This window comes from Triticum aestivum, chromosome 4A, assembly GCF_018294505.1.
Source record: "Triticum aestivum cultivar Chinese Spring chromosome 4A, IWGSC CS RefSeq v2.1, whole genome shotgun sequence".
Taxonomy (NCBI): Eukaryota; Viridiplantae; Streptophyta; class Magnoliopsida; order Poales; family Poaceae; genus Triticum; species Triticum aestivum.
This window is the reverse complement of record NC_057803.1, coordinates 627,427,972-627,488,919: the sequence shown is the minus strand read 5'-3', so window position 1 is coordinate 627,488,919 and position 60,948 is coordinate 627,427,972. Positions and strand designations below refer to the sequence as shown.

General features: G+C 43.8%; 2 protein-coding genes across 2 annotated transcripts; both read left to right on the top strand.

The window, feature by feature from the left end:
- The first annotated feature begins 12,210 nt into the window (after positions 1-12,210).
- LOC123082743 (zinc finger protein STAR3) lies at positions 12,211-14,023 on the top strand. The gene has a single exon (XM_044505005.1). It carries the CDS (start codon positions 12,395-12,397, stop codon positions 13,649-13,651), a length of 1,257 nt encoding a protein of 418 aa, XP_044360940.1. The 5' UTR covers positions 12,211-12,394; the 3' UTR covers positions 13,652-14,023.
- Positions 14,024-33,028: 19,005 nt separating this feature from the next.
- LOC123082742 (uncharacterized) lies at positions 33,029-35,834 on the top strand. The gene is made up of 5 exons (XM_044505004.1): positions 33,029-33,797; positions 33,874-33,944; positions 34,092-34,784; positions 34,875-35,027; positions 35,315-35,834. The coding sequence occupies exons 2-5, from the start codon at positions 33,897-33,899 to the stop codon at positions 35,672-35,674; spliced, it is 1,254 nt and encodes a 417-aa protein (XP_044360939.1). The 5' UTR covers positions 33,029-33,797; positions 33,874-33,896; the 3' UTR covers positions 35,675-35,834.
- The last annotated feature ends 25,114 nt before the right edge of the window (positions 35,835-60,948 follow it).

The window sequence follows — 60,948 nt, the reverse complement described above, 5'->3', positions numbered from 1 at the left end:
AACGCCGGAACACAGGGAAAGCCGGCGGCATGTGCCGGTGTCCAGGGCGACCGGGTGCGGTATTGTAGCGATGTCACGGGCAGGAGCGCCCGTAGTCAAGCCCCGGGGATGTAGCCATATCGGTGAACCTCGTTAACAAATCTCGGTGTCGTGCTCGTGTGATTGCTTGGTCCTTGGATGATCAACGATATGCCTCGGATTTATTCTAACAAGTGGTATCATAAGCTAGATTGTTCGGAGGTCGTGGATCGTTGAAAGGAGGATGAAAATATCAACAGGAAATCTGCAAAAGACGATTGTAATACGGGCGTTGTCGTCGGCGAGTTACATCGAGACGCAGGTGTTGGTTGCAATTTTCTTTGGAATATAAGCGATCAAGGCAGCATGCATACGGCGATCGATCGGGCGGATCGACAGGCGAGCGTACAGGCAATGCACGTACGTCGGGCCAGACGTGCGGCGGCGGCGTTATGCGTGGCAGCAAGGCAGGCAAAGCGCTCGCTAGGGCTGCGGCCCAGGCGGCAAGCGCGTGCGTGCGGTGTGCGCAGGGCAGCCTACAGGGCTACTAGGCCGTGGCCTATACGGACACGAAGCAGGCGGGCTGGCCGAGTTGGTCGTGTGATGTGCGTGCGTGCTCTCGCGCGATGCAAGCTAGGTGCTGTACAGGCCGGAGATTTGTTTGAAAAAAAGGCTACGTGACAGACTGGTGTTTTTCATCTGGATGAAGAGCAAAGCTAATGGACCTATATACAGCTTACGTATGCACGTGGTGGAGTTTGGAAATTTTCCTTTGATCTCTATGTTGGAGTGCACGGGAAGGCTTATGAGGTAGGTTGGCTTCGTTTCTTCAAACACATTGAGTACGTGGATGGTAGCCTGATGGTATGTGGTGTGCGTGGCATGGATAACGACATGTGTATAAGGCTCGTGGAGTTTAGAGCATGTCATGCAGTCGGATATGTTTGGCTGGGTCGGACTGAACAGTCTGACGGATCGACGTGAGTCGGTTGGTACAAAAGACGGTGGTGGAATCAGCGACAACGACGAAGGAGCGTGATGCTGATAGTGACCGACTTCTGGGGCGTGGAAACACGTGACGCAGGCCCGAGGGCTTGTGTGACTTCGACAAGACTATGGCGCGGGGTTGATTCAAGGTGATGTACACACAGAGCATGAAGTCGATGGGGCGCGAGGATGGACTGATCATCTACCATGGAGTCATGTTCAAGGTGGAGCTGGATTGAGGGGCTACGGTGTAAGGATCCAGGGAATCGAAGCCTATTCAGCAACGGGAAAAAGAGAGTGACACGTAATTTGGACTGGAGCCCAGTGGTCTGATGGAAGCGTGAAACTCGTCATCGGTCGGTGATGATCGGTGGTACTCTACAGTGGGGGTTGAGTGGTGTGGGTTCGCGACCCTTGAGACTCGACCGGGACAACGGAGGCTCGACGCGGTAATAGCGGCGAGGCGTGCGGTATGCACGGGGCATAGAGACGGGCCAGGGCTCTGGTGGTCATACATGTGGTGAGACAACTGCGAATTTGACTCGGGATGACTACAAGCAACGGTGAAATTCCTTCAAGTTTTAGACAGGCGGTCAAGAAAGGAGCGGTGATATTGAGTTCAGGTAACTCTTATGTGTGACACCCGATATGTGAGTTGTTCACTTTCACGCAGGTCAGTGATCAGTGTATGATGGCGTTGGACTGATACTCTGGAAGTTGGCAGCACAAACTAGAGTAACAAGGAACTTAATTTTGCTCGAGTGTTGACTGTGGTCAAGAAAAGAAGGGACTACAAGTTGCAGGTGGAGTCACATGGAGTCTTTGGAGTAGCAGCGGTGCTCATGGGATAAACTCAAGTTCAATGTACATGGAAGTTTGACGCATGGACAAATCCAGGATGGTGGAGTATATTTGCCAAGGTGGAGTTTGTTGGAGTTGTGTCGAATATAGTGTACGAGGTAGGTTACAGTTGGACTTGTAGTTGTATTGTGTTTAGGTAGGATATGGAGTCGTGTCCAAGTAGGACACTTGTATCCTAGGCCTCTCATATATAGCAGGGGTAGACACACGATGTAACCTATGCCAACATAATAGCACCGGAACGCAGGGGAAGCAGGCGGCATGTGCCGGTGTCCAGGGCGACCGGGTGCAGTATTGTAGCGGTGTCACGGGCAGGAGCGCCCGTAGTCAAGCCCCGGAGATGTAGCCATATCGATGAACCTCGTTAACAAACCTTGGTATCGTGCTCGTGTGATTGCTTGGTCCTTTGATGATCAATGATATACCTCGGATTTATTCTAAAAGTGTCTCAGAACTCATATGTTGTGAGCATGCAGACTAGTTCATGCAAGGCGCTCGCACACGGGTATGACTGTCTTCGGAAAATCATTGGCCCCATATGAAGGATATGAACGCAAGAACCATACGAGATATGCAAGAGAAGGTTGTGAGTACTAGCCCGGCAGGTTGAGATATGACCAAGGAGCCATATTGGCAGGTCATGACGAATTCACAGAAAGGACCCCCAAAAATAAAGAAGCTTGGGATAAACAATCTCCACGACGATCACCAAGATAAAGCTTCACAGACAATGTGATATTACCAATCCTTGTCAGACTTGCATACGCGGCCACAACAGTGACATACTTGTGGTTACAAGTGAGCATGCCATGCTTCTCATAATACGGGCAATCCTCCATTTTCCTATCCTTTGAATCAAAGGAGGCAAGAGTAGATGGTAGTAGTAATAGTTATTCTAGAAATGTAACATATCGCTTAGCTAGGGTGTAATGTGTGTCCACACCGTTTGGTTTGTCGGCGGTGCTATCATCCTTTTCAAGAAATAAAAAGAGCATGGTTGTTCACCAATTTTGTGCATTAATTTGCTTCGGTGCGAGCAAGTAGTACCGATCAAGGGGTTGATCCTCGTTGATAGCAACCGCGGGAAATGAGTGGTTGACAATACAAATTTATTCCACAACCGATAGACATGATCATTATTATTCAGCAGTAGTGGTTGCGCCCATGAACTCCTCCGCGACGAGCCTAGAAACCGTGGAAAATGAGTGGTTCCTGCAGTGAATGACGTAACAATATATCACCCACAAATTAAAGATGATTGAATGCTCTTCAGCCATCATATTTTACTTGGTATAAAATTTGTCGCAGCTAGAGAACCATATTATATTTTTTTGCCAAAAAAAAGAGATTACCATATTATACATTCTCTGTGGCATAAGATGAATATATATGAAATCATAAATTTATTTCTCAGACATTTCAGCACATCAAGGATGATGAAGGGTATGAGGGCCACTATGCTAGTTCAATTTTTTTAAAAATATTTCCCATGAAAGCACATTTATATAGAGAATTAAATTGACAATGAAATTTTCTATGTAAATATTATGGCTATAAATTATTATGGGCGCCACCGACAATCAAACGGTATGGAGCATATTACGCCCAAATCGATTTGGGCGAATGGGAGCATGTCACATTTCCAAAGTAAGTATTACTACCAACTACTCTTAAACGATGCCGTGTGTATTTATGTTTTCTCATACAGGCCACATGCTCCCTGGCTCCTCATCCATGGCCACGACAGAGAAATAATACGCTTCGTTGTACACGCGGCATGTTACCCAAACCAAGCTATAAAAGGCGGCATAGCGCAAAGATGGCGGTTGATACCAGCTACCACCTAATAGTCTGAATAGAGGAATGAATGGAAGAAAAAACAAAGAGGTTGAGTGAAAGGCAGAAAAAAATTAGCACCTCAACACGAGTAGGCTTGAGAGACATCAGAAACCCGAAGATCACACATGGTCAAGCTCGTATATGGGTTCACCGTTGCAATGCTAAAGTAGGCCGAGTAACCGTCCGCTCCAATTTTGATGCATATCAGCATCAGATAAGTCCCTGGACGATCATCCCACATGCAGGATGCAGCTGACCTCTGAGACCAGTGAACTTGCTAGTACATCCATAGGTAACGTGAGCTACACTTACCATGGCTTAAATTATGCGATCATGTCCCATGCCTCTGTTAGCTACGTACGAGAACAAGCATTAGGAGGAAACAATCCACCTACTTGTCTGGCTGCTTCTTCGGTACCTGCTTGTAACCCGTCGGAGGTAGCTATAGCTAGTTCGTTACATGCGTGTCTCCAGCCTCTGGTGTATACTAGGCGTGTTCCTTCGGAAAGCAATCGATTGGAGTGTCGCGTAAGTGTATCTCTGACCTCGTCGGAAAGTAGTCGACGAGGTCGGGGCCAGCAATTGGTAAGCTTTGGAGCTATGATGTGTTTTTTGAAAGGAACATAAAGGATCATGTCGAAGGAAGCATGCAAGGTGACCGTGGAAGCATCTGACGCGGCTAAAGTAATTGTCGTGCGCGGTTCGCCGTACCCGCGGCTAAATATATTGTTAAAAAATTTAAATATTAATGAAATAATATAATTTTAAAATATATATTAAATATTGATTGTGTATTTTTCAAAAATGATATGTATAAGCAAAGGGGACTGCTACGCGTCGGCCGGCGGATCATTTCAAAAGATCCGCCGCCTCGCAGGTCGTTAGATGCGTCACAATCTACACTACAGCAGAGACAACATTACGAGGCATTCTAAAACACCTTTGTAGGACGCAAAAATGCCTTTGAATGTTTTTATTAGCGTTTCCCAAAAATGCTAGAATTGGTCGCGAAGGAAAAGGCCAATCGAGGCATTTTTCTATAACGCCTGCAAAATCTGGCATTTCCTTAAATTGTCACTAAAACTTCTCCGTGCATCTATACAGGTCCCCCTGTCCTGCGCACCCGTAACTTAACCCCTTCCCTTGCCCCCCATCCGTGTATATAATTAACTGTACACGCCTACACGCACCCTACCTAACCCTTGAATACAATGTAATAGCGAGAAAGCATTCACCTGTTAATCTGCTTTCTGAAATGGTAACCCATCTTTCCTCCTTTTAAGTACGTTCAACTGTTATTCGCTATCCGGTATGGGACTAAAAATTTAAGTTAAAATGTCGCGCGAGCAAAAAATAAAAGCAGCTAGTATTCGAACACAGCACCGCATGAAAAAGGCCAATCGAGGCATTTTTCTATAACACCTGCAAGATCTGGCATTTCCTTAAATTGCCACTAAAACTTCTCCGTGCATCTATACAGGTCCCCCTGTCCTGCGCACCCGTAACTTAACCCCTTCCCTTGCCCCCCATCCGTGTATATAATTAACTGTACACGCCTACACGCACCCTACCTAACCCTTGAATACAATGTAATAGGGAGAAATCATTCACCTGTTAATCTGCTTTCTGAAATGGTACTCCCTCCTTCCATCTATATAGGGCCTAATGTGTTTTTTAAGACCGCCTTTGACTATCGACAAGATTAATAATACATGACATGCACAAAGTAAAAATTATATCATGGAAAACTCCTTTCACACACGAATTTAACGATGTGCTTTGTGTAAGTTGCATGTCATATATTATTGCTCTAATATTTGGTCAAAGTTAGCCTCGAAAAACTCATTAGGCCCTATATAGATGGAAGGAGGGAGTACCCATCTTTCCTCCTTTTAAGTACGTTCAACTGTTATTCGCTATCCGGTATGGGACTAAAAATTTAAGTTAAAATGTCGCGCGAGCAAAAAATAAAAGCAGCTAGTATTCGAACACAGCACCGCATGAAAAGGCCAATCGAGGCATTTTTCTATAACGCCTGCAAGATCTGGCATTTCCTTAAATTGCCACTAAAACTTCTCCGTGCATCTATACAGGTCCCCCTGTCCCGCGCACCCGTAACTTAAGCCCTTCCCTTGCCCCCCATCCGTGTATATAATTAACTATACACGCCTACACGCACCCTACCTAACCCTTGAATACAATGTAATAGCGAGAGAGCATTCACCTGTTAATCTGCTTTCTGAAATGGCACTCCCTCCTTCCATCTATATAAGGCCTAATGTGTTTTTTAAGACCGCCTTTGACTATCGACAAGATTAATAATACATGACATGCACAGAGTAAAAATTATATCATTGAAAACTCCTTTCACACACGAATTTAACGATGTGCTTTGTGTAAGTTGCATGTCATATATTATTGCTCTAATATTTGGTTAAAGTTAGTGTCGAAAAACTCATTAGGCTCTATATAGATGGAAGGAGGGAGTACCCATCTTTTCTCCTTTTAAGTACGTTCAACTGTTATTCGCTATCCGGTATGGGACTAAAAATTTAAGTTAAAGCTATCTGGTATGGGACTAAAAATTTAAGTTAAAATGTCACGCGAGCAAAAAATAAAAGCAGCCAGTATTCGAACACAGCACCGCTTGAGACCAAGGTGATATTGGTTACCACTAGGATAAGAAAGCTATTCTTCTTAGGTACAAAGCATGGAGACTTAACTACACGGACATAAAAGAAAAACCGATCTATTCTCCTTTTTTTGTGAACGAACCGATCTCTTCTCCAACGCCAGCGTTCGGCTGCCCCGGCGCTGAGATTAAACGACGATGCCCAGGAGATAGAGTCTCTGTGTATGCGCGCAGCAGCAGCTCGGTCACCTGCCGCCAACGCACCAAGCTGCAATACCGGCCAGCTGCAACTGAATACGCCTCCAAATCTGCACTAATCCGGGGCGTTTCCCAAAAATGCCTCCAAATCTGCACTAATCCGAGGCGTTTCCCAAAAATGCCTCAAAAGCTCCACTAATCCGAGGCGTTTCCCAAAAATGCCTCCAAAGCTGCGTCAATCCGAGGCGTTTTCCAAAAATGCCACCAAAGCTGCATCAATCCGAGGCGTTTTCCTAAAACGCCATCTTAAAGCATGATTTTGAGGCGTTTACAGGATGCCCTTACAAAAACGCCTCCAATTGACTACTGTGGTGTAGTGCTAGCGGTTGAACGTATTCCTCCACTTCACAACAGATGTCTTGTTGCAGAAACAATTATAACTGAAATTGTGTTGTGTAATTTTTTTCTCAACATAAATTGTGTCGCGGGACTTTTTCTGCAACATAGGTTGTGTTGCGGATTTTTTTCCCAACAAATTCTTGTCGTAGATATTTCTTGCAACAGAGGTTTTGTTGCGGATTTTTTTTTGCAACAGAGCTGATGTTGCAAAAACTTGTCTAAGTTGGCGTTGCCGTTCGCCGACGTGGTTCGCAACACCGTTGTTGTTGCAAGATAAGGTAAACGTGTGTGAGTGTGTTTAAGGAGTGTGGATCAAGGACGATCCAACGGTCGCGCGGGTGGCGGAACTCTTGGCGCATCAGGCGGTAGAGCATTAGCGTTTGGGAAAAGCTTACCTTCTACCGGCCTATTGCGCGCGCCTGTCTGCTGGCTCCGTAGCCGTCCGATCTATGTTTTATTAGATGGTAGAGAGCACTCTCGTGTCCGCTGGAGGCGTGTCTGTTTCCTGCAACTCACCTCTTGTTTCAGAACAGCCATTCCTGCAACTGGATAATAGAAGGGGGGTTTCATCCCACAACAGCGTGGGCTCGTGTGGCTGGGAGTGTGAGCGGCTAGATTTGGGAGGGCAGTGGACGCGGCGGCGCAAGGCGTTGGGCGATCGGGGCTTATCCAACGCGGTGGTGTCGACGATTGGCTCGGGATCGGCGGTGGCCGCGATGACTCAAGAAGGAATGGTTCAGAGATCCCTTCTCCCATTTTCTAGCCGACGTGGCGATGGTGGTGCTCCCTGCTACTTCTCTTGTTTCTACAGCAGAGCGTTTCTGCAACAGAGCATCTGTTGCGGGAAGTAACGAGTGGGCATGCGGTCTTATTTATGCAACAGAGCGTTTGTTGCGGGAAGTAATGAGTGGGCATGCGGTTCTTGTTTCTGCAACAAAGCGTTTGTTGCGGGAAGTAAAAGTGGGCATGTGGTTTTGTTTCCGCAACAGAGCGTTTGTGGCGGGAAGCATGATAATGAGTGGGCACAGTCTTGTTTCTGCAATAGAGCGCTTGTTGTGGGAAGTAATGAATGGGCATGCCAGGCACGGACACTACGTAATACGGCTATTAGCCCGGACATCCACCGACCATCGAGGCAGCGGATAATATGTAAACATCGGTCGGCGAACGCGTAGCAGCGCCCTTAGCGTTTTCTATAAGCAAATAGATTTTTATATGAAAAAATAGAGAAAACTGAAAGGAGAAAAAATTGCTAAACATAACCTAAACGAAAAAAGTGAAGAAAGAAACAAAACAATAAGCAAAACCGGTTATGGGCTGTCTCATCTACGCACGCCCATGTGTGTGTCAGGGCCACCGTTCAATGCAGTGAGTGTCGAATATGATTTGGCATGGCAAGATGGACTACACAAAAGGCAAATTGGGCCCTTTGGAAATGTCTGGCTCATTTAGCATCCAACAAAAATAAAAAAATGTACTGAATTTCTATTTTCAGCACTAGTTCCCTTGTTGGGCCATGAAAAGCCTATGACCAATATATTTGGGCCCATGATGCACCTTGATTCGAGTAGGTTGTACCTACCCTAAAAAAACATATCAAAATATAAGATGTACCTCTAAACAAAATCTTAAAATATAAGACATTTTTCGATATATTTTGTTACAGAGGGAGGACATTACTACTAGTATTTATTCATCATGTAGCCAAAACAACTTCTGTTTGCTTTGTGGCAACGACGAACTAAGTAACACCTCATGAGCATACCAAGTCGTTGGTATAACAACTACTTCCTCCAATCCAAGATAAGTGTCGTGGTTTTAGTTGAAATTTGAATTCATGATGTGTGAGGGTTGGGAGATTCTGACCGGAGGGAGTATTAGATTGTACACAACCTGTTGGGAATTGTCGTCGTGACAGTATGTTTCTGAATCAGTATGATGAGTTGGACCAAGCTGAGAGCAACGCGCAATCGTCACTGATGAGGTGTGAAGTTTGGGAGATTCCTGAAAGAGAAAGGTCCACCGCACTCCCCAAAGTGTAGATAGACATATATAAAAATAGTCAGGTGGGTTGAATCGGTCTACCGGTGTAGACGGAATCATGCACGTAGCATGATCGATCAAGCTCACGCGCAAGTGATCCACCGAACTGCGTATGCACTTTTTTACAGTACATGTATAAGGCAACAACATAGTAACTAATCATGTGACTTGAGCTAAGTGGTAATTACTTGGTAGTATTATGCACCAGGTGGACCAGGATAGCAGTAGTATAGTACTGTAGTACTTTCCCTTCGTAAACTAATATAAAAGCATTTAGATCGCAGTGATTTAAAAGCTCTTATATTAGTATGCTCTTATACTTCCTTCGCTTGAGACAAGCTTTTTCGGAAGGCGGAGGGAGTATTAGTTTACGAAGAAAGTACTAGTGATTAATCGCACACGTGCTACATATATAGTGAGCCGGTGGTTAAACAGTCACGTGATGAATTAATCACTGGGATAATGGCGCTCCGTGGCTCGAAAGGGCAAAATAGGCAGGTGGGAGCCTTTTTCCTTGTTGGCCTTCAAACCGAGCCAGAGAGTAGTTCACGCACCAACAGAAGGAAACAGGGCAGGAAGGACAAAGCGCGCTTGTGTTTCGCCTTGAGAGAGAAAAAACAAGAGAGGGCCATGCACACACTGTCTCATGTCCGATTTCGTTTTCCATCACTTTCTGATTATTCCTTTCCGGCCAAGCTGTATACCCTGTACAAAGACACGTCCACTTTGTTTTGTCTTTTATTTTTATTTTTCAGGTATTGTCTTTTCTCTCTATTTATTTTCAAAAATTGAGCATGCATGCAACTCCAACGCGGATCACCCAATCGATGGTCCGGTTCGGATACTTTTTAGCCATCTAACAATGCTTCTTCGATCGTATGGCACGCCAAAAATATGAATATTTCAAAAACAATATCGATAAGGTTCTGTTATTTGAGTGCATTCTGAACAATCTCAATAGAAATAATAGGAAGTTTTTGTCGTGTTATAACATCTACTACCGGACCCCTTCCAATGCCCAGACAAACGTCCTACTCACTGCTCAGTCAAGAAATTGCCACCCAATCGGATACCCTATACCTAGACCAAACGTCTGGTCTGTTCGCCATCCTCAAACCCAGCCCATATCCGAACGCATCCGCCATGTCGGACTCGACAGGCCGTACCCATCCCAAATTTGCTTCAAATTGACCAAGTCCACCAAATCGACGTTCTCCTCCCGCTTCCAAGCTATCGGCCCCCTCCACCCTTGCTTCCCGTCCACACCACCGTCGTCCATCGTCCGATGTCGATGCCGAGGACCCCGTCCCAACCCGCCGCCATTGACGTTGCCCCATCAAAGTCCTTGTCGCTCCCGACCAACGTCTCTTGCAAGGCGGAGAACATCTCTCGAAGGAATCATCGCGCCAAGTAGTGGCTCTGGGAAGTGTCGGGAAGGCAGCTATGGAGAGGGAAGCTACGGATATGCCCGGTGAGGACATGGACTTAGGCGCAACCAGTATGGCGACTGCCACAAATCCGTCCACCATGGCAGCGAGAAGAAAGAAGCCGCCCGTAGACCCCGAGTCCGTTCCAGCATCCCAGTGGTCGGGCATCCCAGATGCCTTCACAGAAGACGCAACGTCATTGTTGGATGAAATTGAATGGAAGGCCAAAAGTGGAAACCATCATTGAAGAGCGCAAAGGTGGTACGAAGAAGATGAAGAAGTACGATGGCTCTAGCTCCCAAGAATTTATTGGTTGGATGGCGAAGAGGAGAAAATTATAGGGGGCGAACGTACATACTACCCTGCCAAAGAGGAACCGTCAAGTGATGGAAAACAAGTGAGAGAAGAAGAGTGTCTCACGTGATGGCGCGACAAGCAAAATGTCAGCCACATGGATGGACATTTTTTCTACCAATGAAGTGAACAAGGAGGAGAGGTACAAGCACTTATCGAATGTGCAAAGGGAGAAGATAGAGTTTCGACCAAGAGAGGGTGAAAGAAGTTGAGCATTGAGAGGGAGAACATAGATATAGAGAAGCACGAAAATTTAACAAAATTGGAGCTTCAAAAGGGGATGGCAATGCACAAGACTTGAGCTCGAGAGAGAGGGGGGGGGGGGGGGGGGGGGAGAGGGGTTGAGGCATGCAAGGGACACGTAAAATTCTAGAATCAAGTTGCAAGACACTAGCCTTTTGGATGATGAAGGCAAGAAGTGACTCGAGATGAAATGGAAGGAGATCAACAAGCGCAAGAAAACACACGATATATTCATTCGTGTATTGGCTATCGACGTATACATTGTTGATATTTTTTAGCATGTGTTGAATTGTGATTTACTTTGCTTTTATCGAACTGTTGATTCTATGATGAATTAGTGATACATAATGGACATGCATGACTTTGCATGAAAATGGGGTTCCTGATACGAAGAATATGGTTGTCTGGGAGGACATCTGAAGGACGGCGACGCATCCAAACGTGACCGTGGACGTTGGATGGCGGATTTGTTTAGTGCTCTTAGAGCAATGTACTCTCTTTGTCTCAAAATGTACTCACCGTTTGCAACTGCTCCATTTGAGGCAGAGTGAATATATTTTAAGGCCCTGTTTGGTTCATAAATCCTATGACTTTTTTTAGTCCCAACTTATAAGTCCCAAATCCCTAAAAAGTCCCTACATGTTTGGTTCCCGAGACTTATAAGTCTCTATAAGGCCATATTACAACTATAAGTCCCTATAAGTCCCTCCTTAAGAGTCTTATTTCATAAGTCTCAAATGCCCAAGTCCCTCCTGTTTGGTTTAGATGGGACTTATAGGGACTTATTTAAGTCCCTAGACCAATAAGTCCCTGGAAACAAACACCCTCTAAGATAGTATAATATATGGTAGAAAGTTGCAAAGTTCCCGGCCAATTTTGTTCCTAAAGTTACCAGATTCATCGGAGTTTAGTTCACATATGTTATGACAATTATGGACACTTTTGTTTCTAAAAGAAGAAATCCTGGACACCTACCGAGCTGATCATCGACTCCCGAGGCAGTCCATCACTCCACAAGTCAAGCTTCGACGCTTTGCGCTCCCGAACTTTCTGTGGTTGTAAAGGGGCAAGATGGCGTCGCTTTCGTGGCGCAAGGCAGTGGCCCAAGGGCCAGGAGCGCCGGTCAGCCCGTGCGCATTGACACATCACACATGCATATGCCCGGCCCTGCTCCGTCGTCTTCCCCACCCTTCGCTGTCGCCTCCCGCCTTCCTTCCACCTGCGCCGCGGCGCCGCCATGGAGCCCACCCACGCACGAGCCCACGCAAGCTCCATCCATCTCCACGCACATATATAACCAGCTCCACTTAGCTAAGCTCAGGCCAGACACACAAACTACTACTCCACATCAGTTCACCGCCGGCAAAAGCAGCGAAACAGAGTCCACGTCCCCATGATGTGCAGCTCCGATCATTTCGCCAGTAATAATCACTTGTACCTTCAGCACAATCACCAGAGGTTACCGGGGACTGGGGTCGTGGAGGCCTGCGATCTCGAGAGGATCCGGCACGAGCAGAGCCGGCATGGCCAGGAGGCGGAGGAGCACCGGTCGGACCCGAGCGCGGCGCTGACGACGTACCTGACCTTCCTGGAGCACAAGGTCGGGCAGCTCCGCGGGATCCTCTGCTCCGCGCCGCGCCACCCGCAGCAGCAGCGCGCCATCGTCTCCGCCGAGCTCCGCTGCATCATCGTGCAGCTCTCCTCCATCGCCAACGACCTCGCATCCGACTCCGGCGCCGGGGCGGCGGACGTGGCCCCGTACGAGCCCAGCGAGGAGAGGTCGCCGTCGCTCTCGGACGCCACGCACGACGACTCCGACGACCACGCCGGGGCTGACGACGGCGGGGAGGAGGAGGGGGAGGGGCCGTACGAGGTGGTGCAGATCGAGAAGGAGGCGATCCTGGCGCCGCACGCGCACTGCTGCAAGGTGTGCGGCAAGGGGTTCAAGCGCGACGCCAACCTGCGCATGCACATGCGAGGCCACGGCGACCAGTACAAGGCGCCCGGCGCGCTCGCCAGGCCCGGCTCGCCGGCGCCGGGGGCGGGGACGGAGAGGCGCTTCTTCTACTCGTGCCCCTACGCCGGGTGCAAGCGCAACAGGGAGCACCGGGACTTCCAGCCGCTCAAGACCCCCGTCTGCGTCAAGAACCACTACCGCCGGAGCCACTGCGACAAGAGCCACGTCTGCTGCCGCTGCGGCGTCAAGCGCTTCTCCGTGCTCGCCGACCTCCGCACCCACGAGAAGCACTGCGGCCGCGACCGCTGGGTCTGCTCCTGCGGCGTCTCCTTCTCCAGGAAGGACAAGCTCTTCGCCCACGTTGCCATCTTCGACGGCGGCCACACGCCCGCTCTGCCGCCCAGCGACGACGAAGCCACCGGCCACTGCACCGCCGCCACTGCCACTGCCACTGCCATTAACAGTGTCCTCGTGCCCGGCTCCGGTGGGTTGCTCCCGACCGGTGGCGAGGAAGCAGTGAACCTGATGGAACAGAGCTTCTCCGGTCAAATGCTCGACGGTCTCAACTGCTCCGGCGCCAAAGTGGGCATTGACGACGTCAGAGCAAAGCTCTCCTCCCCAGTCGGCATTGACTTCTGTGACTTCGATGGCTTCGACCTCTTGGGAGCAGTTGCAATGGACTTCAATTTCTGATACTCTCTCATCCTGATGAAAAACTAGATCTTTTTTTTTTCTTTGGATAAGGAGGTTAATGTTAAACCAAATTGGTTGGCACTAGCATGCACAGCAATTAGGAAACTGTTGAACGGATTAAGACAAATATTTCTACTCCTGCAATTCAGCAACCACCATGACGATGACATTGATTATTTATATTTATCTGAAGGGAATTGAGATGCTGAAGTGACAGATAATGATCCAACTGAACTTAAGGAAAGCATTAGGACATTTTGGGACTTGCTGCAGTTGCAGGCATTATTCAGTACTAGTTCAGAGGTCAGACTTCCATGTTCATCATATCTGATAATCATAATCATCAATAAGCGTGTACAGTGACTAGAGTTGTGCAATTTCAAGTTTACCTGGCAGGTAGATATATAACCTCCTCTGTAAACTAACTGAATTGATCTCATCTACCAAGAAAAGAAACAAAGACCGGAGAACTTTCGTGCCATTCACAGGCACTGGATATATTTATTGCAAACCCCTTTATACAGTGTATGGGTTAGATGTTCATGAAGATGTATAAAAGAAATTAGTAGGTCAGATCCGTCCATACAAATCTGCTTGGTTTAGATTGCGACAGGGTTTTCACATCCGTCGCTAAAACAGAGAGTTGGTAATGTATCATCTGAGCTTCTGAAGTTCTGCACAGTATTAACTAGAAAATTTTAGTGTTAAACAAAATTGGTTGGCACTTGGCATTAGCATGCACAGAACGGTGAACTGATTAAAGCAAAATATGTTTACTATTTTATTTACCCTTCGGACAGTCATGTGCGACACTTTTTTAGTTGAACTTTGTTATGGTCGGATGATGAACTTTGATATGATAAATAAAAGGCTATGTGCATCACTCGATGCAGAGGCCGAGGGATGTCCCCTCTTTTTTTAAAAAAAATAGCCATAATGGTGATGGTATTGATGGATTTTTTGAAGGGAAATGAGGTGCTGGGGTTACAGATAATGATCCAAACTGAACTTAAGGACAGCATTAGACTGGAACTGGAATGTTTGCAATACACCAGCACATGCCAAGTTACTACCTGTACAAGGGAGAACTTAGGGACTTGCTTCAAATTGCAGGCATTAAAACAGTGAATCACGCCTTGTTATTCAGAAGCTGAGAATCATATGCTATCGGATGATTAGAACCAAATAGGCATACGGCAATACAATGACCAGATTCTGCACTGTCAGGTTTTTTTTTTGAGTGGTACTTTCTGGTTTATCATGACACTGAATTCTGAAGACACATCAAGTACAGTGGAAGAGTCACTGAGAAGGAGAACTCAAGTAGCAGCAATCCAAAACAGGGAGAGTCTATACCTTGCTTAGGGCGAGCTAGAAGCTCGGGTCGCTTACTATGAACCTATATCGAGCCAGCCCAGCAACGAAACTACTATACAGAGCAAGGTTCACCGGCTTTTCTTTTTTTTATTTAGTCCTACAGTCTGGTTTTCCGTACGCCTTTTTCTCACCGTCTCTGGCATTTCCTTTTCCCTTTTCTAATTCCTTTTGTTGCTTTCCTGCTTTTCTTGTTTCTTATTCATTTTAGCATTACTTTTCCCCTCTTAATTTTTTCTTTCTTTTGAAAAACGATGCATACATTTTTTTAATATGCTTTCAGTTTTTAAATATACAGGAATAAGTTTTTTTATAAAATACTATAAACATGTCTTAATACATGATGAAGCTTTTCGAAATACATGATGAAGCTTTTCGAAAAATACAACAAATAACATTTTTTAACATGTGAAGAATAGCTTCTAAATATGTGATGAACATCTTTTCTTTTTAGTACGCGATGACCCTTTTATTGATAAGAAAATACAGCATGAACAAGTTTTAATACACAAGAAACATTATTTTCATGCACAAGGAACATGTATTAAAACATGTTCATCATCTATTAAATAATAGTTTCGTCTATTTTTTAAATATAAGACATATATTAGGAAAATGTTCAACATGCAATAAAAAAATATTTAACTTGTATCAATGTGTATTAAAAAATTACGAGTATTCATAAAAATATTCACGCCTATTAAAAAATGTTCAACGTGTATTTGAAAAAAAAACTGAATAGAAAAACCAAATCGGGAGCATATTTTTTTCCTTTTCAAAAGAGGTATGGCCGTGTCTCTCGCGAAAGCACATGCCGAAGAAAAAAAACAAAGAATGCATATTTTACATTTCCGAGAGGCACGGCTGTGCCTCTCGCGAAAGCACAACCGTTCCTCTGTGGAAGCAAACCCGTGCTTCTCATGAAGAAAAAAAACAGAAAACATTTTTTTTCCTTTCCAAAAGAGGCACCGCCTTGCGTCTCGTGAAGCAAAACCGTGCCTCTCGCGAAAACAAAATCGTGACTCTCGCGGAAGAAAAAAAAATATAAAAACACATTTTTCACATAAAGGAAAAAATTGGTCCAAAAGCTAAGAAAGACCAACGGAAAACAAAAAAGTTGAAAAAAACAAAAAAATCCGTTTAAAAAGCCAAAAATGCATGAAAAAAAACAAATCCAGAGCGAGCGTCCAGAGTGCGACACATGGCGATGGCTGTGGCGCACTCTTAGCCCACCCCAAGTGATCATTGGGAGGCTCCCGAAGAGCGCTCGTCAACTAGTTGCTCTTCGATATCCAGGAGCAAGGCATCATGCGTTCAACATGGCAATGGTTCCCGCAAACCGCGAACCCAGTGGTAAAAACTCTATTAGGGTAAGGGTGTGTGAAAAATAAATACCCATAGATTTAAAAATGGGAAAAAATCCCATCAGGTAAGCCGATTACGGGTACGGGAAGGCAATACCCATATCCGCATACCCGCATATTAATTCCTTCTAATAGGTAGGTCCGATGTGTCATTCACTAAAGAAAAACAACCCTAGCCACTTTACCCTAGCCTAATGCAGCTGCTAGCCTTGACCCAAAATCCCCTCCCTTATCTTGTTTTGTGAACTTGTGGTTTAGTCTTTGATTTTGTTGATCTTATTATGTAGTCTTGTTCATTTGATCATTTTGAATTCAAAGTAGGGGCCGCAGAAGTAACTTCAATAAAATAAAATTAGAGAAAATTATGTCCCTCTTGTTTGTCTTGTAATTGGAGAAAAGAAGAATCTTTTTCTAAAAAGTTCACTTACAGGCTACTCATCCATGAATGTAATTCGACATTGTTTAGTGCCATCTAGTTTATACTTATTGCTAACCACTTTTGAAAATTAATACCATTTTTGTTATTCCACCGCACAACAAATTTTGATATGTATATATATGTGCTAAAATGCTAAAATATCATTAATATATGTTGAAATGGTGAAGTATACATGCTGAAATGTTGTGTATATATGCGGAAATGCTGAAATATACATGGTGAAGTGTGAATGTGGTAATGTCACTGGTAGAAAAAGGGCCTATAGTCCCGGTTCGTAAGGGCCTTTAGTCCCGGTTCCTGAACCAGGACTAAAGTGTCGGTACTAATGCCCTGTACCTTTAGTCCCGGTTCAATCCAGAACCGGGACTGATGGGCCTCCACGTGGGCAGTGCGCAGAGCCCAGGCAGGAGACCCTTTGGTCCCGGTTGGTGGCACCAACCGGGACCAATAGGCATCCACGCGTCAGCATTTCTGTGGCTGGGTTTTTTTTTGAAAGGGTGGGGGGTTTGGGGGTTTTGGGGGGTTAATTTAGGTGTTTCATATATTGTGTTAGCTAGCTATAATTAATAGAGAGAAGTGTCCTCTCTTACGTCCGTGCTTGGTCGACGCTACGTACTATACATACGTATAGAGAGGACTAGACACGCTAGTTAGCTAGTAAGCAAACGAAGGAAACAGAAGATCGTCATGAACATATATGCATACAGAGAGAAGTGATATCGACCACCTCTCCTTCTCCGAGAGATTGGTCGAACAACAAGTTCTCGTATATCTATCCGACACTACCGGCTACATATATACAATAATTATCTCTTACAAATATAATCATACGGACTCATGGTCCACATAGTATTCTCCGTCTTCAGCGATCACTTGGTCAAGAAAGAATGCCGCCAATTCCTCTTGAATTGCTCGCATGCGAGCTGGTGCTAGGAGTTCATCCCGCTTCCGAAACATCTAATTTGAAGAAGGGGGTCAATACATATATATATATATGAATGAATGAAACTCAATACAAATGATGGTAATAAAATAAAATTGTGAATGTTGTTATTTACGTACTTCATATTGTTCGTCAGAGTACCCGCCCCGCTCACAGGTCGTGTGGCGGATGGACTCGCAGACGTAGTATCCACAGAAATCATTCCCTTTTTCCTGCCACAACCACTTTACAAGAAATAGAGGTCAATCAAACTGATAAGCAAGAATGCTAAATGGTATTGATGAAACTAGCGCTTGAATCACTAGGAGATGCGCGGAACATGCTACTATAGTACTTACTTTCGGGTGTCTAAATTCCAGCTCCTTCGGCAGTCCCGGAACTGTTCTGGTGAATTTTCTCCAAACCCTGCCGGACAAAGAAAACAATTACTTGATATCAGGAAATGAACAAAGTTGCTGATATGGTGGATAATGATCGATTTAACTTACTTCTTGAGGATTTCAGTCATGTCCGCATACTCCTGGGGATCTTTTCGTTTAGAGTCCAAGACGGTTACTACTCCCTGCTCAAGCCTAATCTCTAGGAGAATATAGTGGAAACTGCACACGCATGCATAACTCATCAATTACATTACTATAACCTGGACTAATATATAAGGGAAACCGAATATGCACAAGACAGTAACACTCACTTGAAGTTGTAAGGAAAGAGTATTATATCTTTGTTTTCATTTTTTTGAATGATCGTAGCAAGTTGGCCTCGGTATCTCCGGGACGATGTTGAACCTCAGTTGCATCTATGAGATATGTGTTAATGAACCCAATATCACCGATTTGTCTTTTCTTCAATTCGGCGATCTTCATTCTGCATAATATAGTGAGGATAATTATAAATACATGCAATGAAAGAGATGAGCTATATAGAGAGACTTAATGACAGAAGTAGTAGTACTTACAGACAGTAGCAGGTGATCGTTGTTTTATCGAGGGCCAATTGATTGAAAAACTGATAGAACTCCTCAAATGGAATAGGCAACAGTTCAATTCCAACGAGGTCATGCTCCGGTTTAACTCTCGCATACAAAGTACTCCTCCCCCCAGACTCTCTGCAGATTTTCAAGTACCAATCATGTAATCTTCGCATCATCATTGTTAAAGATTTTTCATCTTTGACGAGAGGCTTCCCGTACTCGTATCTGTGTATCTGCACCTCCATGGTATCATAATGTACATCGTCGGGCAGGTAATCATCAACATTGCCATAACCGGGCACCATCCTCGGATCGACGATGTCGCTAGGCACCTTGAGGGGGGGGGGCACGATTGCTTCGCTTGTTCGCCGAGCTGGGCAATTTGTTTCCCAGCTGCTCGTCGTTCTTTCAGCCTTTGATCACTGACTGTACTTCCCGACCGCTCCGCTTCGGCCCATGTCTTTGCAATAATGCGCTCATAGTTGCCTTTCGGCGGAGACTTGGGTGGTTTTGCCAGGGCAGCCAGAGTGCGCTTCACTTTCACCGGATCTACCTTCTCCTCCGGAGGTGGATGTCTCTTTGCTCTCAACCCTTGAAACCAGTCATCCACTTCGGTTCGCGCGATCTCGGCGTTCTCCTCCGGGGTCCTCTCATATGGTAACTTCTCTGGAGTCTTCAGAGAAGGACCGAATCTGTATGTCCTCCCGCCTCTGGTTGTACTGCTAGACGCCGACCGAGCAGACGGAGCGGTTGTCTTCTTTACTTGCTTACGAGGCGGAGGAGAAGGACTACGACGCGCCGGAGCAGCTGGAGCGGCGGCAGGTCTCTTCCGCCCTTGCTGACGAGGCGGAGAAGGAGGAGGCTGGCTGCTCGGGCGCGTCGGCGCAGGCGGAGAAGGAGGCGGAGTGCCGCCACGCGCCGGAGAAGGAGCCGGCCGAGGGCCCTGATCGTCACTCGCCGGAGGAGGAGGCGGTGGAGGAGGCGGAGTGCCCTGACTCGCCGGAGGAGGAGGAGGAGGCGGAGGCGTCCAGTTCGGAAGGTTGATGAGCTCCTTCCGCCATAGGCATGGAGTCTTCAGAGCAGACCCCAGCCGAGTCTCCCCTTCACCGGTAGGGTGGTCAAGCTGGAGGTCCTCAAATCCCTCCGTTATTTCATCCACCATCACCCTAGCATATCCTTCTGGAATCGGCCGGCAGTGAAAAGTTGCGCCGGGTTCAGTAGGATAAACAGAGCCAACAGCCGCCTTGACCTTCAAATTCATCCATTGCGTCATAAGGTGGCAATTTTGAGACTCCGTGATAGCATCCACGGGATAGCTGGCAGGAGCCATCAAGGCATGCTCCGGCTGAAGCAGCTCGGTGGAAGCCACGCTGCTTCTGCGCTGAGATGGCGGGGTAGCTTCGGGGGAGGCTTCGGCAGTACGTTTGCTGCGATTTGCTTCTCGTTCCTCTATCGCGTCTACCCTTGCTTGCAGCGCCTGCATTTGGGTCTGCTGCACTTTTTTCCTCCTCTCATGGGATTTGTAACCGCCTGCGTCCGGAAACCCAACCTTCCACGGAATGGAGCCTGGCGTGCCTCGTGTCCGTCCAGGGTGCTCAGGATTCCCGAGGGCCATTGTGAGCTCGTCGTTCTCTCTGTCTGGAAAGAACTTCCCTTGCTGCGCTGCTTCGATATACTGCTTAAGCTTCCTGACTGGTATGTCCATTTGATCGTTCGTCCAAATGCACTTCCCTGTTACAGGGTCCAAGGTTCCGCCAGCCCCGAAGAACCAAGTCCGGCAACGGTCTGGCCAGCTAATTGTCTCTGGTTCGATCCCTTTATCAACCAGATCATTCTCAGTCTTGGCCCACTTAGGCCGGGCTACGAGGTAGCCACCTGACCCCGTGCGATGGTGAAGCATCTTCTTCGCAGCATTTTGCTTGTTTGTCGCCGACATCTTCTTACTCTTTTCCGATGTCTTGTGGGCCACAAATGCGGGCCAGTGATCTCTGATCTTCTCATATCTGCCCTTGAATTCTGGTGTCTCATTATTTTCGACAAACTTATTCAGCTCTTTCTTCCACCTCCTGAATAGTTCTGCCATCCTCTTAAGAGCAAAAGACTTGATTAATTTCTCTTTAACTGGGTTCTCTGGATTATCCTCTGGCGGTAGGGTGAAATTTGACTTCAGCTCAGTCCAAAGATCATTTTTCTGCATATCATTGACATAAGACACCTCAGGGTCTTCTGTAGCCGGCTTAAACCATTGCTGGATGCTTATCGGGATCTTGTCCCTAACCAGAACCCCGCACTGAGCAACAAATGCGCTCTTTGTCCGGAGGGGTTCAATCGGTTGGCCGTCGGGCGCGATTGCTATGATCTCAAACTTTTCATCCGAGCTCAACTTTTTCTTCGGGCCTCGTCTCTTTACCGAAGTTGTGCTCGATCCGGAGGGCTAGAAAAAAGAACAAAGACTTAATTAATATGTGTACATACCAAAACAATGAATGCATCAATCAGCTAGTCAGCACAGGCTTAACTAATATATATACCTGGCCGGACTCGGTTCGGTCACCGGAGCCGTCATCACGGTCTCCTTCTTGCACCGGCATTGGGTCACCGGAGCCGTCCTCATGTTCTTCTTCTTGCACCGGCATTAGGTCACCGTAGCCAGCTTGTTCACCCTCTCCTTCCAGACCATCGGTTTCGTTGAGAAACAACGAGACGGCATCACTTCCTTCTGCGATTATGTCCCTCAACAACGCTTCTTTTGCTTCGTCTAGGGCGGTGTCCATAGTTTCTACAAATATTTACAACATGGCAATTATTATTCAAACATGACAGATGGATATATTAGTGCCAAACGTAGAACTAGCTACCTAATCATAGTAAGCTATCGGGAGGGGGTATATATCGACAACGACGACACTACATCTATGTCCCTCGACGACCCTCGTTCCCGATAAAAAAAGAGGAAGAAGAAGAAAAAAAGAGGAGAAGAAAGAATAGAGGAGAAGAACTCCTCTATTCTTTCTTCTCCTTTTTTTTCTTCTTCCTCTTCTTTTTTTATCCTCTTCTTCCTCTCATGTTCGAGAGCATCGCCGAGGGGTCGGGAGGTTGCCTAGTGTCAAAGGATTCAACAAAACCATGTCTTCATCATTAGGCGAAAGTAACATGTGCATGATGGTACGAAGCTCTCCAAAGTTATTTTGGAACGGAGTCCTAGATAGGATAATTCGCTTTTTGGTACAAAGTTAGCAAGAACCTTCCAAATATCGTTATTTGGAAGGCCTTTGCTGAAATTCATACAAGAAGGCAAATTATCCTATCCGGGACACCATTCCAAAATAATTTTGGAGGACTTCGTCATGCCCTGGTTACTTCTGGCTAATGATGAAGCCATGGATTTCTTCAATACTTTGACACTAGGAAACCTCTCTCGACCCCTCGGCGATCCTCGACCCCTCGAACCCTCGACGACCCTGGAACCCTCGACCCCTCGGCGATCCTCTTCTTCCTCTCATGTTCGAGAGGATCGCCGAGGGGTCGGGAGGTTGCGTAGTGTCAAAGGATTCAACAAAATCATGTCTTCATCATTAGGCGAAAGTAACATGTGCATGATGGTACGAAGCTCTCCAAAGTTATTTTGGAACGGAGTCCTAGATAGGATAATTCACTTTTTGGTACAAAGTTCAGCAAGAACCTTCCAAATATCATTATTTGGAAGGCCTTTGCTGAAATTCATACAAAAAGGCAAATTATCCTATCCGGGACACCATTCCAAAATAATTTTGGAGGACTTCGTCATGCCCTGGTTACTTCCGGCTAATGATGAAGCCATGGATTTCTTCAATACTTTGACACTAGGAAACCTCTCTCGACCCCTCGGCGATCCTCGACCCCTCGAACCCTCGACGACCCTGGAACCCTCGACCCCTAGACGACCCTGGAACCCTCGACCCTCGACCCTATAGAACCCTCGAACCCTCGACCCTGAAACCCTCGAGCCTTGACCCCTTAACGACCCTCGACCCTCTACCCTAGTTCCCGACCCTCGACCCCTCGGCGATCCTCGACACCCTCGTTCCCGATAAAAATTAAGAAGAAGAAGAAGAAGAAGAAGAAGAAGAAGAAGAAAAAGAGGAGAAGAAGAAAGGAATAGCTAGAGGAGAAGATCGAAGAAAAAAAAGAAGAAAAAAAAGAGGAGAAGAAGAAAGGAATAGTGGAGAAGAAGAAAAAATAGAATATATTCTATTTTCTCTTCTTCTCCACTATTCCTTTCTTCTTCTCCTCTTCTTTTTCTTATTTATTTCTCCTCTTCTTCCTCTCCTCTTCTTCTTCTTATTTAGTTCTCTCGACCCCTCGTCCCTCTCTCGACCCCTCGACGACCCTCGTCTCTGATAACATTATTTTCTCCCCTCGACACCTCTCGACCTCTCGTCCCACTCTCGACCCCTCATCATCATCTATCACCCCTCGTTTTCTTTAGCATATATCCATGAACAAAATAGAGGAGAAGATCGAAGAAAAAAAAGAAGTCTTCCTCTTCTTATTTTCCTTTTTTCACTCCTTCCTTTTCTTCTTCTTCTTCTTCCTTCTTCCTTCTTCCTCTTTTCTTCCTTTTCCTTATTTTACTTTTTCCTCTACACTAACCTAATTAAAATGCACTAACCTAAAATCGATATCTACTAACAAACTAAATAAAAAATTAATACATATATGAAAAAACATATATAAACAAAAAAATGCTATGAACATTATATTCATACATACATATATAGCCACATCCATTCATCATATAGCTATAAACAAAAATAATAATACATATATGAAAAAGCATATATAAAAAAATGCTATGAACAAAGCCTCGACGGCGGCGGCTCACAACGGGGGCGGCCGGTGAGGGCGACGGCGGCGGTGGTGATGGCGTCGGCGACGACCACGACGTTGGCGGGGGCGGGCGGCGGGCGGAGTCGGGGCAGTGCCTGGCGGCGACGGGGCAGGGGCGACGAGGACGGCGGGCTCGGGGCGGCGCGGGGTACGGGCTACGACGGGGGCGGCGACGATGTCGGGGCGGCGCGGGCGACGACGGGGCGGTGTGGGGCAGCGCCTGGCGGCGACGGGGCAGGGGCGACGAGGACTGCCGGCTCGGGGTAGCGCGGGGCGCGGGCGACGGCGGGGGCGGCGACGACGTCGGGGTGGCGCGGGCGACGACGGGGCGGCGCGGGGCGCGGGCGACGACGGGGGCTGCGACGACGTGCGCGGGCGACGACGACGAGGAGCAGGGCATCGGGGTAGAGGGCGGCGTCGGCGGCGGGGAGAATGAGGACCTGAATGAAATTTTTGACAAGTGTTGTATATATAGCAAGAGCATTGGTCCCGGTTCGTGAAACCAACCGGGACTAATGCACCCCTTTAGTCCCGGTTGGTGCCACCTACGACCCGGGACTAATGCCCCCCTTTAGTCCCGGTTGGTGCCACCAACCAGGACCAAAGGCCTGTGCTGCCCCGAACCCAAATATTTAGTCCCACCTCGCTAGTTGAGAGGGAGGCGCACCTGTTTATAAGGTGCGGTGCGCCTTCCCTCTCGAGCTCCTCTCTAAAGCAGGCTTTCGGGCCTAACACTGCAATCTGTGCCTGTGGGCCTACTGGGCCTCCCGCGGGCCTGAATCCTGGCCCATGGTAGGGTTTCTAGTCGTATTCAGGCCGTGGGGGCCCAGTAGGTGGCACTTTTTTTGTTTTTTTGTTTTTTTGTTTCTACTTAGAACTAAATACTTATAGTTTTGTAGTGATTTCTTTTTTATTTTAGGTCACAAAAATTATAAACTTTCTGTTAGTGCCATTAGTTTTAAAATTTGAATAGTTTAAATTTGATTTTTTTAAATTTGTGTGAATCACTAGTTTATGAATAACTTTACTATAAAAATTGATTTTTGAGTCAATCTTTTTCCTGCTATTTAATATTACTGTGTTTTATCATTATACTCAATTTGGTAATTTTAGTTAGTCATAACAAATATTATAGGGGTGAGCCCTATTTTTTTCCAGTTTTTTTGTTTTGTTTTCTGCATTATTTATTTCCTTTTGTTTTTTGCTTTATTTTTTAATTCTTTTTTGCTTTTAGTTTTAGAAAAATTATTAACTTTCTGTTAGTGCCATTAGTTTTCAAATTTGAAAACACTTTTTTAGTTTTTTTGTTTTCTTTGTTGCTTTATTTATTTTATTTTGTTTCTACTTACAACAAAATACTTATTGTTGCTATTTTTATTTTTTTCCAGTTTTTTGTTTTGTTTTCTGTATTATTTTTTTTCTTTTGTTTTTTGCTTTATTTTTTAATTCTTTTTGCTTTTAGGTCAGCAAAATTATAAACTTTCTGTTAGTGCCATTAGTTTTAGAAAAAATATAAACTTTCTGTTAGTGCCATTAGTTTTCAAATTTGAATAGTTAAAATTTGAACATAGATGCACCTATAGAGAAAATTCGACCTAAATTCATAGTTTTCAAATGAACTCTGAAAAAGTTGGCATAGCATACTCGTCTGTTACAAATTTGGCATGGTATCATCATAATAGTTGCGGGAGAAAGTCTTCACTTTTTCTTCGCTTGTGTCATTTGCTTATTGCGCCGTAACCATGGATAATCTTCATTGTTTATCAGGATGCTTGGGTCAGCCTTGACATTGAAGGGAGGAATTTCATGAAACTTTTCATAATCTTCAGACATGTCTGTCTTGCCGTCCACTCCCAGGATGTCCCTTTTTCCTGAAAGAACTATGTGGCGCTTTGGCTCATCGTATGATGTATTCGCTTCCTTATCTTTTCTTTTTCTCGGTTTGGTAGACATGTCCTTCACATAGATAACCTGTGCCACATCATTGGCTAGGACGAACGGTTCGTCAGTGTACCCAAGATTTTTCAGATCCACTGTTGTCATTCCGTACTATGGGTCTACCTGTACCCCGCCGCCTAACAGATTGACCCATTTGCACTTAAACAAAGGGACCTTAAAATCAGGTCCGTAGTCAAGTTCCCATATGTCCACTATGTAACCATAATATGTATCCTTTCCGCTCTCGGTTGCTGCATCAAAGCGGACACCGCTGTTTTGGTTGGTGCTCTTTTGATCTTGGGCGATCGTGTAAAATGTATTCCCATTTATCTCGTATCCTTTGTAAGTCAATACAGTCAAAGATGGTCCCCTGGACAACAAGTACAACTCATCACAAACAGTGTTGTCACCTCTGAGACGTGTTTCCAACCAACTGCTGAAAGTCCTGATGTGTTCACATGTAATCCAGTCGTCGCACTGCTCCGGGTGTTTGGAGCGCAGACTGTTCTTGTGTTCATCGACATACGGGGTCACCAAGGTAGAGTTCTGTAGAACTGTGTAGTGTGCTTGAGACCAAGAATATCCGTCCCTGCATATTATTGAGTCTCTTCCAAGAGTGCCTTTTCCAGTCAGTCTCCCCTCATACCGCGATTTAGGGAGACCTATCTTGTTAAGGCCAGGAATGAAGTCAACACAAAACCCGATAACATCCTCTGTTTGATGGCCCATGGAGATGCTTCCTTCTGGCCTAGCGCGATTACGGACATATTTCTTTAGGACTCCCATGAACCTCTCAAAGGGGAACATATTGTGTAGAAATACGGGCCCCAGGATGACAATCTCGTCGACTAGATGAACTAGGACGTGCGTCATGATATTGAAGAAGGATGGTGGGAACACCAGCTCGAAACTGACAAGACATTGCGCCACATCACTCCTTAGCCTTGGTACGATTTCTGGATCGATCACCTTCTGAGAGATTGCATTGAGGAATGCACATAGCTTCACAATGGCTAATCGGACGTTTTCCGGTAGAAGCCCCCTCAATGCAACCGGAAGCAGTTGCGTCATAATCACGTGGCAGTCATGAGACTTTAGGTTCTGAAACTTTTTCTCTGGCATATTTATTATTCCCTTTATATTCGACGAGAAGCCAGTCGTGACCTTCATACTGAGCAGGCATTCAAAGAAGATTTCTTTCTCTTCTTTCGTAAGAGCGTAGCTGGCAGGACCTTTATACTGCTTCGGAGGCATGCCGTCTTTTTCGTGCAAACGTTGCAGGTCCTCCCGTGCCTCAGGTGTATCTTTTGTCTTCCCATACACGCCCAAGAAGCCTAGCAGGTTCACGCAAAGGTTCTTCGTCACGTGCATCACGTTGATTGAGGAGCGGACCTCTAGGTCTTTCCAGTAGGGTAGGTCCCAAAATATAGATTTCTTCTTCCACATGGGTGCGTGTCCCTCAGCGTCATTCGGAACAGCTAGTCCACCGGGACCCTTTCCAAAGATTACGTAGTGTAAATCATTGACCATAGCAAGCACGTGATCACCGGTGCGCATGGCGGGCTTCTTCCGGTGATCTGCCTCGCCTTTGAAATGCTTGCCTTTCTTTCGACATTGATGGTTGGTCGGAAGAAATCGACGATGGCCCAGGTACACATTCTTCCTGCATTTGTCCAGGTATATACTTTCAGTGTCATCTAAACAGTGCGTGCATGCGTGGTATCCTTTGTTTGTCTGTCCTGAAAGGTTACTGAGAGCGGGCCAATCGTTGATGGTCACGAACAGCAACGCCTTAAGGTTAAATTCCTCCTGTCTGTGCTCATCCCACGTACGTACACCGTTTTCATTCCACAGCTGTAAAAGTTCTTCAACTAATGGCCTTAGGTACACATCAATTTCGTTGCCGGGTTGCTTAGGGCCTTGGATGAGAACTGGCATCATAATGAACTTCCGCTTCATGCACATCCAAGGAGGAAGGTTATACATACATAGAGTCACGGGCCAGGTGCTGTGATTGCTGCTCTGCTCCCCGAAAGGATTAATGCCATCCGCGCTTAAAGCAAACCATACATTCCTTGGGTCCTTTGCAAACTCATCCCAGTACTTTCTCTCGATTTTTCTCCACTGCGACCCGTCAGCGGGTGCTCTCAACTTCCCATCTTTCTTTCGGTTCTCACTGTGCCATCGCATCAACTTGGCATGCTCTTCGTTTTGAACAGACGTTTCAACCGTGGTATTATAGGAGCATACCACATCACCTTCGCAGGAACCCTCTTCCTGGGGGGCTCGCCGTCAACATCACCAGGGTCATCTCGTCTGATCTTATACCGCAATGCACCGCATACCGGGCATGTGTTCAGATCCTTGTATGCACCGCGGTAGAGGATGCAGTCATTAGGGCATGCATGTATCTTCTCCACCTCCAATCCTAGAGGGCATACGACCTTCTTTGCTGCGTATGTACTATCGGGCAATTCGTTATCCTTTGGAAGCTTCTTCTTCAATATTTTCAGTAGCTTCTCAAATCCTTTGTCAGTCACAGCATTCTCTGCCTTCCACTGCAGCAATTCCAGTACGGTACCGAGCTTTGTGTTGCCATCTTTGCAATTGGGGTATAACCCTTTTTTGTGATCCTCTAACATGCGATCGAACTTCAGCTTCTCCTTTTGACTAATGCATTGCGTCCTTGCATCGACAATGACCCGGCGGAGATCATCATCATCGGGCACATCGTCTGGTTCCTCTTGATCTTCAGCAGCTTCATCCGTTGCAGCATCATTGGGCACATCGTCTGGTTCCTCTTGATCTTCACCAGCTCCCCCCATTGCAGCATCATCGTATTCAGGGGGCACATAGTTGTCATCGTAGTCTTCTTCTTCTCCGTCTTCCATCATAACCCCTATTTCTCCGTGCCTCGTCCAAACATTATAGTGTGGCATGAAACCCTTGTAAAGCAGGTGGGAGTGAAGGATTTTCCGGTTAGAGTAAGACCTCGTATTCCCACATTCAGTGCATGGACAACACATAAACCATTCTACTTGTTTGCCTCAGCCGCATCGAGAAACTCATGCACGCCCTTAATGTACTCGCGGGTGTGCTGTCACCGTACATCCATTGCCGGTTCATCTGCGTGCATTATATATAATTAAGTGTCCAAATTAATAGAAGTTCATCATCACATTAAAACCAAAGTGCATACATTTCTCATCTAACAACATATAGCTCTCCAGAGCATCTAATTAATTAAGCCATACATTGAAACTATGTAAAACATTTCAATGCGAAAACAAATGCGATCATAATCGCAACCAAGGTAACAATTGATCCAACGGCATAATGATACCAAGCCTCGATATGAATGGCATATTTTCTAATCTTTCTAATCTTCAAGCGCATTGCATCCATCTTGATCTTGTGATCATCGACGACATCCGCAACATGCAACTCCAATATCATCTTCTCCTCCTCAATTTTTTTTAATTTTTTCCTTCAACAAATTGTTTTCTTCTTCAACTAAATTTAACCTCTCGACAATAGGGTCGGTTGGCATTTCCGATTCACATACATCCTAGATAAATAAAATCTATGTCACGTTGGTCGGCATAATTTTCATAAACAATAAATGAATCAATAGTTATAAAGATAATATACATACCATATCCGAATCATAGACAGGACGAGGGCCGACGGGGGCGGATACCAAAACCATCACACTATATAAGATGCAATAATAAATGTAAGAAAATGATACAAGTATCTATCTAAACATACAAGTAAGAATATTTTTCCTTTCAGAAAGAAGATAAGAACAAGAGGCTCACCACGGTGGTGTCGGTGATGAGATCGGCGCAGGTGATCGACGGCGGTGAAGACGGGGACGGGGCGTGACGGACCGCTAAATCTAGACAAATCTCGAGGAAAATGGAGCTTGGAGGTCGAGCTTCGAAGGGAGAAAGCTTAAGTAGTGTGGCTCGGGCATTCCATCGAACACCTCATGTGCATAGGAGGTGAGCTAGAGCACCACAAAGCCCTCTCCCCCTCGGCCAGAAAAAGCAGAGCACTGTGCTCTGCTCTTGCGCGAGGGGGTATATATAGGCACCTCATTGGTCCCGGTTGGTGACATGAGCCGGGACTAAAGGGGAGCCTTTGGTCCCGGTTCAAGCCACCAACCGGGACCAATGATGGTGGGCCAGGAGCGAGGCCCATTGGTCCCACCAACCGGGACCAAAAGGTCCAGATGAACCGGGACCAATGGCCCACGTGGCCCGGCCGGCCCCCTGGGCTCACGAACCGGGACCAATGCCCACATTGGTCCCGGTTCTAGACTGAACCGGGACTAATGGGCTGACCCGACCTGGACCAAAGCCCTGTTTTGTACTAGTATGTGGTCGAGATGGGTATATTTACCCACAACGGATCGGGTATGGGCATGGGAACAATTTGGAACCTGAGGTGCGGGTACGGGTACAGGTTTGGGCGAAAAATATTGTGTCGGGTACGGATTTGGGCGAACATTACCCGCAACCGAACCCGGCAGGTGCCATGTTGATCATGCATCGTCTTTTCGTGCAATCACCGGCTGAGGGTACCCTCCGCAAAGATTACTCGATAGCGCCCCCACGCAACAAGGTTGTGTCGTCGCGGCTCGAGATATTTTTCCACGGTGCTTTGCGTACGGCATTTGTTGCACAGGGAGGTGCCTGTGCGTGCTTTCCGATTTTCGGTTTTCACTTTCTGTGTTTTTTTTGTTTTTCCTTTTAAACTTTAGTCCTTATATTTTTAAGTTTTTTTATATGAGTTTCATTTTGTTCCTCTCATTCGTCTTCCTCCCTCGCGCTCCTTATGTCAGCGCTGGCTACTCATATTGTTGTTTCTCCGCCTCCACCCTTCCGATGATCGTTTTATCCCCTGCTCGCAGTGACGATTGTGTTCTTTGTTGGTTAGCATTGTCTGTGTTTCTTTTCCATTAAATTTCAGGGTAATGGAGTTTTATGGGGTAATTGCAGATGGGGGCTTCCCACACTATTAAATGATAGCTTTCAACTCGATCATATTGTATATTTATTGAATCGGATATTAGTAAACTATTTTTTGTATGTTCTATGCAGCTATGTCTTGCCCTTCTTGCGGAAGATCAAGTGGTCCTTGCGCCATTAGTGATGTTTCTCTGGGTCGGCTCACTGTGGTGCTGGATGGATAGTGTTTGAGGCGTGTCATAAGTTCAACAATTTCCTTTTGGTTAAAATTGTTGCTGAAAATTATTTTTAAAATTGTTGGTCATGCATAGTTATTTGTAGTTTTTTTGTTAATGTTGTTTCGAAGAGTTAGAACTCTATGTCTTGTTTTCTAGGTTATGTTTCTTTCTGCAGTATGCTCCTGCAATGTTAGAGCTCATCTTGCTCGGTACATTGAGCATTGAAGGGTTTTAGCCATTCGGAGGGGCAACAAGGATGTTGAACTTGCCCTTCACAACCGAGGATGTATTATATTGGGTTCTTTTCAGGCATGGTGAAGTCAGCAGCAAATTCAATTGTCCTACCTGGAAGGAACTAGTCACATATTATGATCTTTGTTGTCATGATACAATGACTGATAGAATTGAGCACTATGGAACGGTTCTTGGTGTTGATTTTAATCGTGGTGGAGATTTTTTGTCGCCTTTACCCGGGTAAGTTGTTAGTTTTATTTTTTATTTTTTAAACAATTATTACCGTAGCTGATATGTTTCTTGATGGACACTTTTTCCTCTTGTTAGAACCTCTTTTGTAGCTCTCGAGGGCTTGAGTGAATCTGAAAGGGACCTTGTTGGCACCTGTTTTTACACTTATGGGGTCAATCTCAATTATCAGCAGATGTTTTGTATGTCAAGTTCTATTTTTGCTGACAGCTACATATTGTGTCGTCCTTTTATGCACGAGCTTAGTTCTTATAATGTCAATCGTCCTGTCATGGTCAGTTTATTATTTTTTCAATTTCTATTTTGTTAACTTAATCTCTATTTAGTAAAAAAAATCTAGAATTGTGCTTCTTCAAATAATTCCAAACCTTGTGGTACCAAGTCTGAAGAATTTTGTGCCTGTTCCTAGTTCTGACATTTTAACCCTGGTAGTTAACTTGGAGTATTATGAGGGATGATGTCTATGTGAGTATTCCTTCTTCCCACTTCATCATTTCGGGTGGAAGAATGGTGTTGAAGAAGCAAGGAATTTAGTGAACTTCTTCAAGCATCATCTCAGCAAGAAAGCATCTTTGTGCTTAAAACCTTCACAGAGGTTGATGGGATGCTAGCCGTTATCTTCAGCCTCCTGGCGCAGTGATGCGACTTATAGTTCTAGACTATGAAGGATAACCATTATGTGATTTATAACTGTATCTTGCGGGTGTTTTAAAGTTATTTTTGATGTATTTTGCTATGGCACTTCAAATGGTACCTCAGATGTTGTTTACGATGATCAAACAAAGTTGTGGTTGTTTTCAGCTATTTCTCGTTCTATAATTTCAGACTGTGTTGTACGTTTGTTTTTCTTTGAGTATCTTTGTCTATATTTTTGTTGAAACTTTAGAGTTCTGTTTTTTGTTTCCCCATATCTAAGAGTAATCAGAACATAAAAATCATAAGCACACTTGCGCCTCCGCGGCACATAAAGCTGAACTATTCCTCATTACATGTGCTTCTTGTGCACATAGAACTGTGCCTCTGCTGGAAACAGAACTGTGCCCCAGCAGACGCTGATCTATGCTTCCGGTTACATTTTACCCGGACTTTGTTGGGGAGCACATGATGTGCTTCTTTCATCTAGAGGCACAGATCAATGGTTCTCGAGGAGCACATGCAATGCTTCCTTTGTTAGTTTTGGAGGCGTAGATCAACTGGTACATGGGTGGATCCGGGGTGTCCGTCGCATACGTGGCAGCAATTTGGACGCCTGGAAAGCCTCCTAATTTGTGGAAAAGCGGACATCCAAGACTGGTCTGCGGGCAGATGGGGTACCATATTGGATAAAAATCACGCCTAGACCGTCATGCGGTTATGTGGTCACCATTGGAGATGCCCTTACTTCCACACAACAGCAGTGTGAGCAACTCCTCCCCGTCTCCCCGTGTTCCAGCACCCCCGCCTTTCTCCCGGTCTCTCTTCTCTTTGTCGCTGCCGTCTCCCGGTCTCGCTCCTCTACCAAGCTCTATGTTTTGGTAGCGTATTTTTCAAACGCCCATGTGAGCCCCGTCTTGCCAAGCTCACCGCCTGCCTGTCGTGCTAACCACGAGGCTCCATCCGGGTTTGTTTCAGATCTAGTTTTTTTAATCAAAAAAGGCTTTCCCTACTTTGTGTATAAAGCAGCGACCAACATATCTAATACAAATAAACACACGCACACACCCAAAGCAAGACACTAAGTCATTGACAAACAACCATACCATCCTAACAACTCCAAACAGACAAAAGATGAATAATAGATAACACTATGGAGTCCATGAAGCCCTCGCATACGGTCAAGCCATCGCGAAAAGGCGAAGCTGAACGTCGACGAGGCATAAGCTCCGAGGCGATGCCTTCAGAAAAGCCACGGCATCGAAGCACCGCCACCGTCCGTACAATTTTATCCCCACAACCAACCGAGCCTTCAAAAAGGGGACGACCCCAACGGACGCCGAACCACGAGCTCCGCCCACGAGCACAATGGCTCCCTCCACAAGGGTCGCCGGCTCGCCGCCCTGCATCCGGACACCCGAGAGCCCAGATCCCATCCATGAGCACGACCTTGCATTGATCGGCGTGGCCCGAGCATCGATGGCGCCGCCAACAACCGGCTTGACCAAAATCGACGCCTGATCTGGTACTGGAACCAAGGGACACCAGGCCGAGGAAAGGGAGAGGATAGGGAGTGGACGACGTCCACGACCGGCGCCCCCTGAATCGGCGGACCAGCTATTCATACCTGCGGCGTTTTCCGCTCCATGTTTTTGCTCTTTCTTCCTTAAGTTCCCACCTTCGCTTCTCTGTATCGCGTCTTGAGATTCCGTCTTCCCTTCTTTGCTTGCTGCCGCCGCCGCCCCCTGATAATGCAATTCGAGTCGGGATCCGCCAAGAACTCGATCGGACATTGGTTCCTCTCCGACTCAGTTTGAATCGGGATCGATCCTCCAAGAACTCCTGCCGTTGTCGCTTTGTATATATTTGTATAAATAACGAGCGTGCTTGTCGCCTTCCCCTGCACGAGCTGAACTGACCGGAGTTGGCAGATAAATCAGTTTGAGCCCAAAGCCCGACTACTTTAATTGAAAGTTCATCCGTTTGCATCTCAAGTTTCTTCCTGTATATTGCAGTTTCATTGAAGAAGTGAAGCAGCATGTCCCTTGTCAGTCGGGTGCCTATGGATCTACCGTCTGACCACGATGTGAGTTTATTTTCTACTCCAGTTTACTGCTTTACTCTTTCACTTCGCCATTAGAGTGAATGAAAATCAACAGATTGATTATGTACATATCATCATCATCATCAAAATAAGTTTTTCCTGCTAGGATCTGATTGTTTGGATTCGTAGGCTGATGACCAGGTCAATTGTTTGGATTCCTGTGAAGCAACAAAGAAGCTGCTGGCAACGGCAAGTGCCATCAAGGATCTCCGCCTCATCTTCTACCTTGCAGACTCATCTCACCTGCACAACATTGGGCAGGCTGTTGGCAATGTCGTCCAGAGTGGGAACATAGAGTTTCTTGAGTTCAGCATATGGCCTGAGATCAGAGGTACTATATGCACCGACGAACACCTGATGACGTTTGGCCGGCGCTTGATGTCTTTCTTAGATGCCTGCCCCAATACATTCAGATGGCTTAACAGCATCATCCTGCGTAATCTTCAATTTGGTGAAGCAGACATGCCAACCATATTGAACACATGCGAGAAGCTGCAGGCTCTGACCCTGCACTCGTGTCAGGTGAGCCAGCTAGATTCTGTACTGAAGATGGATGCACCTAGCTCCCAGCTAATTGCACTAAATTTTATAAAATGCTACTTTGAACATGTTGAGTTGGTCTGTCTCCCTCAGTTGGCTAGTCTGGTCTATGATACCTGGTTGTCTGTTGACCCTCCAGTGCGATTTGGCTATGTCCCACGGCTCCATTACATAAGAGTTGCCTCCGCTCTATTGTTTTGGCAGACACCATTCACATTGAGTGGGTGTTTATCTAACGCCAGGAACCTTACAATTCTTCATTTGGATTTCCATGATGAAATGGTATGCATTCTCTATTTGAACATGTCTCTGATATATTGATTTTATTTTACTCGTTGATTAAACTGGTTTCTTTCATTTCTTCTGATGCAGGTTTGGTTTCAACCTGAACATCCTAAAAAGCTTGTTCCTGTATTCAGTAATTTAAAAGTTGTATATCTGTATAATATTTTTGCTGACTGTGACCTTAAGTGGACTTTATTATTTCTTGAAGCCGCGCCTTCCCTCGATAGCTTTTATGTCAAGGTATGATTTTTGGCTCAACGACCCCCTTTGTACCTGCAAAAAACCAGTGTCACTGCAGTATTTTACTAGCAAATCAGACTTGGTATTTTTGTATGTTTGGATTGCTGGGATTTGGAGTTTAAAGGCTGACTAGGCATTAATAAGGAAAGGAAAAGGAAACCTAATCGATAAGGTCCTGACGCTGAATGCATGTCCGGACAATCCTATTATTGTCATTAAGACATATTGAAATAAACGGTTTGTTTCACTTCTATGCAGACTCTAATTTTTGCCTACATCTATTGTAGATATCACGTCATATGTGTGGACGATACAAGCATGCATGTATTGATAATGCTAAAAAGACTAACGTGCTGTGGGAACCATCAGATTTCAAGCATTACAATTTAAATCTATTCGACATTAAAGGTTTTGAGAAGGAAGAGAAGCTGATAAATTATGTAAAGTTTGTAATGGAGCGAGCTGTGGCTTTGAGGAAAATTCATCTGCATGATAAGGAGAATTGTAAACAGTGTGGCTGTATAAATAAGCAGGCTCCATCACCAATCAGTTCCAAGTTTCCAAATAACGAGGGAGAGAATAATTTAATACGAAGGCTGCTCGCCAATGGATCTTCATCATCACCCATAGAGATCGTTATAAGATGATGTTGTTAATAAGTCAATTGCACATGTGCTTGCAAGACAGTGCTACACCTTCTATGATGTAGACTAAAGCTGCACTTGTTACTAGACTGTTCTATGTTCAGTATTCAAAACTGAAATATTGTAAAACAACTATGTTAATATTTCAAAGTATATTGCTGGATGAAGTATATATGCACTTGCACTGTATCTATCTTTTTTTATCGATAATTAACCACTGCAGATTTGTGAACCTCCTGGAGGGCATGGCCTGTTCAAATGATCAAGCCTTTGTGAGCTTTTTAAGAGTTGGTTATCAAAAGAAAAATGGACTGTTAAGAGGTGTATATAGTATTTTTCATGTATCAGTTGTGCAATACCCTCAGACATTGTTTGGATGTCGACATTGCTGAGATGAATTATGTTGTTTGGATGGTAATCCATGACATTGATATTGAGATTGAACCTGAATTAGGTTTCAAGCAATTGACACTTGGAATGAATTATGCTGTTTGGATGTTCAAGCACTTGGAATTTGGAGGAGAGACCAATCATTATGCTTGTTTGGATGGTCATCGATTGGAATTGCTCATATGTATGAGAATGAACATTGTACTTTGCTGTAATGTTTTAAACTAAAGTCTGTACACCATGTAACTTCAAGATTTTTTTAAAACATGCTAATAAGATTGGAAAATGTTCACATGAAAACAATCATGTTAAAGAAATAATGCAAAAATGAGTCAAATTTAAAGAATGAATACAACATGGGTCTTTCGACCAAGATTCAACTCATATACCTTAAATAGGTAAAGAATACAAATGTCTTAAGAAGGCTTAAACAAATGCAAAAGACGTCCATATCCCTACTCAGCCCGTTGTCTGTGGGCTAACCAGCTAACGCCGTCCATCAACAAATGTACTTTTCGAACTACTACCGGCTGTATTGGCGGCAATCAAGGGAAAAGAGTAAATTGAGCAAGGTGAGTACTCAGTTGTACTCGCAAGACTTAATTACCGTAGACCTGCACTATTTATGCATTACGTATCAAAGGGGATAAGTGCTTAGCGGCATCAAACACTAGCACCTATAGAGACACGCTACAACTTACGGCTACCCGAGATAAGGAAAGAGAGTGTGTAAGAACGATCTACAGAACAAAATGAATTAGGTAAATTAGCATGAGAGGGTATAGTTTTGGTCCTCTCTATGAGTGTCCTATTCATTCTGTCTACAAGATCATTGAGCTGGGGTGATTTTGGTGGACTCTTCTCAAGTCGGTTGCATACTCTCTGTAGTACCTTTCAAAAGGACCTTGGTACTCACCACTGTTGTCTGATCCCATCACACACGCTTCAATTTCCTGCTAGTTTTTATTTCAAGTTTGCATGAAACTTCTTGAAGACTTCGAGTGTTTGGTTCATGTGTTTTGGTACATACACAAAAATCTTTCTGGAATGGTCATCAGTGAAAATCATAAAGTATATTGATCCACATGGGATTCATTCATGAAACAAGCATCAGTGTGCATAGTATCAAGAACATTTTCTACGCGGTATGAAGGGTTGTACCAAAAGCAACCCTATATTGTTTGCCAGCAAAACAATGTGCACAAGGTTTCAAGCATATACCTTTCAACTCGGGGAGGTACTCAATGTGATCAAGAGTGTGCATGTCCTTCTCACTCATATGCCAAGCCTCTTGTGCCAAAAGTCAGCTAAAGTCTACTCAACAACGTTAACACCTCATTGCATAATTTGGTTTTGATCACATAGAGAAAAGCTTTGCCTACCTCCTCGAGCCATGACCAAAGATCCTTTGCTAAGCTGATACGTCTTAGACGCGGCTACTTTTCTAAATTCTTTTGATATGTTTTTGTCCTCTAATTTGCATAACTTGAATGAAAAGTGGGACACTATTTTCAGCAAGATTTCGTTGGTGTTATTGTTTTGTGCAGAAAGGTGTCCAATAAATTGTGAAAAAAATACTACTCCCTCCGATCCATAATAAGTGTCGTGGTCTGAGTTCAAATTTGGACTAAAACCACGGCCCTTGTGATGGATTGGAGGGAGTAAATTTTTTGGGTAGAAAAGAGCCACAAAGGCAGAAGATGGAGGCAAGGGGGCATCTTCAGGGCCCATGCAGCCATGCGCCGCAAGTGGAGGGCGCATAAGGCCCATAGGTACCGCCTCTCGACGCACTTTGGCCTATATTTATTATTTGTCATGGAACCCTCGATGTGATTTTACAAGATTTTCTGTGACACTGAGCCGCTGTCACCATAGATTATCTTCCTAGAGGGGTGTGTGGAGGCTAATCTAGACTCCAGAGAGGGGGATTCTTCGCCATTGTCATCACCAACCTGTTCTCCATCACTACTACAGATCTAAATAGCATTAATCGGCTAAATAGTACCTACCATAGTGACGCGTGAGTGGCCAGCCATCACCAACCTCTTCTCCTTCACTACTACATATCTAAATAACACTAACCAACTAAATAGTATCGTCACTTACGCTCAGGGGCAGTAATGAAGTTTTCATAAAATACGAGCTATTTGGTTGGTTAGTAATGTTCCACGCCACTAACTGGTTGACCCATTGCTTCCTCTCAGTTAGGAAGTTGTTGGGCCCCCAAGTGCAAGGGTTTGCAAAGTGGAAAAAGTAAAAGTAAGGAATTAAAAGAAAGTAAATTGATATTGAAAACTTTATGGAGAAAAGATGGACCGGGATCCTTATATTCATTATTAGTCTCTCTCAAAACATAAGCAACAGTGTGGTGAAAAAATTACAGTTGGGAAATGATTAAATTGCAATATTTATGAGTATGAATATTCATGGCATAATTAACGTATGAGTATCATGTATATAAATCTATAGACCATAATCCTACTGCGTCTGTAGCTAATACTCCACCCCAACGCCGCTATACAGCATGCATCTCAAAGTATTAAGTAAAATAGAGTATTGCAATAAGTACAGTGACATGAAGTAGATGATATATTGTATTCGCTTTGCATTCAAAGGAGAACTACATAATCATTTTTTTATCCTTAGTGGCAAAAACACAATACAAGCCTTTTCTACTTTCTGTCACTATAGTAGATTACTTGCAAGGTTGAAACCAACTACCATATACACAACTCCCTTTGAAGATAAAACCGAAAACTTGGTCATAGAAAGAGAGAATAGATCGGAGAGCACATATGAATAAAAATTACTCGGCAATGAAACTAAATAGATGTAAAGAAATCATGAATAGATCTGATCATAAAGGTGATAATTCATCATATACCAACAAACACACCTGGAAAATTACATCAGATGGATCACAATCATGTAGGGTAGCTCATGTCATCGTTGTATTGAGAAATGAGGGAGAGAGAGAGAGAGAGCTAGCTACTACTTATGGACCCAAAATCCAAATAAAACTACTCACGTCGATGATGAAGGCCTTCAAGTTGATATAGATGGCCATCGAGAAGATTCTTCCCCTCCGATAGAGTACCAGAAAGGCCTTCAGATTGGATCACGACGAAATAGAGGTGTGCGACGGCTAAAGAATTAGGGCGTAATAATACCGAGGATTTTGGGAAGTATATGAAGGCACAGAGACCGAGAGGCGATAGACCAGAGCATCAGGGGCCCACACGGCAGGGCCACGCCCCCCGCTCCCCTCGGCTCGTGGGAGTGGCGCATGGGGCCCATAGGTATATGCATTCTTTCATATTTTTTGTATTTTTTTCTTTCATGTTTTTATTTTGCTTACATTATTTTATTTTATTTCAATTTTTATTTTCGTGAACATTGTTTAAACTTGCAAACATTTTTTGAAATTCATCAACATTTTTCAAACCCAGGAATAATTTTTAATTCATGAACAATTTTGGAATTCACGAACAAATTTTCAAATTCGTGAATAGTTTTTGAAATAACAAACTTATTTTGAATCCATGAACATATTTTCAGTTCATGATTTTTTTATTACATGAGCAATTGTTTTGAATTTGTGAACTTTTTTAAAAATTAATGAACAATTTTTCGAATTTCAGGAACATTTGTGGAATTCACAAATATATATTTAAATCATGAACATTTTTTAAACTTGTGACACTTTTTTAATTTGTGAAAAATTCAAACTAGCGAACATTTTTTGAATTCCATAGCATATTTGAAATTCATGAATATTCTATGAAATTCGGTTTTGTTTGAAATCGGGAACATTTCTTAATGAAGTGAAAAAAGCTTAAAGGAGAACAAATTGGGGTACAAGAAATATTATTTGCACATTTTTTTGTACGCATATTTCTAAATTTTTTGTATGCACATTAAAAATTTTGTGTATGTAAAAAATATAGGTTTATTAAAATTTTAATCTTTTATTTGGGAAATGTAAAATGTATACAGTAAATTTTCCTATGTATACAAAAAAATGTATGATGTGTATGAAAAAAGTAGAAATTAAAACAATATGATTTAGAAAAAAATGTTAATCATGTATTTGATTTTTTTAACGTGTGAATAAATAATGTTCCTAATGCATATGAAAAATGTGCAAAGGAAACTAAGAAAACAAATTATAACCAAAAAAGGAATAACATAAACAAAGAAAAACAAAGAAAGACAAACAAAAATCAATAAGAAAAATAAGAAGAAAATAAAATAAAAACCGGTAAAAGCAATGAATAATAGGTGAAAAACAAAAGAAAACTATGAAGAAACAAAGAAAACCTAAAGTAAAGAAAAGAAAAAAGAAAAAACGAAAAGAATGAGCGAAGCGCAGCTGCAGTGAAGGAGGGAACGAAAATGGGCTTGCTTTGTAATATAGCACGCATGAAAAGTCTTCAGGCGAGGGGAGCATATCCGCGAGGTATCATGCGCCGTCATTTCGCCTTGCGCCCACGCGCGCGCACACAGAGATCGTGGCAGATAGCTTTGCTTGAAGAGGAGGCCAGATCGCAAGGGACACATCTGCGCACCTGAGCTCAGCGGCGACCAGCGCTGCGTCTCATCTGTGGAGGTGAGTGTTGTCGGACGGTCGATGTTGGTATCATTAACTGTTATGTTTCTGCGTTTACCAATGACGTTCCTATGGTTTAGACCTCGAAATGATCAAGAACGAAGAGCGAGTTTCTGGAAGCTGATGATGACCGGTATTTTTCCGATGAGTCGAGCAATGACGGTACAAATATAATGGGGTAATTCATGTTGCAAATATGAGCAAGTTACTACGAGATTTAATCCGAATAATTAGAAGATAAATCATGACTACAGTAGCAGAGATTAAACTAATCATGCGAACTAGCATAGCAGATGAACAGATCACATCTAGGGCACATACTAGAAACATGAATTCTACCACGATCTCAAACAGGAATGATAGAATCACATACGGTGCAGCGGAAGCAGCACCGCCTTCGTTGACGTTGTCGCCCATGTCGTCGAGGATGAGGTTGCCGAGGTCGGGGAAGAAGTCGTCGTTCGCGAAGTCGTCGCTGCCAGTAGTCGCGCGAGTGCGCTTCCCAAAAATCTGATCGCCCCTCTCCCGTACAGGATCACGAGAGGCGGGGTTCCGGAGGCCTGCTGTCCCTTCTCCCGGTGCACGCCGAAAGGAGGGATGGAGAAGACTTGCTTGGCGGCGCAATGATCTGGTAGACGTCTGCCTGACTATATAGTGCGGGCCGGGTAGGTCGTGGGAGTAAACCCCACATTCGAGTCGTCACGATCCAAAAGAATCGGAAACGGTTCAGTAATTAACGCGTACGTTAATTATTAATTAATGACTTATTAATTTTTCCCGAGCAGCAAAAATATAGACAACGTGCATAGCTCTGTCCTCGGCTCGGCTCAATCCCGCGGCGCGGCACATCGTGACGAGGCGAGGCGAGCGAGGAGGAGGAGGAGCGCGCGTGTAGGTCTCCTCTTCTCATGCTCATACAAGTGGTAGAAGAGCTCACCTTATAAAGAGGTGCAACTCTCTCTCAACTTCCGGGGTGGGACTAAACTTTAGCCTCACTCACTCCACTCACATGTGTGCATGAATGGGCCAAGATAATTTCAGAATTTTAGTTGGGCTTTGGGCCAAAGGCCTACTAGCAAAATTCCAACAATCCCCTACAAAGTCTCATTGGCACATCTCATCATTTAGTTCCAAAACATTGTTTATATACCGGTGCTTAGTGGAGACTGTGAAGTTGAACTTCCACTTAGAGATTTATGCTACACTAGATCACAACTTGAATAGTGGACTATGCCTTGAACTACAAGTTTTCTGCGAGACTAGTTTCACACAAATTCATGACCGATACTGGGCTGCCGCAAGGCTTCCCCGCGGGTGGAGCGTATACGTCATACTCCAGGGCATTTTCATGAATTTATTGGAGAACACCCAATTCTCACAGACCGCGACGTTAACAGTCAAATTCATATAGGTGTGTTCCTCAGAAGATGTTCCGCAGGACAACATCTCTGCTTACCCGAATAAGCCACCTGGAACACATTAAGATAAGTATCAACCTGCCATGCAGATCAGGAGAGTATTGCATCTTCATGGAGTGGGATAGGTAATATAGGGATACTCTCCTCCCAGCTGACCAATAGCTTGTCTTCCACTTCTACTTCACGGGATCTCCGATCACATAGAGTGGGTTACCACTATGGACAACTCATGCGGTGGGTCTCAGACCCATCTCCATCGATGCATTATCTATCACATTACGTGATACACCCTTTGTGAAGGGATCTGCCAAATTTTTCGACGTTGGGATATAATCCAACATAATAACTCTAGAGTTCCTCAATTTTCTGACAGATTTCAGTCTCCTCTTCACATGCCTTGAGGACTTCATATTGTCCTTTGAACTGTTTATCTTGACGATCACAGTTTGATTATCACAGTTCATCAGGATAGGGGGTATTGGTTTTTGAACCATAGGTAAGTCCATCAAGAGTTCACGAAGCCACTCTGCTTCAACAATGGCAGTGTCTAATGCTGTGAGTTCTGCTTCCATAGTTGACCTCATTAAGATGGTCTGCTTGCAAGACTTCCAGGAAACAGCGCCACCACCAAGTGTGAAAACATAACCACTTGTGGCCTTAATCTCATCAGCATCAGATATCCGGTTTGAGTCACTATAACCCTCCAGTACCCTTGGATACCCGGTGTAGTGAATCTCATAGCTCGCGGTGCCTTTCAAATAGCGCATAACTCTCTGAAGCGCATGCCAATGATCATCTCCCGCTTTTGACACAAACCGACTCAGCTTGCTCACAGCAAAAGAGATGTCAGGCCTCGTGGCACTCGCCAAATACATAAGCGAGCCAATAATCTGAGAATACCTCAGTTGATCTCTGGCAATCCATCGATTCTTTCGAAGCAACACACTAGCATCATATGGAGTTGGAGAAGGCGTGCAGTCGCTATACCCAAAACGACTCAAGACCTTTTCCACATAGTGAGTCTGAAGCAATGTGATCCCACCATTCTCGTCTCAACATCTTGATGTTTAAGATAACATCAGCTACTCCTAGATCCTTCATCTCAAAACAGCGAGATAAGAAATCCTTAACCTCCTTGATTAAATCAAGTTTGGTTCCAAAGATCAGTATGTCGTCGACATACAGACAAAGAATAACTCCTTCGCCCCCACCATAGCGATAGTACACACACTTGTCACCATCATTTACTACAAAGCCGACAGCAGTTAATGTTCTTTCGAACTTCTTATGCCACTCCTTAGGAGCTTGTTTAAGGCCATATAAAGACTTTAATAACTTGCACACCTTTCCTTCCTGACCAGGTACTACAAAACCATCTGGCTGATCCATGTAAATTTCCTCCTTCAACTCTCCATTGAGGAAACATGTATTAACGTCCATTTGATGAACGAGAAGACCATGTGAGGCAGCCAGTGATAGTAGCACCCGAATTGTGGTCAGTCTAGCCACGGGTGAGTAAGTATCAAAGAAGTCTTCACCTTCTTTCTGGGTATAACCCTTGGCCACAAGCCGCGCCTTGTACTTTTCAATCGTATCATTAGGTCTAAGCTTCTTCTTGAACACCCACTTACATCTTACAAGTTTGCACCCATAAGGACGGTCAGTGATCTCCCAGGTACCATTAGCTAAGATGGAATCCATCTCGCTACGTACAACTTCCTTCCAGTAGTCAGCATCAGGAGATGCATAGGCTTCTGAAATAGTCCTGGGTGTGTCATCCACGAGGTACACAATGAAATCATCACCAAAGGACTTTGCAGTCCTCTGTCTCTTACTCCTCACAAGAGTTTCATTGTCACCCTCAACAGGATTCTCAACGTGTTCCATCGCAATGGTGGGTTCAGGAATTACAGTGAATTCCTCACTAGATGGAGTAGGTATCTCCTGATTTGATGAACTCGACATATCCTTCATAGGAAATATGTCCTCAAAGAAAGTTGCATCATTCGACTCCATAATCGTACCAACATGCATGTCGGATACCTCAGATTTTATTATCAAAAATCTATAGCCGATGCTATGAAAAGCATAGCCCAGAAGAACACAATCCACGATTTTTGGTCCAAGCTTGCGCTTCTTGAGAATTGGTATATTGACTTTCGCCAAACAACCCCAAGTACGTTAGTAAGAGAGTTTCGATCTATTCCTTTCCCATTCCTCAAACGGAGTCATGGTCTTATGCTTTGTGGGAACTCGGTTTAGGACATGACACGCAGTCATTAGCGCCTCCCCCCATCATGAAGGAAATATGCCCTAGAGGCAATAATAAAGTTATTATTTATTTCCTTATATCATGATAAATAATTGTATTAACCGGAAACACAATACATGTGTGAATACATAGACAAACAATATGTCACTAGTATGCCTCCACTTGACTAGCTCGTTGAATCAAAGATGGTCAAGTTTCCTAGCCATAGACATGAGTTGTCATTTGATTAACGGGATCACATCATTAGGAGAATGATGTGATTGACTTGACCCATTCCGTTAGCTTAGCACTTGATCGTTTAGTTTGTTGCTATTGCTTTCTTCATAACTTATACATGTTCCTATGACTATGAGATTATGCAACTCCCGCTTATCGGAGGAACACTTTGTGTGCTACAAAACGTCACAACGTAACTGGGTGATTATAAAGGTGCTCTACAGGTGTCTCTAAAGGTACTTGTTGGGTTGGCGTATTTCGAGATTAGGATTTGTCACTCCGATTGTCGGAGAGGTATCTCTGGGCCCTCTCGGTAATACACATCACTCAAGCCTTGCAAGCATTGCAACTAATAAGTTAGTTGCGGGATGATGTATTACGGAACGAGTAAAGAGACTTGCCGGTAACGAGATTGAACTAGGTATTGAGATACCAACGATCGAATCTCGGGCAAGTAACATACCGATGACAAAGGGAACAACGTATGTTGTTATGCGGTCTGACCGATAAAGATCTTCGTAGAATATGTGGGAGCCAATATGAGCATCCAGGTTCCGCTATTGGTTATTGACCGGAGACGTGTCTCGGTCATGTCTACATTGTTCTCGAACCCGTAGGGTCCGCACGCTTAAGGTCTCGATGAGAGTTATATTATGAGTTTATGAGTTTTGATCTACCGAAGGAGTTCGGAGTCCCAGATGAGATCGGGGACATGACGAGGAGTCTCGAAATGGTCGAGACGTAACGATCGATATATTGGACGACTATATTCGAACATCGGAAAGGTTCCGAGTGATTTGGGTATTTTTCGGAGTACCGGAGAGTTACGGGAATACGTATTGGGCCTTATTGGGCCATACGGGAAAGAAGGAAAAGGGCCTCAAGGGTGGCCGCACCCCTTCCCTTGGTCTGGTCCGAATTGGACTACGGAAGGGGGGCTCCCCCTTCCTTCCTTCTCCTTTTCCCTTCCTCTTTTCCTATTCCATATGGGAGGTGGAATTCTACTAGGACTAGGGAGTCCTAGTAGGACTCCACACTTGGCGCGCCCCCTCCTAGGGCCGGCCTCCTCCTCCCTTGCTCCTTTATATACGGGTGCAGGGGGACACCCCAAAGACACACAAGTTGATCTTCGTGATCGTTCTCTTAGCCGTGTGCGGTGCCCCCCTCCACCATAATCCTCGATAATATTGTAGTGGTGCTTAGGCGAAGCCCTACGACTGTAGAACAGCAAGATCGTCACCACGCCGTCATGCTGACGGAACTCTTCCTCGACATTCTGCTGGATCGGAGTCCGGGGATCGTCATCGAGCTGAACGTGTGCTAGAACTCGGAGGTGCTGTAGTTTCGGTGCTTGATCGGTCGGGCCATGAAGACGTACGACTACATCAACCGCGTTGTGCTAACGCTTCCGCTTCCGGTCTATGAGGGTACGTAGACAACACTCTCCCCTCTCGTTGCTATGCATCACCATGATCTTGCATGTGCGTAGGAATTTTTTTGAAATTACTACGTTCCCCAACAGTGGCATCCGAGCCTAGGTTTTATGCGTTGATGTAATATGCACGAGTAGAACACAAGTGAGTTGTGGGCGATATAAGTCATACTGCTTACCAGCATGTCACACTTTGGTTCAGCGGTATTGTTGGATGAAGCGGCCCGGACCGACATTACGCGTACGCTTACGCGAGACTGGTTCTACCGACGTGCTTTGCACACAGGTGGCTGGCAGGTGTCAGTTTCTCCAACTTTAGTTGAACCAAGTGTGGCTACGCCCGGTCCTTGTGAAGGTTAAAACAGCACCAACTTGACAAACTATCGTTGTGGTTTTGATGCGTAGGTAAGAACGGTTCTTGCTCAGCCCGTAGCAGCCACGTAAAACTTGCAACAACAAAGTAGAGGACGTCTAACTTGTTTTTGCAGGGCATGTTGTGATGTGATATGGTCAAGACGTGATGAGATATAAGTTGTTGTATGAGATGATCATGTTTTGTTGAAGTTATCGGCAACAGGCAAAAGCCTTATGGTTATATCTCTATTGCATAAGATGCAAGCACCAAATAATTGATTTACTTTATCGCTATGCGATAGCAATAGTTGCAAGAGCAATTGTTGGTGAGACAACCATGTGACGACACATTGATATAGATCAAGATGATGGAGATCATGGTGTCACACTACAAGAAATATGTCAACTTATGACCTTCTGTCAGTGACCCTTGAAGAATTGGTCATAAATTTATGACCATTTTAGACCAATTGGTCAAAAGCTGTTCAGGGGGCTCCAAACCCTAAACCATTGCGACCAGTTTGGTCAGAAAGGTCGTAATTTCCTTACACAAAATGGTCACAAAGCAAACAGTGCTAGTCCGCTGCCTTATTTCTAGTTGTTAATGACCAATATAGATGGTCATAGCCTTGTAGATTGTGGTGGGTTGTGATGAATAGGCGCCATCTCATCAGTTTTGCCTATGTGTCATGTCCATGTGGCAGTTTTTGCCCTAGGTTGTGAAGCAACCTATATTTCTATCATTCCCAAAATTCCCAAAAAAATCTCATAAATTCTTTGGGGCATATCTTCATCAAATATGTAAAAATCCTTCCTTTCCTAGTTCAAAACTAATTCAACAATATTCATTTTCCTATTCTGTTCACAACAACACTTTATGAAGGAAGTGCTATTTATATATTCTTGATTGCCCTCGGAATTTTTGGGCATTCTTTCCTATCCAAATCATTACCACATGACAAAATTCAGCTCCATTTGCCTAGCAAATCTTCCTTGGCAAATTTCCAAAGTTTTTGTCCACCTAGAAGCATTGTGAAGGAAGTACCTTTTTTATATGTGTAAATGACATGAAATTTATACAGTTCCTTCATATGCCCAAATTATCACCCTCCTCCAAATTGCAGCTCAGTCAAATCATCTATGTGAGCCCAGGTTCAATTTATATTTTATAGCCAAATTGGCACGTTGCAAAGCAAGTGTTATATAGACCCCTCCTATTACCCTAAAACTTTTCGGGCACTCTTCCATATCCAAATCATTGCCACATGATAATATTCAACTCAATTTTCCTAGTAAATATTTCTCGGGAAATTTCCAAAGTTTCTACCTCGAGAGAAGCTTTGTGAAGTAAGTTCTAGCTAGGCTTACCCAAATGATCTGAAAATTTACCAGCGCATGACCATACCTAAGTAGCTTACCTACACCAATTTTGAGCTCATTTCATTCATCCAATCTCTCTCACTAGTTTTCCCAAGTTTTTGTCCATAGAAGAGCATTGTGAAGGAAGTACTACTTTGGCATGTCCAAATGGTATCAATTTTCTACAATGCTTTCCTATGCCCAAATAACCATCCTCCACAAAATTTCAGCTCACTCCATTCATTATTTTGAGCCCAGCTTCAACATTCATATTTTTGTCCAGCGTGGTACTTTGCAAAGCAAGTACCACCTAGGATCCTTATTTTGAGCTAAAAATTTGTGAAGACATTCTCCTTAGTAGATGATCATCCTCAGCCAAAACTCACGCCCATTGGCCATGTGCATTTCCCGTATCGCTAATCAAACACTTGGCTGCTAATTCATGTTTGAGCATCGATCGGTCTCCTCGTGAGAATCTTATGTTCTAATTTTCTTCCTAGCACCAACCTGGGGAGTGCCCAATCCACTAGACATTCCTAGGCCGCCTAGAACACATGGCAACATTATGGTCACGCGGTGACCACACGACGGGCATGCGAGTTTACGCGCTCTAGAGTCGGGGCTCTCGGCCACCGCCCAAACCTCGACGTATCGCCACCAAACCATGTATTTATGATTAAATAGGTCCTTATGTAACTAGAAATGATTTTTGGAAAAAATAAATAGCAAACTATGAGGCAGCTGCAGTTCAAATTTGACCCGCTTCCAACTGAATCGGCGGAAATTTATCTTTTTCACGAGAGGTGGATCAAAAATTTTTACACCCAACCATTTTGTCAATTGTGCATTAAATATGTCCTAGTATTTTATAAAAATGATTTGGTCCAATTTTGCAACAATTATTTGGTAGTTCCTTCACAAAAAAACCTCCTTTCGGGCACTCGAAAAATGGAAAATGGTTTTTTCGTCCAACGAAAATGAAAACTTCCTTAGGCAACATTGTTTGCCATTCCAATATGCTCCCTTGTGCACAATATGAGATCATTTGAAAAAACTATGCCATGAATGTGGCCATAAGATTGATCATTTGGCTTGAAAGCCATGAATCTCCACACTTGATAGCTCATTTCTGAGAACACTTTTTTAAAATAATTATTGTATTACAATTTTATTATTTTTCCTGGAAACTTGTTCACATATAATGACACAATGCGAAGGTTTTCCAATTTTTTGATTTTTTTTGAATTTTTATGCCCGTTTCAAAATGCGGTCAAAACGGCGGGCTTGACCGTTCCGAGCTAGTGGTTGAATATTGGAATTTTTTTGGTGTTTCTCTGATTAAATAGATACTTATGTACCTAGAAATGATTTTTGGAAAAAATAAATAGCAAACTATGAGGCAGCTGTAGTTCAAATTTGACCCGCTTCCACCTGAATCGGCGGGAATTTGTCTTTTTCACCAGAGGTGGATCAAAACTTTTGACACCCAACCATTTTGTCAATTGTGCATTAAATATGTCCTAGTATTTTATAAAAATGATTTGGTACAATTTTGCAACAAATATATGGTAGGTCCTTCACAAAAAAACCTCATTTCGGGCACTCGAAAAATGGAAAATGAATTTTCCGTGCAAAGAAAATGAAAACTCCCTTTGGCAGCATTGTTTGGAATTCCAAGATGCACCCTTGTGCATAATATGAGATCATTTGAACAAACTATGCCATGAATGTGGCCATAAGATTGATCATTTGGCTTGAAATCCATGAATCTTCATGCATGATAGCTCATTTCTGTGAACACTTTTTTAAAATAATTGCCATATTACAAGTTTATTATTTTTTCTAGAAACTTGGTCACATATATTGACACAATGCGAAGGTTTTCCATTTTTTTTTGAATTTTTTATGCCCGTTTCAAAATGCGGTCAAAACGACGGGCTTGACCGTTCCTAGCTAGTGGTTGAATCTTGGAATTTTTTTGGTGTTTGTCTGATTAAATAGATACTTATGTACCTAGAAATGATTATTGGAAAAAATAAAGAGCAAACTATAAGGCAGCTATAGTTCAAATTTGACCTGTTTCCAACTGAATCGACGACAATTTGTCTTTTTCACCAGAGGTGGATCAAAACTTTTTTCACCCAACCATTTGGTTAATTGTGCATTATATATGTCCTAGTATTTTATAAAATTGATTTGGTCCATTTTTGCAACAATTATTTGGTAGGTCCTTCACAAAAAACCTTCTTTTGGGCACTCAAAAAATGGAAAATGAATTTTCCGTGCAAAGAAAATGAAAACTTCCTTGGGAAACATTGTTTGGAATTCCAAGATGCACCCTTGTGCACAATATGAGATCATTTGAACAAACTATGCCATGAATGTGGCCATAAGATTGATCATTTGGCTTGAAAGCCATGAATCTTCACACTTGATAGCTCATTTCTGAGAACACTTTTTTAAAATAATTATTGTATTACAATTTTATTATTTTTCCTGGAAACTTGTTCACATATAATGACATAATGCGAAGGTTTTCCAATTTTTTGATTTTTTTTGAATTTTTATGCCCGTTTCAAAATGCGGTCAAAACGGCGGGCTTGACCGTTCCTAGCTAGTGATTGAATCTTGGAAAACTTTTGATGTTTCTCTGATTAAATAGATACTTATATACCTAGAAAGGATTTTTGGAAAAAATAAAGCACAAACTATGAGGCAGCTGCAGTTCAAATTTGACCCGCTTCCAGCGGAATTGGCAGAAATTTGTCTTTTTTAGGAGAGGTGCATCAAAACTCTTGACACCCAACCATTTGGTCAATTTTACATTAAATATGGCCTAATACTTTATAAAAAATTATTTGGTCCAATTTCAGAACAAATATATGATAGGTTCTTCACAAAAAAAAACTCATTTTGGGCACTCAAAAAATGATTAAAAATAGATAGAAAGATCAGAAATACATACAAATTGATGATCATCCATAAAATGTGGTCTAACTTGAGTGAAAATTTGTGTGGTGCCCTTTTGAAAAATAGTTTTGATAGTTACTTCACAAAATCCCTCAATTTTTAGTACTTAGAAACTATTTTAAATCACTGTTTTTTCGAACCAATCAAAACTCTTCCCACGGATCGATGACATGGTGCCCATCCATCCATCCATCCATATATCCGTCCCACATCCATCCATCCATCCATCTATCTACAGAAAAAAAGAAAAAGAGATAACCCCCCGCAGCCCAAACCCTAGCTCAGATCCATCCATCCCCTGTTCCCGATCTCCCCGCCGCCGCCGCCACCTCCTCCCCGTACCCGTCCCCCTCCCGATCCAGTCCTCTCCCACCCACCCCTGACCTCGCCGTCCTCCCTCCCCTCCCCGCATCTCCCAGCCACCTCTTCGCCCGAGGAGATCGAGCGAGCGCCCGAGCATGCCCGTCCTCGCAGCCTCCTCCCACGATTCCCCGCACCCGAGCCCCACGAGAGGAGCTCCTCCTGTGATTTTGCACGCCGTCTCCGGCGACCACCAGCCACAACTTGCCGGAGCCAGCAGATGAGTGCCACCCTTCTTCCCGTGCTCTCTTTCTTCCTCCTTTTTCTCTCTCACACATCTCAATTTCTCTCTTTCTCTCAAATAGTGCACTTTGCCGCCGTGGACGCTCGTGTCCCCGACCTTGCAGCATGTCGCCCCGATGCCAAGTCCCTCCTCGCCGTTCCTGCGCCGCCGAGCCGAAGCCTCGCCCAAGTCCAAGAGCTGCCGTCGTTTGCCTCCTCGCCATGGCCTCCCCTGCTTCCTCTGCTTCGCGGACAGAGCTCCGTCTCCGTCAACGTGTCCTCCCGCCGCCTCTGTTCGCTGTCGGGCTCGATCGACTCCAGCAGCACCCCCACGGTGACGCTCCGCTTCTCCTAGCCCCCGTCTCCTGTGCGTTTTGTTCCTGTAGTCGTCTTTCCGTTGCTCTAGTGATGCTGCAGCTGTATGCTTGTGGGAATTATGTTGTCTGAGTACTGAATAGCTTAGATTGGTAGTGTCATCATCATGTGCTAGCTTAGTTCCATTTTGTGTTGCTTCATCCTGGCGGTTGTATCCGTGTGTCTGCCCATGTAATTAACCAGATAGTAGTTGTTTCATCGCTTCAAGTTCAGAGCCTGGGTGCTTTGTGCTCTTTTCTGTAAACAAAGAGTGGCATCTACTACACTAATAGTCTAGCACTACTTGCACCAAGATTCGGTGGTTTGATGTGGCCTGTAAGCTAAACTACTCCAAGTGGGCAGTACCTGTTTAATTAGATTAGCAGAAAATTCAGGCCCCTGAGATTTTGTTGCTCTTGTATAGTGTGAAATTCAGTAGATGAATCAGTAACAAACTCAGTCAACATGAAGTTTGAATCAACACAGATGCTAGTGTTCTGCAATCATATATAGGTCTTTGAACTCGCAGACTGGAATATATATATGGGGTGTTTGTGACTGCTTGCATGACAAGAATGTTACTAGTACATTTGTCATCAGTAGTGCTTTCATCATTTTATAGTTTACCACATGTGTTAAATGACCAAAGTTCATGGCTGGTTCTCTAACTTGGAGGTGATGTCTATGCAAAAACAACAGTAAATTACGATCACCATACCTGGTGATCTGCTACAGCTATGCACTGATGAAACTGTTTGCTTGCTTCTGTACCTGGCTCTTGTATAGTTCTGAATTGGTCCATTAGATATGAATTTGGAGTGCTTTTTGTACTGCAGCCAGTGCCTCAGCGCTATATATGTTAGTGCCAGGCTGTTCGTCTGTTTTCTGCTTCTCTGTTGGTAGCTTAGAAGAATACAATTCTCACTGAATGTACTTTTGCATTCTTACTATATCTACTGCTGCCACAATCATTCTTACTATATCTCACTGAATGGCATCTCAGTTTGTACCTCATCTAGCACACTGCCTAAAATTGTCACTATTTTTTCAATGAAATTAGTAGAATTACCTTGTAATTCCTCTGTTTGCTTCATATTATGGTTGCTCTACTGCTAGTGTCTTACTAGCTTGTTCTGGCTCATCGTGTTCCTGCTTGTAGTTGATTTTCCATGTGCCTAAGTATATGAGTAGTACATGTGCAAGCAAACATTTGAACTCAAACCCATCCATCCATTGTACTGTACTATACTGAAGAAGTAATGTAGATGAATGTACATGCAGTTTTATTAAGTGAATGCCATGCAAACAACAAACTTGCTCTTGTCCATGTAGATGGAGTAGGAGGATGAGTAGCAGCAGCAAATGAACCTGATAGTGAAGAAGCACCTGATGACCAGAACTCGTTCAAGTGCTCTTTAGTCCTTCCAAAGCAAGGTCTTGATGTCCCCCTTACAGAAAATGTTCATATATGTTCCTGCATGATGCGTGTGTGCATGTTGGATGGTCACATTCTAGTGTACTAGCTAGCTAGTAAGCTTGTTTTGCTACCGGATGATTGAATGTCATCTCAGTTTGTACCTCATCTAGCTCACCACCTCAAATTGCCACTGTTTGGTTAGTGTTTCCTTCTTGGTTGGCTAAACATATCTGTTTGTTTAACTAGGAGCATTAGACGCTCTCCATCGATGATTGCCTAATTTTATGCATGGTCTGCACAATATATTCATTTGATTGTCTGCTACATCTCCACTTAAATACTGATAATGCTACTGTCCAGCCTTTGTTCAATTGGACTGACTATATATCTCTTGTTGAATTTGTGCTCTTGATCTTTTGTTTAAACCTGGGACATCATGCATATCTAGCTCTTCCTTTTCAGTCTAAACCTGAGACCTCTTTTGTTTTCAGTCACACTGCTATTTTGTTGTGCTTGATAAACCTGAGACTTCTTTCTATTGTAATATTGAAGTTGTTTGGTTCTGGCCTCAGCACTAAGTACACTAATATTGAAGTTTTTCACTCTTTTACAGGAGCTTTGGGCCTAATTTTTTTGGAGTGTGAAGCCATGAAGCCAAGTGCGAATCAGTGAAGCCCTACTTAGCAAAGAGTTTTTTTTTGGTTCTATAGTAGACTGTAAATTGTAATATTGTATCAGATTGTAAAAGACTAATGTAGTGTTATTTGATGAATTATATTTGTCCCATCCTATTTGAAATAGTGATTATGTATGTTAAAAAGATGTGAAATGGAAACATGACCAGCGGGACCAATTTATGCTCCACTTATGAATATAATTTGAGATATTTTGAAATTTTTGACATGTGGGGCCCATGTGACTAGTGGGACTAGCTCTAAAATAAAATGATTGAAAAATAAAAAATCAATTGATGGTAAGAAGGCCACGGCCCAACAATAAAAAGGCTGCAATATTGGGCTTGGCCCATGAACCGAACCAAAAATTGACAGAAAAAACACAAATAGGCTGAATTGTTGGGCTAGGCCCATGTAGAAAATCGAATTGGACCGGGCTAAATCTTGTGCCACGTCAGATTGCCACGCTGGATGCCTACGTGGCCTGGGGAGGTTGCTAGTGACCAAAACGCCACAGTAGACGTATTTTGGTCATAAACGTCTACGACCATTCCAGAAGAAAGGTTGCTATAGTCAGTTTATGACGGCCAGCTTTTGATCTTATGTTTTTGGTCACAAAAAGGTCACAAATGGAAATTTGTGACCATTCAGTGACCAATAGTGGTGGTCACAAGTTGACATATTTCTTGTAGTGTCATGCCGGTGACAATGGAGATCATGACGATACTTTGGAGATGGAGATCAAAGGAAGATGATGATGGCCATATCATGTCACATATTTTGATTACATGTGATGTTTATCTTTTATACATCTTATCTTGCTTTGATTGACGGTAGCTTTATAAGATGATCTCTCACTAATTATCAAGGTACAAGTGTTCTCCCTGAGTATGCGCCGTTGCGAAAGTTCTTCGTGTTGAGACACCACGTGATGATCGGGTGTGATAGGCTCTACGTTCAAATACAACGGGTGCAAAACAGTTGCACATGCGGAATACTCAGGTTAAACTTGACGAGCCTAGCATATAATAGATATGGCCTCGGAACACGGAGACCGAAAGGTCGAGCGTGAATCATATAGTAGATATGATCAACATACCATTGAAACTACTCCATCTCACGTGATGATCGGACATGGTTTAGTTGATATGGATCACGTGATCACTTAGAAGATTAGAGGGATGTCTGTCTAAGTGGGAGTTCTTAAGTAATATGATTAATTGAACTTTAATTTATCATGAACTTAGTCCTGGTAGTATTAGCATATCTATGTTGTAGATCAATAGCTCGCGATGTTGCTCCCAGTTTATTGTGTTCCTAGAGAAAAATTGTGTTGAAAAATGTTAGTAGCAATGATGCGGATTGGATCTGTAATCTGAGGATTATCCTCATTGCTACACAGAAGAATTATGTCTTTGATGCACCGCTAGGTGACAGACCTATTGCAGGAGTAGATGCAGACGTTATGAACGTTTGGCTAGCTCAATATGATGACTACTTGATAGTTTAGTGCACCATGCTTAACATCTTAGAATCGGGGCTTCAATAACGTTTTGAACGTCATGGATCATATGGATGTTCCAGGAGTTGAAGTTAATATTTCAAGCAAATACCCGAGTTGAGAGATATGAAGTCTCCAACAAGTTCTATAGCTAAAAGATGGAGGAGAATAGCTCAAGCAGTGAGCATGTGTTCAGATTGTCTGGGTACTACAATCTCTTGAATCAAGTGGGAGTTAATCTTCCAGATAAAATAGTGATTGACAAAATTCTCTAGTCAACATCACCAAGTTAGTAGAACTTCGTGATGAACTATAGTATGCAAGGGATGATGAAAACGATTCCCGAGCTTTTCATGATGATGAAATCGATGAAGGTAGAAATCAAGAAAGAGCATCAAGTATTGATGATTAACAAGACCACTAGTTTCAAGAAAAGGGCAAAGGGGAAAGAAAGGGAACTTCAAGAAGAATGGCAAGCAAGTTGCTGCTCAAGTGAAGAAGTCCAAGTCTGGTCCTAAGCCTGAGACTAAGTGCTTCTACTGCAAAGGGACTGGTCGCTAGAAGCGGAACTGCCCCAAGTATTTGGCGGATAAGAAGGATGGCAAAGTGAACAAAGGTATATTTGATATACAGATTATTGATGTGTATTTTACTAGTGTTCGTAGCAACCCCTCGGTATTTGATACTAGTTCAGTTGCTAAGAGTAGTAACTCGAAACGGGAGTTGTAGAATGAACAGAGACTAGTTAAGGGCGAAGTGATGATGTGTGTTGGAAGTGGTTCCAAGATTGATATAATCATAATCGCACACTCCCTATACTTTCGGGATTAGTGTTGAACCTAAATAAGTGTTATTTGGTGTTTGCGTTGAGCATGAATATGATTTGATCATGTTTATTGCAATACGGTTATTCATTTAAGAGAATAAATTGTTGTTATGTTTACATGAATAAAACCTTATATGGTTACACACCCAATGAAAATGGTTCATTGGATCTCGATCGTAGAGATACACATATTCATAATATTGAAACCAAAAGATGCAAAGTTAATAATGATAGTGCAACTTATTTGTGGCACTGCCGTTTAGGTCATATTGGTGTAAAGCGCATGAAGAAACTCCATGCTGATGGACTTTTGGAATCACTTGATTATGAATCATTTGATGCTTGCGAACCATGCCTCATGGGAAAGATGACTAAGACTCCGTTCTCCGGAACAATGGAGCGAGCAACTGACTTATTGGAAATAGTACATACTGATGTATGCGGTCCGATGAGTGTTAAGGCTCAAGGCAAGTATCGTTATTTTCTGACCTTCATAGATGATTTGAGCAGATATGGGTATATCTGCTTAATGAAACACAAGTCTTAAACTTTTGAAAAGTTCAAATAATTTCAGAGTGAAGTGGAGAATCATGGTAACAAGAAAATAAAAGTTTCTGCGATATGATCGCAGAGGTAAAATATTTGAGTTAAGAGTTTGGCCTTCAGTTAAAACAATGTGAAATAGTTTCACTACTCACGCCACCTGGAACACCACAGTGTAATGGTGTGTCCGACCGTCATAATCGTACTTTATTAGATATGGTGTGATCTATGATGTCTCTTACCGATCTACCACTATCGTTTTGGGGTTATGCATTAGAGACAACTGCATTCACATTAAATAGGGCACCGTCTAAATCCGTTGAGACGACACCGTATGAACTATGGTTTGGCAAGAAACCTAAGCTGTCGTTTCTTAAAGTTTGAGGTTGCAATGCTTATGTGGAAAAGTTTCAACCTGATAAGCTCAAACCCAAATCGGAGAAGTGCGTCTTCATAGGATACCCAAAAGAAAATGTTGGGTACACCTTCTATCACAGATCCGAAGGCAAGATAGTTGTTACTGAGAATGGATCCTTTCTAGAGAAGGAGTTTCTCTCGAAAGAAGTGAGTGGGAGGAAAGTAGAACTTAATGAGGTAATTGTACCTGCTCCCTTATTGGAAAGTAGTTCATCACAGAAATATGTTCCTGTGACTACTACACCAATTAGTGAGGAAGCTAATGATGATGATCATGTAACTTCAGATCAAGTTGCTACCGAACCTCGTAGGTAAACCAGAGTGAGATCCGCACCAGAGTGGTACGGTAATCCTACTCTGGAGTTTATGTTACTTGACCATGATGAACCTACGAACTATGAGGAAGCGATGATGAGCCCAGATTCCACGAAATGGCTTGAGGCCATGAAATCTGAGATGGGATCCATGTATGAGAACAAAGTGTGGACTTTGGTTGACTTGCCCATTGATCGGCAAGCAATTGAGATTAAATGGATCTTCAAGAGGAAGACGGACGCTGATAGTAGTGTTACTATCTACAAAGCTAGAATTGTCGCAAAAGGTTTTTGACAAGTTCAAGGTGTTGACTACGATGAGAGTTTCTCACTCATATCTATGCCTAAGTCTATCCGAATCATGTTAGCAATTGCCGTATTTTATGAAATCTGGCAAATGGATAAACAAAACTGCATTCCTTAATAGGATTTATTAAAGAAGAGTTGTATATGATGCAACCAGAAGGTTTTTCAATCCTAAAGGTACTAACAAAATATGCAAGCTCTAGCAATCCATCTATGGACTGGTGCAAGCATCTCGGAGTTGGAATATACACTTTGATAAGTTGATCAAAGCATATAGTGATCTAGGAGTAGATCACTAGACATTGGTCAAAATTATCCTTAGTGGAATAAGGATATGTTTCTCGATTATGGATGTGACAAAAGGTTAGTCGTAAAGGGGTACGTCGATGCAAGTTTTGACACTAATCCAGATGACTCTAAGTCTCAATCTGGATACATATTGAAAGTGGGAGCAATTAGCTAGAGTAGCTCCATGCAGAGCATTGTTGACATAGAAATTTGCAAAATATGTATGGATATGAATGTGGCAGACCCGTTGACTAAACTTCCCTCACAAGCAAAACATGATCACACCTTAGTACTCCTTGGGTATTAATCACATAGCGATGTGAACTAGATTATTGACTCTAGTAAACCCTTTGGGTGTTGGTCACATGTTGATGTGAACTATGGGTGTTAATCACATGGTGATGTGAACTATTGATGTTAAATCACATGGCAATGTGAACTAGATTATTGACTCTAGTGCAAGTGGGAGACTGAAGGAAATATGCCCTAGAGGCAATAACAAAGTTATTATTTATTTCCTTATATCATGATAAATGTTTATTATTCATGCTAGAATTGTATTAACCAGAAACATAATACATGTGTGAATACATAGACAAACAGTATGTCACTAGTATGCCTCTACTTGACTAGCTCGTTGAATCAAAGATGGTTAAGTTTCCTAGCCATAGACATGAGTTGTCATTTGCTTAACGGGATCACATCATTAGGAGAATGATGTGATTGACTTGACCCATTCCGTTAGCTTAGCACTTGATCATTTAGTTTGTTGCTATTGCTTTCTTCATAACTTATACATGTTCCTATGACTATGAGATTATGCAACTCCCGTTTACCGGAGGAACACTTTGTGTGCTACCAAACGTCACAACGTAACTGGGTGATTATAAAGGTGCTCTACAGGTGTCTCCAAAGGTACTTGTTGGGTTGGCGTATTTCGAGATTAGAATTTGTCACTCCGATTGTTGGAGAGGTATCTCTGGGCCCTCTCGGTAATACACATCACTCAAGCCTTGCAAGCATTGCAACTAATAAGTTAGTTGCGGGATGATGTATTACGGAACGAGTAAAGAGACTTTCCGGTAACGAGATTGAACTAGGTATTGAGATACCGACGATCGAATCTCGGGCAAGTAACATACCGATGACAAAGGGAACAACGTATGTTGTTATGCGGTCTGACCGATAAAGATCTTCGTAGAATATGTGGGAGCCAATATGAGCATCCAGGTTCCACTATTGGTTATTGACCGGAGACGTGTCTCGGTCATGTCTACATTGTTCTCGAACCCGTAGGGTCCGCACGCTTAAGGTTTCGATGATAGTTATATTATGAGTTTATGAGTTTTGATGTACCGAAGGAGTTCGGAGTCCCGGATGAGATCGGGGACATGACGAGGAGTCTCGAAATGGTCGAGACGTAAAGATCGATATATTAGATGACTATATTCGGACATCGGAAAGGTTCCAAGTGATTCGGGTATTTTTTGGAGTACCGGAGAGTTACGGGAATAAGTATTGAGCCTTATTGGGCCATACGGGAAAGAAGGAAAAGGGCCTCAAGGGTGGCCGCACCCCTTCCCTTGGTCTGGTCCGAATTGGACTAGGGAAGGGGGGGCGCCCCCTTCCTTCCTTCTCCTTTTCCCTTCCTCTTTTCCTATTCCATATGGGAGGTGGAATCCTACTAGGACTAGGGAGTCCTAGTAGGACTCCACACTTGCGCGCCCCCTCCTAGGGCCGGCCTCCTCCCCCCTTGCTCCTTTATATACGGGTGCAGGGGGACACCCCAAAGACACACAAGTTGATCTTCGTGATCGTTCTCTTAGCTGTGTGCGGTGCCCCCCTCCACCATAATCCTCGATAATATTGTAGCAGTGCTTAGGCGAAGCACTGTGATGGTAGAACATCAAGATCGTCACCACGCCGTCGTGCTGCCGGAACTCTTCCTTGACATTCTGCTGGATCGAAGTCCGGGGATCGTCATCGAGCTGAACATGTGCTAGAACTCAGAGGTGCCGTAGTTTCGGTGCTTGATCGGTCGGGCCGTAAAGACGTACGACTACATCAACCGCGTTGTGCTAACGCTTCCGCTTCCGGTCTACGTGGGTACGTAGACAACACTCTCCCCTCTCGTTGCTATGCATCACCATGATCTTGCGTGTGCGTAGGAATTTTTTTGAAATTACTACGTTCCCCAACACATCATTCCTTGGAAAGACCCGATGTGTCTAACATGGTGTTAACCATATCAGTTAGAGGTCGGTTCTTTCTTTCGGCTACCCCATTTGACTGAGGTGAGTAGGGAGGCGTCCTCTCATGGATTATACCATGTTCCGCACAAAATAGATCAAATTCATTGGAAAAATGCTCTCCACCACGATTGGACCTAAGCCGTTTAATTTTTCGATCAAGTTGGTTCTCTACCTCAGCTTTATAGTTTTTGAAGAAAGTTAAAGCCTCATCTTTTGATTTCAGGAGATACACATAACAATATCTCGTGGAGTCATCAATCAACGTCATGAAGTATCTCTTTCCACATTTTGTCAACACGCCATTCATCTCACAAAGAACAGAATGTATAAGCTCTAGTGGCGCCAAGTCTCTTGCCTCTGCAGTCTTATGGGACTTGCGAGGTTGCTTAGCTTGCACACAGATTTGGCACTTAGAGCCTTTGACAGTAGAGATTTTCGGAATTAAATTCATATTGGCTAGCCGCGTCATGCAACCAAAGTTAATGTGACAAAGTCGTGAATGCCAAATATCAGACTCATTGTTGTGGCAAATATTATTAATAGCTTTAGTGCAAATATCTGACAAAGACAGGCGGAACAAGCCTCCGCTTTCATAGCCTTTTCCAACAAATTGTCCATACTTAGAAATTACAACTTTATTGGATTCGAAAACCAACTTAAAACCATCTCGACATAAATAGAAACCGCTAACGAGATTTTTATTTATGGACGGCACATGATGAATGTTCTTCAGACGCACAGTCTTCCCCGAAGTAAACTTCAGATCGACCGTACCAACACCTC

What these genes read in the sequence shown, in the direction of transcription:
- LOC123082743 (XM_044505005.1), top strand. Translation starts at nt 12,395, where the DNA reads ATGATGTGCAGCTCCGATCATTTCGCCAGTAATAATCACTTGTACCTT.
- LOC123082742 (XM_044505004.1), top strand. Translation starts at nt 33,897, where the DNA reads ATGTCCCTTGTCAGTCGGGTGCCTATGGATCTACCGTCTGACCACGAT. An exon ending in ATCTACCGTCTGACCACGAT is followed by an intron (nt 33,945 to 34,091) that starts GTGAGTTTATTT and finishes TTGGATTCGTAG; the next exon opens with GCTGATGACCAGGTCAATTG. An exon ending in TGGATTTCCATGATGAAATG is followed by an intron (nt 34,785 to 34,874) that starts GTATGCATTCTC and finishes CTTCTGATGCAG; the next exon opens with GTTTGGTTTCAACCTGAACA.